Below are 51,609 nucleotides of genomic sequence, written 5' to 3' on the forward strand. Positions count from 1 at the left end.
ATAAAAATTACAAAACATTTTTTAAACAACCTAAATATTCTAATATAAAATTTACCAGGACCTTTGGCTTGTAAACAAATGAACTCAAAAAAAATATCATATTATCAGGTATGTGAATTTAAAAGCATGAAAAAGATCAAAAGGATCATGTTCTGAAATCTAAATGGTTTTTAATTTTAATTTAAATAAGAATGAATTCTCGCCTTTGGTAAATCAAGTGAAAACATAAAATGAAATTGCTCACAATAATTTCTTGTACATTTTCAGAATAAATGTTGTTTTCGTATTTTGAAAATGGTTAAAAATATAATAAATATGATCCATATTCCAACTCTTAATAAATATTTGCTAAACTAAATTATTAATCCAATGGCTATAAAAAGTAAACAAATTAACTAAGTTTGTAGAAATCAATTCTATTATAGTGCAAAACTTGGGAAAATTCACATTCTTTAAACCAGATTTTTAAAATATACTCCCTCTGTTTGAAATATAGTATACATTTTTAAATATGCTGAAAATTATTGAAGCAGGCCAATAATTTGCTAAGCTAGCATTACAGCTGTGACAGTTTTTAAAAAGTAATAAATTTTAACTAGCATATTTTTTTTTTGACTAAGTGAAAAAATTACAATAAATATAATATTGTATATAATGTAAAATAAATGAACACTCACTTTTATAAGAAAATAGATTTTAATTAAATTAATATTATGTTACAAAAAAATACCAAATCAAAGCAATTAATTAACGGTGAGTATGATGGTTCATTGCAAATTATTACAGCTGGAAAGAAATCAAAAGCATGGTGCTATTAATAAGGCTGCAGGAGAATTTAAAATAATACAGGAAATCAACAAGTTTAACAAGTTCATAGGATGTCCTACAGAAAGTTAGATCCTATTTCAGTAAAAATAATTTTGTATTTTAAATTTTATGAATATGTACTGTCAATAAGCCTTAACTTACTTAATTAAAATTAGTTTCTTTTAAATGTATACTGTCTTTGTATACTAGTTTCTTTTAAATGTATGTCAATACAAGACCTATTTTAGCACCATTAAATAAGATCAGTACATTTAATACAATCCAGAAAATCTTTTTTTTTTTTTTACAATGATTGTCAGTATCTTCTCATTTAAAGTTTGTTTTACTGTAAATTATAATTTTATACATTATATAACTGTAAATCAATAATAAAGGTTGAAATGTAAAAATGGAATGCAAAACTAGGCATGAATTTATTAATTACTCAGAATGAAAATCAAATGGACCACAAAAGAAATTATACTAGTTTTCGAAAATAATATTAACAATTAAGTGAAAAGCTTCACCTTCAATGTTATAATAGATCAATGTGGAAAGATGTTGCAAAGCAAAACAGATACGAGATAAATATATCAAGTTACGAAACTTATTGCCTTTTTGTGTGTTGCTAAGTGAAGGCTATAAATTTTGGATATCTTCTGTGAAGATAATTGGCAGTAAGATCATTTATTATTAATGATAAAGTTATCTATTAAGTACTTGATTTGTTTTTCATAGTTAGTTTTGTTGCATATTTTATTAACTCTCATAAACTGATTTATAATGGTATTTTTATACATGTCACAAAAGATATTAGAGTGGCAAAAATATATTAACATTAAATTTAAAATCATTCATTTTGTCATCATTTATTAAATTTTAAATAGTTTTGCCCCTCTATAGTTAGGTCAAAGTATATAAATGCTAAGCTTTTAAATTATTAATTTGCTCAAATGCTCAAGCACACTACAAAGATCTTTTCATTTCCAATTACTTTTCTTTAGTTAAGTAAAACTATTAAGCATCAAAATTCCTCAAAACGTTATTAGCAGTATTAAATCACAAAATAAAAAAAGTGCTTTAAATATCAATAGTTATAATACTAAACAATGTATTAGTTAATTTTTAAAAGTAAGATTTAACGATAGCGTAATAATGGTAGTTTTCACAAAGCAATAAGAAAGTTTAATTGGAGTAGTTCAGCTCAATAAACAAAAACTAATACTTTATAACATGCATTTCAGATGTATAACATTAGAAGATTATACCGTTATATTCAAATTATGTAAATGATCTCACAGTACTTGGTGTCTTGATTTCAGAAATTTTATTCATTAGTAATTAAATTTATACAATGTATAAACTGAATTCAAAATGCAATCGGAAAGATAATCTGGCATTTATGATAAAGAAAATTACTCACAATTTTCTACGTAAAGAAAATCAATGCTAAAAATGTATTGGTAATATGTTTGTATAAAAAGGGGAAAATTGGTAGAAAATGAATACAACAGAGCATTCATAAATCATAATTTATTAAAGAAAAATACATAACACATGATAAAATGAACAATTACATCCTCCTTCAATGAATATTTTTTAAACAAAATTTTTCTGGCTATAATATTATAAAGCTCATACACACAGAGATATAGATGTGAATTTATCTAAACTGTAAAGGGCTGATTCTTAATCCAATAGTGTCCTTTCCTATTTCTGCAACACTGCACACTTTGCAGACATTACCATTGTATTCAGGGAAATAGCTAGTTTGACATAAAGGACATTTAACTTCAGGTTTACCTCTATAAATTGGCTTGTAAGAAATGCCACAAATAGCAAATGGATTATGTTCATCATAAAGTAGTTGATGTTGATCAACAGGATTCTTTTCACAAGCTTGCAAGATTTTCCTTGTTTGCTGAGCAACTTCGGTTCTTGGTCCCAACTCCAGAAGCCTGCGAGCAAATGATGCAGCTGTCTTGTAATTCTTTAACTTGAAGAACAAATTAACAGCAGTACGAAGAGTAAGAATTTGATGAATAGATTCTAACTTGCAATGGGTGAAGTAAGCAGCCATTTCACATGTTCGTTTCTGTTGTTCCAAAGTATCCTTTGGCAAAGCTTTTCTGTCTAATTCCAGAGACAATCCAAGAACATATTCACGGCAGATCTCAAGAAGTTGTTGAGCTTCAGATATCTCCTGCTTGTTTTCCACTACCAGCAGTGGAATGCTTAAAAGCAGAATCCTGAAGCGTTCAATCGCTTCTTGGAATTTCCCTGAAGTTGTTAACTGGTAACAGGACTGTAAGCGCTCAATCAGAGTATTCAACTTGCAACCAATAGCAGGAACACCATTCTTAGGACCAGCTTCACTCCAGTTGCGGAGCAAATAGCCATTAAGGGGTGGGATTGGTGACATACCTTGAAAACAGGATCTGCTTCTTGCGTATGAAATCATGAAAATTTGCTTGAAAGGCTCAAAATTAACAACTCCAATTTGATCATGCAAAAGTCGGAAGGCTGTTTCAAAAGATCCAGCAAGAATATGGTCAACAGCCAGTTTGGAATTATTGACCCACATCTGTGTTTGCGGAACACCACGAGTAGGAGCAACAAAATATCCTTCCTCGCCAGAAGCAGCAGCAGCAGCTGAAGCCTCAAGTTCGGGAGGAAGTTCCAAATCTTCATCTTCGACATCCCATCCACCTTCTTTGACATCACTTTCAATAACAGAATCAACATTGCCTTCTTCATCCAACATAAGTTCAGCATCATCACCCCAGCCTATTGAGAAAAAAAAGAATTACAATTTTAATTATTTTAAATTGACAAAATTAATTCAAATTCTTTTAAATTAATGACTAATTAGATTAACTAAAACACAAATAAATTTTTAAATTCTATTGAAGAAGCAAGTAAAGAATGTTTCTATCAATCAAATAATGACTGTATTAAAAAAATATCAGAAAATATTTTACTAATATAAAAAATAGTAATTTTTAACTCTTGGGAGTGGTTCTATGTATAATGTCATAAGACCATGTATGATGTAGGAATACTATTTATTCAACTACGAAAAATTTTCAAGCGTCAAAAACAATTTAAAATGCTACATTTTTGCTTTATAAAGCACAAATAAATAGTTTCTTTTTAATTTCATTTCTGGCAATGCATTGCTAATACACATTTTGTTCAAAACCTTTAATCAATTTAGAGCTTACAGAAAAGAAAAAAAATTCTATCTAGAGACCAAATTTTTCATCAAAATATAGAAAAAAATTAACAAAATCTGGAGCATTAATATAAATTTTAATAGCACTTTCATAAAATATATCAAGCTTTTAATTTAGCAAAATTTACTACAATTGTCTGCACATTTCATAGTATTTGTAGCAATTTAAAAATATTTATATGCAATAGCATATGAATAGCAATGATTAATAAACCAATAAAGATACATAAAATACCAAACTTAGATACTAACATTCACAATTTTTACCATGAATTCTTTTTTTGACAATCTACCTCTACAAATAACAGAATTATGTCAGCATGTATGTGTGAGTATGTGTGTGTTGACTATTTCATAGATCTAGAGCTTTCAAATTTGGCATTAATATATTCTAAAAAGTTAAATATGAGTACAAGAGCAATTCTTTTTTAAATTTAAAATTATAATTGTAATTAACTAAAAATAAAAAAGAAAATAAGATTTCTATGCTAAATAATGTGTTCTGTGTGAGAAAAATAATATAAAATTTTCTAATAAAAAACCTGGAACAATTAGAGAGAGAGAGAGAAAATGTACCATAATAATAATTAAATGTTAAGTGTATATTAAATGTAACCGATTTCAAAAAAATTATTGGAGATTCCAATCTGAAATACTTTTTCATACCTTCAGCTAAGTTGTCATCAGGGACTTCAGCTGCCAGGGCAGTTTTTCGAGAACCGATGGCACCATCAAAGAAGCCCTTTGATACACTCAGCAGAGGCCAGTTTTCTTCAGATTTATTGATTGGGCAAGGAGGTTGAAGAAGTACAGCACTGGGATCTGGCTGTGGTAAGGTTACATCTGATTTTTCCATTATTTCTTTCAGATTTTCAGCCTCATCCTCTAGTCCATGTGTGATAGCACACAAATATGCCACAGATGTTTGTCCACAAGTCTAAAATAGATAAATATAGTTTAAATTTTGCTACATAAAATAAAATGCCCACACTGCATAAAGAGATATAGAATAGGAATAAGCATGTATGCACACAGAATATACAGGACGTCCCTCTTACTGTGACTCAATAACTAATTTCTAAATTGCTAGAGAGATATATATAATTCTAGTTGAAAAATTGCTTTAAATGATAGGAAGAATTTACGTTGAGTCAATAAATGTATTTGTAAAAAGTTACAAATAGAAAAATCCAATCATTTTATGATTAAAATTGAATTAGTTACAACTGTTTAACCTAAATAAGGTTCATATATAAATTTATTCAAAGGAACAATTAGAAAAAAAAACACACACACACACAAAAATGCATAATTTTAATTTGTAAATGAACCCTAAAGATCTCCCTTGAGGCTCTGAATGTGTCTGTAAAAAGCTTCCTTACTCAATCAGTTGTAGTCATAGAAATGGGATTCTTTTTTTTTTCTTTTTTTTTAATTTTACATTGTACAGAATATATTAAATATGATTGATATAGCTGGATACTATGTAAAAAGTTAAATTCTGTAAATTTTCGAAAACATATTAATATATAAACAAATAAAATATAATTATCACCACCATTTAAATCATTTATTAAAGAACTATTACATCTATCTCTAGCACTTTAAAAATCAGCAATTATGTTACAAAACAAGTGGAAAGCTGTCTTCACACATAAAAAAGGACTTTAGCTGAAGAGAAAAAAAAGACTGTCTTCCTTTGCACAATCACTGTATAATATAATTTTTTTAATCTAAAAATGAAAGACACTTTTAATGATAATCAACACAAGTTTCCAATATTTGTACGTTTTTTAAAATAACTTCATCCTTATGAAATTATATAAATAAAATAAATTTAAAAATGCAAAAAAAATCCATCATACTTAAAAATGAAGTAACATTTATTATTTGTGAATATAGCAGATGTCTGGTAATTACTTAAATGCTATAAAATATTCTATATAGTTTTATGTGTCAACTATGCGCAAAATGTTTTAAAACCCAGAAAACCATGGATATCTGAATCATACATACATATTAATTTATTCAAATCATTTTATTATTTACAAACAGCAGAATGTGGTTAATGATGTTTTGAAAATGCAGACAAACTGATAAATCTGTTATACTTTCAGAAGAGGCAGGGGGGATATTGATCTCAAAGAAATTCTCATTGTCTACTTTTTTCCAAAATATTTTGAAGTTCACTAACTAGTTTTAATTCAAATATTTTTTTTATCTGTAGTCAATTTAAATAAAAATAAAATGCACATTAATGTTTATGCATAATACACATGAAGTATATTTAAAGAAAATAGAAAAAGAAAATAGGTTTACAAAATGCAAAATCATTTATTAGTGAAATAATTTTCTCCTTTATTATTTAATACATTATTTTCACAAATTTCAGAAATAAAAGATCGCAAAGATTTCAAAGGCCAAGTTAAATGTAGTTTCAAAATGTAGGATAAAAATATACCAATTACAAAAAATAAATGATAACAAGTCAACCATTAGTTTGTGATTTACGCTGTTACAATGTTACAATAACTACATTGCACAATTTGACAAGATCAATTCATAAATAGGCGATGTTCCAATAACTGCATGGCATTGTAATAATTTTAATGCAGTAATATAATAAGAGAAAAACATATTACAAATGCTGCCTTTCCCAAACCATTTTCAAAACACCAAGGTAAGAAACTCCTAAACTTTTCTTAGTCATTTGCTGATACATTAAAAATATAAAACCAAACTTTTCTTTAGATAAGTAAACACACAAGGATTTCAAAATTCTGGAAAATGAGGTATGTAATGCAATGCAATGGGGAAAATGTAAGTGCATAATACTTATATGCGATTCATTTAGATATACATTACTTATCTATTAACTGCAACTGTTCCCTTTTCCTATATTATATATATATATATATATATATATATATATAAAATTTTGATAAACAACCCAAATTTATTAAGTATCATAAACCCCAAATTTAAACTATTCCAAAATAATGTCAAATATTTCATATTAAAATGCACAATCTTTTGTGAAATTTACATAAAAAAATCTTTTGCTTAATGCATATTTCAACTGGAAACTTTACTAAAAAGGTAACAGTAAATGAAGATTATTATTAAGCTGGGAAAAGAAGCCATATGAAAATCTGCAACACATGGTCATGAAAAATATGAAACTAAACTCCTATTATGATTCATAAAAAACATGGAATTATTATAAATTAAATATTTCATATGAGAAAATTCAATTTATTTTATACAAGGACTATTTCCAAGAGGAAATTAAATATCAGCAATTAGATTTTAAAAAATATATCACAAAAGAAGAAATTGACAGAAGAAGAGAAAGACAAACCATAAAGGTAAGTTACTTTAAGTACAAAATATCATTTTAAAAATATGAAATGAGAATTAATTCATGTGACTTCTACGATTATGCATGTTTTTAAAATTCCTTCCACAAATGAAACGAGGAATGATCCTGCCATTAATGTAGTCCATAGACTGTTTATATTTTGAATGATGCTATGAAATTATAGAATGTATGATATTTTTCACAGCAACCTGCTAAATTATTTTAATCATTCTAAATTTATGACTATATCTAAACTAAACTGATATATTTTTATGAATATATGCATTTTACATATTTTTTGAGAAAAAAACAGCTTCCTTTGCTGAAAAATTTGTTTTTATTTTGTGATTTTAATTCTTGTGCAAGATTCTTTCATAAAAGTTTTTTTTATCTGCATCCATGAAAATTATTTTAGATTAGAAGTTGTTTCAGCAAATATAATTTCAGTTTTTGTTTTGTTTCTTTAAGTATAAACTTGCATTTCATTTTGAATAAGTTTCAAATTAATTGTATTTTTTTAGAATAAATTACTTTTTTGCTTTATTTATTTTTCATATTATAGAACTTTTCCCCACAGGCATGATAAAGGTCTAATGCTTTTATCAATAGAAAAAATTCCAAATTTCAATTCCATTAGAAGATAATAAAAAGATTGTTATATTTTATGTTATGTTTCTTTGATAATTTTTAGAAATAAAAAAATTTATTAATTTAATTATGCATATGGTGTAGTTTTCAAAGTTCTTTCAGGGTCATATTAATGGGATTTAACTATCATATAATTCTTCCCTAATTTGATAAAATTATCAGATGACACTATATAAAGATTTTTTTTTCAGAACACTGGTGTACCAATTTATAAATAATAACTAATAAATCAAGACAAACTAATTTTAAAAAACATAAATTAATAATAAATTTTAAAAATATTTATCATCAATTCCTGAAATATAGATATAATTCAGATTAAAATAACTTTAAATTTGCAAACAACAAAAAACTGATTTTACTGAGAAAGTAATGCAAAAAAAAAAAAAATGCATTTGAAAATTATACAAAATAAAATAGTATTCTAAATTAACAGTTCAGATATGAAAAAAAAATTTTAATTACACAAATTATATTTCCAATAGAAAATGTGTTGTATATAACAGTCATCTGTGATCATTTCCTAAGATCAGCTTCACATCTACACCAAAATAAACAGATCTTATCGTTATGAGCAAATAATTGAGAACTGTGTAAGGTATTTGTCATGCGAAGGTATTTGTCATGCGAAGGTATTTGTCATGCTTCTAATAAAACTAACAACCTGAATCCAAAAATTATTATTCAAACTGTTTTTATAAACACAATAGCATTTTCAACCATTAGCATAGTATTTTGCATACTGAGAATCATGACTCCTGATATGTCATAGCATTCTTTGGAATTCCTTAATTTTAATACCTATAAGTAAAGGCTATTTTAAAAATTATATCTTGATATGAAGACTTTTAGGAAGATAAAAAAAAATGTTGGATAATTATTTTAAAAGCTTTTTCTTTTTATCATTAAATAATTCAATATGTTCAATTTTTCAAATTTTTAAGTCACTATTTAATTTTTTATGTATAATTTTTAAGTGAGATTGTAACATTTTTTACCATCTAAAAAGAGATCACAATTAAAAAAGCATAATCTGTTTCAGCAAAATTAACTTTGTTTAATAATTTTAAAAAATCAAAAGAGGTATTTTTGTACTTAAATAAAAATAACTGTTTTAGACTAAAGCAAAAAAAAAAAGGGGGGGCATAGTATATTTTAAAAAATAAAATTTTTGTAAATATTCACCTTCAAAATTTTAACTCTTTCTGCCACATCTCCAAGATATAATGCATTCTGAAACTGTCCACTGGTATCTTTACGTATCTCAGCAATTTTCATCATCTTTCTCAACTTTTCCAGATTTCCAGTGATAAGATACAAGAATGATAACTTGTCAAAGTTCTTTGTCCGTTGGTATGCCATTTCTACAACCTATAAGTTAAAAAAAAAAAAAATGAAAAAAATGAAAAAGCAAAAAAAAAAAAAAAAAAACGTAATGAAAAATAATTTATTGTTTTGACTCCCATCCCCTTAAAGATTTATTTTGAAACTGTCCTGTCATAAATGATAATTTTTACTGTTTAAAAGTAAGAGTGCACTTGAGATTAACTTTTGGAGGCTCATTTTAAAAAAATCCTTAGCTTAAATTAGTTTAAAAAATCCTTAGAAAATTGTATTTAGTAGAAACTTATGTTCTTAGTATATCAGTTTTAATTAAATTACTTAACATGGCTATTAATTGCACAATATAGCAGATCATCTGTAACTTGAATGTAACTGTTTGGGGAAGGAAGGAGAGGAATACTATATCACAAAGCTCACATGAAAGGAAGTAAACAATCAACCTATAATATACAGAAAATCTAAACTCTATTAAGATAAGAAAGCTACAATAATATTAATTATTTAATTATAACTAATGTATTCCAAAGTTTAAAAAAAATTATTATGTTTTATTTCATTTAATAACTTACAAATATCAACTTGTAACTTCAATAATACAACTTTAAAAAATAATTTGACTATTTTTTTAATTATAATTTTGCAATTTTTGACTATCATTTAAAATACTATGCAATTATTTATACTATTAATATCTCACATTTTGGAAGGGTTTGTTTTTTCAGCAAAGTAAAGACACAATGAAATCAAATGAGAAACATCGAATTAATACGTACTGCTCTACACATGTGAACAACTCTTATAAATGGTTTTGATTTATTTGTTTAAATATTTCATTGTTAATGCTTCATAAAATTATTAATCAAGTCTTAAAGAATTAAAAACTTCCCCTCATAGTTCTTATCAAATACTAAAATATTAAAATGAATCAGAATTGCATTAATTTTTTCATAACATTTTTATTAACTTTTAGCTACTCCTATACTGAAAAATGTTTTGCTCTTAGTTATTTATAATAATACATTATTTAATTATAATATTAGTAATTTAATTATTTACAAATATGAAGGAAAGTGTACTTTTTTAAGGTTTTAAAATACGTATTCTGTCTATATGTATTAATAGAAGCCAATAAGTTGAAATAAAATGAGTCCCTTCATGTCTTTAAAAAATATTCTTGAAATTCACAAGCAATAATACTTAAGCTAGCATTTACTTTTAAAAGAATATGTAGGGATCATAAAAGAAATTGCAGGCATAGCTAATGAACATAGATCGTGAATAAATAGCACTACAAAAATTTTAATTTAAATAGTCTTTATTTGACTTTAAAATATACTAATGTGATCTGAAATTTTTTTTTTAATTAATCATGCAGTATCAATTATATTTTACAAATTATCTAAAAAAATCAATTGAACGCAGACTAAAAAATAAAAAAATAATTGTTATTAAAAATGCCATACTTTAATCATTAATCAAAGCTCATTCAAAATGACAATTCACAAGCTATTTATTAATTCAAAATATAAAAACTGATATTTTATCAGAAATCTGATACGTAAATAAGATATATAATATGCAAGTATTAAAAATAATCTCTAATATTTTCATAATAAAAAATAAAAGAAATTTGAATAAATAATTAAAAATTTATTTATATTGTAGTATTTACTTGATGATTTCCATGCAACAAAGCAGCTTCGCCAAGTTTCTCCCAACATGCTTTATCATCCAAAATTCTTGCTGCATCCAATGCAACCTAATAAAAATACATTCATATTAGTAAAATTTACAAACAGTAATGAATATAAACTACTTTATTATGCAAACTGACACCTTATAAAGCCTTACCTCAATGTTGCCACACTCAAGTGCAAGAGCAAACCGAGTTTTTTCATCTTTAACAAAATGCAAAGCCACTTCTGGATAGCCTTTCTTTTGAAGGTAAGCAATTATGGATTGTCCAACTAATTTAGCATTTCTTACCATATGTAGAACCTTAAAGCAATAAGCATCAGATTATTTTTCTTGAAGAATCTGATACCATTCTTTTATGAAAACTGACACAAAATAAATATTTTAAATGATTAATTATTAACAAATGTTAATTATCAGGCAACTTAATTTTTTCTACAAATTTGTACACATTCTGCATTGCAGTTTCAAGCCATTGAACACAACTTTAATACAATTTTCATTTTATACCTTTTTTTTTTTTCATTTTTTCAATTACACCTATAATTTCTATAAAATTTAGAAATTACAAATGTCTGATTAAAAGTTTAAATAAACACCAATAATAAATATGCCCATATAAAGAATTGTCGAAATTCAACAATAAATTATAATGTACATATATTATGTTTGTATTATATCTTTATTAATTACATGTAAATTAAATCAACAATTTCTGAATGATATGCTATACAAAAATTCTAAGTCCTGAAATTAGGTAATGTGAGCCCACAAAAAACAGGAATTATATCTGTTGATACAAGAATTAAACTCTTCCCAATATGAACCTAATTTTTACATAAGCTTATATTTATGTAAAAAATTAAAAAGTTCCACCAAAAATTACGATTTTGTTAAATCAGCAACCAATGTGAAGATATATCATTCTAATAACTTTCAAGTTGAATGGTTTTTTTGAGTTTTAGGTAATATGATGATTTTTGTCTTAACTTAAAAGAATTAAAATATAATACATCATACACACATTATGCAGGGAATTAACTAATTGTTATTTTCGATTATTATTCAAATAAAAAGTTATCTGCAATACTATAATTATATTTGGACACTTAACAATTTTGTACATTTTGCTCTCTCCTCACTCCCCTTTTTTATTTCATCAATTTTATTACAAATATTCATAAGAATCTTTTTTTCTATTGATGAAATAAATAAGCATTGATGTTACTTAGCTTACAATATTTTTTTGAACAATGTGAACAAAGAATAATGACAGGATTTGTTGCCTAATTTAAAAATAAGAATCTGAAAAATCATATGCCATTCTAGATGTTAGTCTATTATTTAAAAACTATTACATCTTCTATTATGTAAATTTTTCTGCCAAAGCAGTTCTAGCATTTAAATTAATTAAGCTTCAAAAGACATACAGATTATAAAACATAGATGTATGCTTTAACCCCTTAATATAATCATAGTTCTTAACTTCTAAAGAATATGCTAATTTATGAGGGGGGTTATTAAATAACACTTTCCTATTGTTTTGGCTGTGAATACTGTAATATCTATTATATGATAATAATTTGATAATTATTTTAAAGTATTATAAAAAAAAAAAGGATATAATTCAACACAGAACCACCAACAAATTAATTTGAATGCAATGTCTAAGTTAATACTATGCTTATATAAAGTTTATTCCAAATTTATCTTTGAGAGCATTTTCTCAGTATAAATGTTGCAGCTTAGAAATATAAATGCAATAATTAAATGCTCAAGACAAAATTTATCATTAATTTTCATATAAATATTCTGAAATATACTAATAAAAATAATATTTTTCAGCATAAAATTTAAAAAATACATATCAATATTAGAAAGAAAAAAACAATAAATGAAAGTAAACACAGCCAATATTTTGCAGTAAACTATCTGGTTGCTAAAGATGACTGATTACATAAAATCCAAGATTTAAAGCATTAAAAAGTAAATGAAATCGTAATAAAGATTTTTAAAAAGTCTCTTTCAGAGAGGTGATGTTAACAAGAAATAATATTTAAATATCATACAGTGTTTGAAAAAATTATGCACAAATGGTGAAATTATATAATTTGAAAAATAAAAATTTTCAATAATTAGTTTATAGTTCTCAAATTAGAATATATATATACTAGAAGAAAAGAATACCACAGAAGAATCTATTATCATATATTGAATATAATAAGCAGCACAAGTTTTTAGAAAAATTCCATAAAAAATTTAATTAAGAGTGTCTAAAATTAATGCTCACTTCTTCATATTTTCGATTGACAAGAGCAAGTTTAAACCTATATTCAGTTGGATCGATGGTCAATACTCTTGGTCTGCATTCTCTATCCAAACAATACACATTGGAATCTTTTACTCTTGTAATATAGATGGGTACATCCAAAGTTCGAATGATGCCATGGTCCCTATTACAAAATAGAAGAATATTAACATTCATAAAAATCACATAAGTTTGACTGGTTGATTTATCAGAAAATCTTTAATATTATAAGGAAAGAATTTTTAAAAAATTTATCCTAGATTTTTATTTAAGAATCAATCTCATTTACTACAGGCATATATATAGCCAAATGATTATAAGAAATAAACTTCCTTTGTAATCGAATGACATAAGATAGTCATGCTCACTATAATCTAAGTATTTTAGAAAACAATAAAATGTCTTCAGCATGGGTTCACCCAGAATGTACTTAAGTATTAGAATAATAGAATGAGCTGGCAGTAAAAATGAAGTGCTCCAGATTTTGTCAGCTGTTTAGAGGTTACAAAAACTTTTGAAGATTTTAATCAATAGCGTCTGAAAGAATCACGGCACATAAATAATTTTTACATTATTTCAAATCCATTAAACTTTTAGATACTAGATATATCATTTGTTTCATTTGACTTTTAACACAGTTTAATTTTTTTAAATACTTGTAATAAAAATTACACTCTTATAATAAATTCAATCACATTCATTTCTCCATACAAATGGATACATTTTATTTTACATATACTAACAGAAAAGCAGCAAAAAATTTGTCAAAATAATGAAAACAAACACCACTACCTTTACCACTTACTTTTCTATGGAAAGTACATTCAATTTTAATTAAGTCACTTTCTAAATAATTTTATTTTTCATAATTATTTTTAAATAAAATTTTACATTTTAAGAGAAAAGTCAATATTAAATGGCATATGAATTAAACACAGCAGATATGAGGATTTTAAAATATCAATTCCCATTTAGTCAATAAGTTTAAAAATATTTTAATCAAAAGAATAAAAAAATAGGGCATGATAGGAATACAAAACTTAATTGAAATGAGCCACAATTAGCTTTCCTGGTAAACAAATTAATAACATGAACAGTTAACTCAAATGATTTTGAAATAATGTACGAAACCCATAAATGTCTCCAAATTTGTCATATTAACCTTATTCATTCTAGTAAACATTCAAACAAACTGCTATACTTGGGGGGGGGGGGGCAGATATAATCAGATCAGAATAATAAAGCAAAATATGTCAAAAAATTTTATTTCACTCTTTACAAATAATTTATTAAGTAACTGGCATGAAAAGATGCCGAAGGAAACCTACCCATTTGTTAATGCATATTTAATGTGGTTAGAAGTTGTATATATAAATACACTGTTGTCATCCCATGCACCACTCTTGACTCTACTATTTTCTTGAACTGTACAGAGCACATCCAATCTGCGATTACATATGGTGATAACATGCTTACTGAAAAATGCAACGTGGCTCATGTCACTACTCCAAATAACATATTTAACTCGGGCTGTTTTCACTGTAGCTAATAATCTGCAAAAAAAAATAATAAAAATATTGTATTTATTGTTTTAATATACTTCAGTGAGAGATAAACACTATATTTAATATTTTAAGATTTATTTTTATTTATAAATCAAAAATCACAATCTTCACATTGCAATAAATATAAAAAAAAGCTTGCTATAATATTTATGATTCAAAGATTTTAGACCATGCAAACAACTTTCACAACAAATCACTCCTATAAATAAAACAAATTGTAAAATTATGAAAAACAGAATTTTCTTTAGGAAAAGTGTATCAATGCATAGAAGTATATTTCAAATTCACATCTTTAAAAAAAAAAAATGCAATAGTTCCATACTTTCAATTTTTGGGGAAAAAATTAGGAGTATTTTAGTATTTCAAATTCATTATATTATATTCCAGCTTCATAGAAAGTTCAATTAAGCTTTAAAAAAAAAAAAACGATATAAGCTTAAATATAACCTAAACACTTCATATACCCATCCATGAAAAATTATGTCTCATACATATTGAATATCAGTATTTGGAGGTCAAGATAGATATTCACATTTAGTATAGTAAGATTTTAATGCACATGGTTCATTAATATAACTGCATACAAGTCAAAAGTTTGCACTTGAGATAATTTAAAACAAAATTGTTTTGTGGCAGGTTTAATAACAGAAAAAATATTACCAAGCACTTGGCAACAAGACAATTACTGAACTTCTGTAATGCTATTAAAAGAGTTCACACTGAAATTACTTTGGGATGTAGTTCAGCTTCCAGTAACCAAATTTTATAGCTAATCGCAAGAGATTTTCACATGACAAGCCATTACCTTTGCTATTTTTAGCCTCAAATATTTGTTATTTGTTTATAATTCAAATTTCTCAAATAACATTATAATAAATTTAATAAACTTATATTGCATGTTTAAAAAAAAATTCTATCATTTCTAAGAGATTTCAAACACTCAGAAGTATTTATCCACTTAAACATTTAAAAAAATACAGAATAAAACAAAAATACAATATGTGAGCTAAGAACAGAGACCAATTCACAAGTAATACAAATTGTTGTTTGTGTTTTCAAATCCTGAGACGATAACTAATTAAAAAAGTTATGTACAAATTTAACATTCATTAAATGTGAGCAAAAGAAATAAACACGTACAAAAGAAAGTGACTAAAATATTTTTCTATTAAAATACCCAAATAAATATATAAATGAGCAGCCTAACTATAGAAATTTTAGCTAATTTAATAAAATTTAAATAGTAAACATAATGAAACTAAATGCCAGATTATGAAAAGTTGATAGCTATTTGAACGTTCTTTTGTTTTAATGCTAATGTATACACAGTAAAAGCCAGTCTGAACAATTAGTGCAAATAATCTTTTACAATCAGTATAACTTTAAAATAAATAAAATATTTCTTAAGAGAATTTCAAATTTGTAGCAAGAATTAACATAATGAAAATTATATACTAGTATATATTACATGCTTTCAATTAAATATTAGATGCATATTATATTACATACATATGCACTCTCAAGGATGAAAAGGACTGCAAAATTATAATACCTATTTTGTTGAACATCAAATAGAATGAGACCATCTGAATCCCTGAGTAGAAGCATACCAGTACCAGCATAAAATATTTCATCACAAGGTGGAGCTTGCACTTTCTTTGTGACTTCATTTTTCATATTCTTTATAACCAGCTATGTTAAATTACACAAAGTCATTGTTTCAATAAGACAAGCACTAATTGCTTAAGAATTTATAAACAGTTCTTTATCAGTTTTAATAAATAAGAATTAGGTTAAAAGATATAAAGATAATGAATAATCATTTTTCTTGCAATAATTTATAATTTTTATAACATATTAAATACTGTTTCAATATAATTTTACATGTATGTACATGATGAACTTTCAAAAACAAAACCAATCAGTTGCAAATATGCATCTGCATCATTTGAAGCAAATAAATATTTAAATTCCTTAATTTGCATAATAGGCGCTTGTATTTTATAATAAAAAAATTATTATCCACACAAAAAACTTTCATGCATTTGTATACTGTTCCCTGAGCAGAGAGAATAGGGTATACTGTTAATTAATAATAAAGTTCATCTAAAAATTATGAGCCATTGCCGATTCAGAAACTTTTTCTCAAAAAATCATTTAAAAAAATCTTCCCATTTGGCAGTTAACTGCGAAAATTATTTTTAAAGTTTTATAATACTTATTCTAACTAATAACATTTTATTCCACCATTTAGTATAGTTAGTATTTTTATAGCACAAATCTTTTACAAATATTTTTTAATCAAGTTAAAAAATAATGGTCTGATATTTTCATCTCCACAAACTAATAAAATTCTATATCTCTCCTTTCTTTAGTATATAGTTTACATTTTTACATTATTTCAGCATTTTTTATATCATTAACAAGAAATGAAATCTTAAAATAACAATTTTTCTCCTTAATCTTAAAAAGTTTATGATTGGAAACATTTTTCAGTCTTTATTTAAAATTAAATTTCAAATTCAATTCATAACTAAAAAAAAAATTTGTTCTTGTCCAATATATGAAATTAATATAATTCTGACTTTATAATATTAGTGACAATGCCACAAATTTTAAAAGACTAAATGCTTAATAAAATTGATATAAAAAAAATCTAAAACAAACCAGCTAATTATTTTTAACACAGAAAGTTTAACATTATACTAAAATTTGTTTTTGGTACAACTTTCAGTTTTAAATTATAGGATAAATTTTAAAAATCTGCTGCCCATTACACATATTTAACTAACAGCAATTATAATTAAAAGAAACACAATGCTGTGAGAGTCACTCAATAATTAAAAGCAAATGTTTCGTTAATCAAAATTATTTGATTTTCAGAAATCGTGAACTATAATGTCTTCTTAAGATTAAGTTTCAAATTAATCTTATTTTTAAAAAAACTGTGTGACAAGCATTATCAAGGCAAATGCTCATTTCAATCAGTAAGATTAAAGAACCATTATATTTTTAAAAAACAGGAATATGCAAAAAGAAAAAGCTTACTGTATGAGTACGATCTAAAACTGCAAATCTATTTCGAGCAATCCATACAGCAGTTAAACCAGAAGATCTTTTACAGTCAGATGTTTCATTCAGATTTGGATCAATTTCTTTGGGAATCATGTACAAATCATAAGTACTATTATCAACATTGTTTGTACGAGTACAAACTAAAACCGCATTCTCAACGTGATTATAAGATATGCTAAAAAATAAAGAAATCAATATTATCATTTCTGAAAAACTGTATTATACGAGTGCAATTTATAATCACATTACAACGTGAAAAACCCAGTTTCACAAATTAGTTGAAAAACTAAACACCAATGAATTCATTTAGTACTGTAATTCAAATAAAACACAAAATAATGAATGATATTTGCAAATGAAACAAATTATTACAGCATCAATTGGTAAAACAACATTGGAATAAAAGCAAAAAGAAAATTTAAAATATTATTCAGAAACAAATATATAAAAAAAATCAAAATAAAGTTTTAAAAATTATGCTTTTTAGCATTGAAATATCATTATTTAAGAATGATTGTATGCAATCAAAATAATTTCTTTAAATGTTTGTTAAAATTTTAATAGCACAAGGTCCAATTTTAACCACTTTGTGTTAAACATATATTTGTTTGCATAGAAATACTATAATATTTGTGTACAAAAAGAATGTAAATAAAATCATAGAAATTGCTAAAAGGCATGCATAAAAAATTACTTATGAACATATAAAAATTAATTACAAATGACAAACAAAACTCTATAAAATTATATTTTCTTATCAAAATTTCTTATACAAAAATGACTCCTTAAAGCAATGTTGTATATGAAATACAAATTTAAATTAAGATAAATATAATACCTAAACACTGGACTCCTATTTCCCCCACGAAGTTGCAGGAGAGCAACATCCTTAGACTGATTGAAATCCAATCTTCTCAAATAACGATCCTTAACATAGTACAGCAAATTATTATGCACAGCAAATGATGGTCGTTCTCTTTCTAATTTAAAGATGATCATGCCAGTATCATGACCAGCAGCAAAGAGATTCAAGCTTGGATGAGCAGTCATGATCCAGAATCTGTCGTGTTCACGACGGAAAGTGTATAGAGTTGTTCGTTTCACTAAGTCCCAGACTCTGATGCTTTTATCTTCTGAATTGCTAAGAATTAACTCTTGCCTAAAAGGATAAAAAAAACATATATTCTACACTTGATACATACATACATATTATATATATAAGCATTATTTAAAAATATGATCAATAGAGAGAAATCATATGCATCTTAATGTTACACCAAAAATGCATTTTTATCTTGAAATGTGATAATTTTAAAACTGGATTTAAAGCTTACAATATAATAAAAATGTCTGCTTAATATTTAAGAATTAAAAATCTAAATTAATATTACTGTTCACAGTTTTATAGCTCTTTAATATAAAAAAACACTAAAATGTCACATTATATGTATGAAATAACTAACAAATATCCTTAAAAGAGAAGAACAACTGAAATAGGATTAGAATTTAAATTAATTATATTAATTAATGTATATTATAATTTAAATTAATTAGAAACCATTTATGACACATTGTTAATCATTTCAAACAATAGCACACATAAACCTTGAGTAACATTACTCAAATGAAGTTGACTGAAACATTTAATTTAAAAAAATTATATGATTACAACATTTTTAATGCTTCAAAGAATTCTTATATATATATATATATATATATACATACTTTGGGGGGAATACTTGTTAAATATCTAATAATTGCTTTACTTAGACAATTATTTTATGAAATTTACAATCATACGTATGTTGATTTTCCTACTGAAAAAAAAAAAAAAACACACACACACACACACACACACACACACATTTGATTTTTCCACAACCACCAAAGTTAAAACATTTATAATGAATGCAAACTGCAATAGCACTGCATGTAAATTCAATTCTAGATATGGTAATTTCTTGAAAAGAAAAATATTATACTTAAATTTACACACACACACACACACACACACACACAAATACCATTTCACATAATTGGCAATTTTTGCATCAATACATATTTAAGAAACTGGTGCCATAAATATATTTAAAATATCAATAATATATCTTGATAATTTTTTTATGAGTATTTCTGTATATTCAGGAATTACTTACCTTGGATGGAAAAGAACACAAGACACATTATTGTAATGTCCTCTACAATTATCAACTTCCCATGCCTTTGAATCATTCATTCTCCACAGCTTAACTTGTCTATCATCAGCTCCTGATACAATAAGAGGCAAAGAATTGTGGAAAGCAGCCCAGTTAACACCACGATCATGACCTAAAAAAATTGATTGAGGATTAAAACATAAACGGATTGTAAAACAAAATTTTCATTATTATTCTATCATTGTTTAAGTAGCAACATTTCAAACAGAAAAAAAAAAAAAAAGCAGAATTTATATAATCTTAACACATCAAAGCAAGAAGAAATTTTTTAGTTTGTAAAATGAGAAAGAAACAACTTCCAGAATTATCAACTATATTATTATATATTTATATTAGACATTTATTTCAGTATTTAATATCATATTTTGTAGAATAAATATAAATATCGGTAGTAAATCATATTTTGCTATTTTCCCATATCATTCATAATTATTTATTTTTTATTTCATATGGTTATAATTATTATTTAACCATATGAAAATGATTATTTTTATAAGATATAAGAAATTCATTGCATATTTGTATAATTAATAGAGGAAACTATTGTCCATTGCATCGGTCACCCTTATTTCAATCATTTATTATCAATATTATATTCAATCATCTTGTAGCAAATTACCTTAAGCAATACTTCCAAAATTCTTTGCAGAAAACTAATTATTATTTACAATTTACAGAATTGTTGAGGATTTCTATTATATTCTGGTTTGTAAGCATAATAAATGTACAAATATTGTCAAATAAATGTATTTGTAATTAGTATGTTTATACATGACCTACAAAGATTATCATTTATTAAAACTATCATCCTTTGTAGCACGGATTGCCAATGCATTCTGTATCAAGAATCAACTGGCAGAAGATGGGTACTAATTATTATGAGGGAGTTTTTTCAGGTTAATATCGTATTACAAAACAAAAATTAGTAGAATCAGTATGAAAATATCGATCATGGAGCTATAAAATAAACAAAAGATTCTATATATGCTGAAGACAGAAAGAAAATTACAATTAGAGAATTTTATGAATTATTTAACATTAAATTTAAAACATTGATTTGGCATTTGTAGCATTCAAGTTTGAAAAAGAGAAATTTAAATATAATGTTTGATATTATATTATATATATATATATATATATATATATATATATATATATATATATATATATATATATATATATATATATATATATATATATATATATATATATATATATATATATATATATATATTCTAAAAAGGAAGAACATTAATAAACCACAGATTGATGAAGAAATGAATTTGGTTTAAATTTATAATAATAATAAAAAAGAAATAAAATTAATAAATTAAGTAATAATAAAATTTGATTAGCCAAGTGGAACTAAAAAAAAACGAAACAGAATAATTAAAAATGTTTATGACAAAGTATATAATATAATTATCCAATAGAAAACCAGAAAAGAGAAGAACAAGACCTTTTAGCAGTACTAATATTTAAATCTTAAAAAAAAAAACCCATAAAAGTATACATTTGAGATAAAGTCTTTCTTTTTCTTTACATCTAGAACTAAGATGGAACAGAACTAAAAACAATGTAGTTTGTATACAGTATGTGTACATACATTGTATACAGTAGAACGTGATCTACAGTATAAAACCATCTTGTAGCATGAATCACTGCGCATACCACTAGAAATGTTCTTTTTTTTATTAGCCTTTTTTTATCTTACTGTTTATAAAAAGTGTTCCCAAATGAAAAGGAGTTCTTACAACTTAGTAGTATCAAATCCTAGCAAGTTAATGTATTATCTGACATGGTGCAACCGTATTCCTAGCTGCAAATATATAATTAATGGTTTTGCCTCAATATTTTGATTACTGAAGTGTGGTTCTTATAGTTTGTAGCATTGTGGATTTCTCCAGATTGGCACAAAAAGTAGTTATCAGATTTCTTCACATAGAAGAAGAGTATGCTTCACAAATTTTTATACAATGAAGGATGTATAGAGAGCAGTGTTTTGCATAATGTATCATATTCTGATGGTATCAACATTATAAAGCAGAACATCAGGGGCTTTCCACACTCTGGGCAGGCACACATTTTGATAAATAGTGCATAATTTCATCTGTAGAGGAGCACAAATGACAAAACTGCCAGATCACAATATTTGTAATTGTTGTTGGACAATAAAAAAGAAAAGGAACTGTATCACAAAGTCCACAAAAAGCTTGGTTATGCTAAAACAGAAAAAAAAGACATTATGGAAAACTGAATCCATCAGCAACCCCACAAGTTTCTATACTGACTGAAGTCAGCCATTATCTTTTTACGTGCTGGGATCAGCATTGCAGTGCCAATGCTGATTATTAATAGTTGTTCTGTTCCACATGAACTATAATCATAATATTATAAGTAAAATTTCTTTACATATAACTGTAGTCTCCTTTTCATTTGATACACCATATAGATAGCTAAAAACAAAATTAAATAAAGGCAATATAAAAAAAATATCTAAAATAAAAATGCAATTTGTTTTGAACAGCATAATTTAAAAAAATGATTTAAAGTACAATAATTTTCCCAAATATTCATTTTAAAATGCTACTCATTAAAATATATTATTGATAATATAATAGAGATTTTATCATGATTGCAGCCAATTTTTTCATCAAGCACAATCAAAAGGTTTTTATCAGACTTTTATATCACCTTCATAAACTAATAAAGATCCAAACTATGATATGAAAGTTATAAATGTAATTTCATTTTTTTAATCTTCATAAATTAAAGCTAAAATAGACAGATTAAGCATTCCACTGAGATTAGAATATTAAGATGAAAAGAAAACATTCTTGTTAAAATGTGTTAGTTATGTTAGTTTCAACTGTTTAGCTGCAGAATGATCCAGGTTATCTTGAAGATTGAGAAGATACTATATTTAAGAGTTACAAGAACTTGCTTGGTTATTTCATTGTGAAGCAAACATTAAAAAAAGAAAATTGAACTGAACATAAATAATTGTATTTGGAGAAAGAATTTATAATATATATAAACAAAGAACATGTACAGGCATATCAAGTATAAAAGCCATGTCACAAAAGAAAAATAGAAAATTCTAAATAATTTTAAATTCATAAAGTCACATTTTAAAAACACTATGAATTTTTAGAAAAAGTGATAAGGCAAATTATAGCATTATAAAGTAAGTTGCTAAAAAATGAGAAATATAGCCATTTAAGCTTAAAACAGTTAATAAATAAAGCTCCTATTCCCACCCTTCAAAAAAAAATGTTGCATTAATAATAAAAATCAGTCACCTTCCAAAACATGCTTCACTACAGCATCTGATGTTCCAAACAAATCTGTATGTGAAGGATTTTTTAAGTGTTCTTCTAATCCTCCAGGCCCAGGAGCCACATTCTTTTTCCGAAGACCAGATATATCCCAAACACGGACAGTTTGATCAAGAGAAGCAGATACTACCAAATCTTCAGTGGGATGGAAATGAGCACACATAACATAGTGGTTATGGCCAGTTAAGACGCAGATACATGCACGAGATTGCCAATTCCAAATCCTGATAGTCTGATCATCAGAAGCACTAAGAATCCAAGGATACTCATGGTGAAAAAATGTTGTTCGAATATAATCTAGATGGCCCATAAGGGTAAATATACATCGCCTTTGCTTGTAATTCCATACCTGGGAAAACAAATAATAAGAGAATCAGTACAAGTGAAAAATATACAAATAATTTATTATTAGTTTATGCATAAGTAACTTACAGCATTTATTTTAAATTGATAGAATCTAAAATAATCAGATAAGATATGCATTCTTTTTGTATTTTAGTTTTTTTAAACAAAATGCATCGCAATTTTCTGTTAGTAACAAAAACAAAAATAGAAACAGGTATTTCCAAACACATTACATACTATTAAAAATTGTGCTCAGAACTGTATCCATAATTATAAATGTGTCAAATTATGAAAAAAAAATCGCTAATTTCACAGCTTGGGGTTTTATAAAATTAGCCCATTTGCATATATTTCGGTTGCTGCCCCAATTACATGAAACTACAAACCAATATTGTCAATACAATTAAAGACTTAGAAAGGTAGAAAAAATAAAGAAAATTCAAAAATTTTATAATAAAATATATTAATTTACAAACTTAGAAAAACAGAATATTAAATAGACAATATAGTATAAGCTCGATTTAATGTCATTTAACCAATCGAAAAAAATAAAAACTGCATACTAGAAAATACTAAATAAGGGTATGAGAAAAGCTAAACAATGATTATGAAATAAAAAATAATTTTAATTACATGTCTATTATTTCTTCCTTCACAATAGTTCAGAATCAGTTTTTAAAATTATTTAAAGAAATTGGTGTTCAGTTTTTATCAGCTACATGCAAATTGATAATGAATCCTCAATACATACAAGTTTTTGCAATCTTTTATCTTGATCTTCAATATTTGAAAGGAATGCTTTCACTATCACGAAAGATTCTATGTCCTTCATTATCTTCTTGATCAACATTTAAACCATCTAATTCTAAGTCTATCAAATCATTTAGAGGCTGAATCTCTAAGGACATTTATATCATAAACTATATAATCCTCCAAGTCATATGAAATAGGAAGGAATTTTTTTTTCTTCTATTAGAATTTTCATTATTAAATTCTGGAACTGAGGATACATTTACTCTCATGCATGAAGATTCTCTTTTATGCTGAAGAAATCATATGGAGGGTTTCGAGTATATTCCCCATCTTTTTCTTGCCTCTAGATTCTATATTTAAAAAAGTATTTTTCAGAAATTGATTTCAAAAGTATATTTTAAATTAATCTTATAATTCCAAAATCATATAGTTAAACTTTGCTTTTGCAATTTTCAGAGGATTTTGAAATTCCATTTCGTAATTCTAAATTTATAAATTGAGCTTTGCATTGATCAACAAACATAAAGAATGTTAATTTCTGCGAGTGCATTTCTCCGTCCAATTTGTAAAGTTTGTTTTCAAAAATTATTCTTGTCATTCAAGATCTTTTATTTGATTAACATTCAGAGGAAAGTTTTTCATATTCTTAAAATAATTTGTTTTTTAGATTTTCTAACAACTAATGGTGTTAACCCCACCCCCCACACACACACAATATGAATTAATGCATAGTAAAACAGCAATCACAATTTCAATAGATTCCCATCATGACAAGTTCACTCTTTATTGCCAAAGTTCTATCAGAAAAAAAAAAAATTGTAAAATAATCCTGTTTCATCAGCAATGAAAATGCCTTTACAAAAATAATGTTGTATCAAGGACAGTAATGTTTTTATCCACCAATTCTTAGACAATATTGGTATTGACTGCAGTACTCATCATAAATTTATGGGATAAACTGCATCTAAGCTTAAAGCAGTCTATCCAACCATTTGAAGTAGAGAATCCTAGAAATACAAGTTAAGAAGTAATTTATATTGTTCTCTTTGAAAAAGAGGCAATTTATTAAAAAAAAAAAATTTTTTTGTTCCATGAACTTTATTGAGTCATTGAAACAAGAAATTTCCCAATTCCTCAATGGTGACAATTTTAAAGTTTTTCTTTTGAGAGTGGGTGGGGGCAGATTTTCTGGCCTAACATCTGACTGCATTAAAATCATTTGCAAAGTTAAATCTGGAATTCTAATTAATTTAACAAAATCAGCTTTGCTCCCAATATAAGAGGGTTGTGACTCACATCCTGAAGGGGAAAAAAATCCATGTGTTATTCCTATATACATATGCAATATAAGAGGAATCACATGAACAGAATTCATATGCTAGTTATAATTGAACAACAAAACTCGGAACTCTTGAGCATAATTTGCGGGCACTTCATTTCTTATGTTTGAAACAGTATGTCTTCTCATGTGCATAAACAGAATCCATAAATATCAGCTTCAGATCTTTTGTAGGACTATTCAGAAGAATTTGAGGAATTAGCAAGTAAAACTGTGCACATAAATTTACGAAACAAACAGAATATTCGTTTTTCTCATAACCTCATGTTACAAACAGCGTTCCTGGGCATCTACATAATACTGGCTCCACTGATGACATCCAGCATCTACTTTGGATTTGCTATATTAAATCCAGTTTTAACATAACTTCATAACTAGTTTGATATTTGTATAGTATTGGCTTCACTAACCATATCCAACATCTGATGGTTTTGCTATAATAAAATGAAACTAGTTAGTATATTTGATGATGAATTTTGAAGCAATAAGGTCCAATGTCCCACGAATTATTTATATCTGCATACATAGATGTGAAAGAACACTTATTCATGATTATGTAATTAATAATTACAGAATTCAGGTAAATGAGAGCATAAAAGCTTTTTCCTCAACTCAGGACAGCTCCATAATGTTGGATCTTGACAATATTTTGTGTACTTATTGGAAGATTTGATTGTATTTTGAACTGCTGATAATTATATTTCGTATACTTAAACAATTTTCCAAAAAAATGCCCTTTAATACTCACAAATTTCTGTTATTGTTCCAAGAAAGTAATCTTTAACAACAATGCTCTGACCATCTAAACATATGCAAGCATGCTGAGCATCTTAAAACAATCTACCCTTTTTTCCTAAGCATCTTTCAAAACTTTAAAACTGATTTTTGCCTATTAAATTTGCCTTTCTTCAGTGTTTTAATAATATTTTACAGCTTCTAAGACTCATGTTTAAGTGTAAACCAAAATAAAATCAAACTTATAAATAAACCAGAGTTTGCATGTGCTTACATTTTAAAAAAGAAATCATATAATCAAATCTGCAGGTATTACCAAATCTTATAGTGTAATAACACATTTTCTTTGGCAGCTACATAAGAAAATTATTTATACAAAGAGCAGAAAATTCAATATGATCAATAAGGCATTCTGATGTAGACAATTTTCCATTTTATCTTTTAAATACTAGATTCGAGATAAAGTAGATATATTATCATCATATGATGGAGATAAGGAAATGCTTGTAAAACCTGAATAAGGCACAGAATTTAAATTTTATCAGTATTCAAGCTATTCAAAAAATTGTCCCTAAAATTTCATAAATATTTGTATTTAATAAGAATTAAATTCCATGGTTTCATCAATATTCAAAGATATTCTATTTTCATATCCATATAATTGATCATCAAAAGATGTAAAGCAAATCAGAGAAAAATAAAAAGTCTACATTTTGACAAATTCAGAAATTCTAGATGGGAGAAAAATTTAAAAGAAAGAAAAATCCATAACTTCAAGCTTCAAACACACATGCATTGGGGAAAAAAAGCTTCCGATTCTGGATGGTTAACTTTTTTTCTGAACCACTGAATAATAATTTATGTTAAAAGAAAGAAGTTAAATTAGAGGTACAGACACACAGGAAGAATAATTTGTTATCTCATGTACATATTAATTTTTATTTTACACTCTTAAATTAATTTCCTAATTGCTCTAACTCTGTCTTCACTGTAACTTCCAAGTTGCACAGACTATAATTTTCCCACATAACAAAATACTGAATTTGCATATTCCTTTTTCACAAACGCTCTGAATCAGATGAGTGAATTACTGCAAAAAGTAAGCATATTTGCCCAGGATTGCATGCATGCCTGTGGATATCATGTATTTTCTAAACATATATTTTCTGTTTCAAAATAATACATAGTTTCCATTGCAAAATTTACATATTATTTTAAATGCATATATTTTTCAATTTTAATATTTATGAATTTGCCCAATGTGTTTTACTTTAAAATAAAGTATACCTTTTTGTTTGATCAAAAAATAAAAATAATAAAAATTGCCATTACCAAAAACTAAGTCAACTTTTATAGGAATAAAGATAAAAATCTTGACATTTTTCAATATTTCTTAAAATTAACAAATTACAAGTCAATTTGGATGGATACATCATTTCTGAAAATGTGGCACTGATGTAATAACCAAAAAATTTCAGGCTGCAACAAAAAAATTTTAAATTATGTTTATATTTAAGCATAATTATAGAATGCATTTAAAAAAGCCAATCAATATTTTATCCTGTATTGTAAATGTTTCAAAAAACTTAATATAATCTTTGTTTTTAATTTTACTAATACGTTCTAACTCTTCAACTGGTTGGAACGTAGAAAATTATCATGAATCTTTTGAATACCGGCTGGGATATAGGAAGTCATTCGTTGATATCCACCTTGGGGACATAGAAAGTTACTCTCTGAAAACTACTTTAAAACCACCTTCAATGTAGAACGTTGTCAGTGTCTTCCCCCCTTCATTGTAATAAACAAGGTCAGCTGCTTGTTAAGGTTATATAGTGGTTTTCACTGAACTTGAGTAGTTCCTCCATTTTGAAGAATGTACTCCCAAGGTAGGGAAATAATGTTCTTTATAAGAAGTCTCAATTTCTGGATCAATTGATATAAACTATATATTTTATCATTGATTTGAATATTTGATTATTTAACTGCAAATTTAATATCTAAATAAAAACAATTATACTTATTAAAGGTAGGAAATCTCACATGTTTACAGCGATCCTTAATGGTTAATGATTGCGATTAGTTCGCAAAAAGCAGTTTGAAAGGATTTTGCAAAATGGTACTTGGTTGATGACATATTGAAAAAGTGTGTATAAACTTTTAATAATACTTTTATTAAAATGCAATAAAATAAAAAAATCCTTATAAATTAAAAAAAATTATATTTATTTATAAATGCAATTTTAACTTACTTACACTTTATATAAAGATTTTTTGCCAAACATTTAATATTTAGTTGAAGGCAAATTTGAAAATCTTTGGATTGAATTATCTATTTATTACTGTTTACAATTAATATTGGTAAAAGTGCTTTTAAATCTTTTTTATACTTTTTTGGTATAAATGTTTTTATTTAAAGTATCTTGATAAAAGTAGTCACTTTTAAGTTTTTTTTTCACAGTTTAATATTTTTTCACTATATTTGAATACAGGTGAGTATTAAATGTTTTAATGCTTTTTACATACCTTAATTCACCTTTGTTATTTTTTTGTGGGGGGGGGGGGGTTAATAGAAAAAACTTTCTTTTATATGCATAAAAAAGTATTTTCAAAAATTTTATTTTTGGATTATATAATTACATACGTTTAAAATATACATTAAAAATCCATCAAAGGGTAAAAAGTTTTACTCAAACACAATGATAAAAAAAAAATTGCATAGCAGTAATAAAGACTACTGAAAAATATTATGCATCTGAACGAAAGAAAATGTATTTAATTACCTGGTAAATTATTATAGAAGCACTTATTTATATTCAACAAAATTTGATGAAGGAAAATGTTTAATTGATATTGCTTTAAAAAATGGAATGAATAAATTGAACTGTGCAATTAAATTATCTTGCATGAAACAGTATTGAATATGAAAATAAATAAATGCCTTAAAGGCTGATACAATTTCTAACTATTTGTATTTATCATAACTTAATGTTGTGGGTTCAGAACTTAACAATAAGAACCAATTTACATGTGTACTTTAAATATTCAAATAAATGAATACTATTATAAATAAAAGTTACTTGAACGTTATTGATGAACTGAGGCACATAAATATTTTTTAAATTTCCAGAAGAAATTTTGAGAATAATTCAATTTCTAAGATTAATAATTATAACACATACAGTATTGCAGAAAATCTTTTAATTTTTACTATAAACATTTTTTTTAAATAATTCAATGATTTTTAAAAGTATTTGATCAGAAATAGTTTGCATACATTCTTTGCATAATGACAAAAATAAATGGAATATGTCAATTATTTCCTATCATTCGAGAAGTCTTGAAAATGAAAATATTAACAAAGAACTCAAAAACTTATACATTCCACATAAGTTGGTTCCATTCTGTTAGTATTTGTGCCTTGTATAAAAAGGTGCATATGTTGTTCTTCGTGAAAGTAGTTTTTTAACTTGTCCACATTCTTAACAGAAATTCTATAGTCAAATCAATCAGTAAAATGTGGGGAAGTTGTTAAAAGATGCCTCAGTTACATTAGAAAGACAAGATGACAACAATCTATTCAAGAAAAATTTGTGTCACAAGATGGGTTAGGAAGAATGTGGACCAGGTAGATGGAATAACAGAAGTAAGAAGCATTGAAAAGGAACATATTTTCCCTCCCTTGGTCCCTTGGTTTTCAACAGGACGAAAATAAATGCCAAAGGGATGTTCTGAATATTTCTTTTAATTTTTATCATTCTGGAAAAACCGTCTGAGATCCAGAAGTTTAATTTATCACTCTTGAAAGTACTTTTCATAGAATAAATGTGGGCAATATAACAAAAATCTATGAAAAAAGTATTTTAAGGCTTGCTTTTTATTTAGTTTTAGATTTTAAGTCAAATATAGTGAGTGATCTGTTATTTTTGATTTTCAAGTTTAATATATTAAAGTTACATCACTTCATGGAAGATTTAAAGATGTTCTTAATGTATTTAATAATAATTAATGGCTAAAAAATAAAAAAACAATTAAAATTGAAAAAAGTATTTTGTTATTTATTAATAAAATGAAAGAAATTTTCTCATAAGATTTATTTTATATTCCGAATGAAAGTCGGCCTTTGATTAGATATTATTGAAAATTATTTTCAATAAGAAAATTATTTCTAATGCACCTCTCCTAAGCTATTAAAAGCAATTTTTTAAAATGGGTGAATTTAAAAAAAAATTTCACCAGTGTTTGATTCTGTAGTTGAGTCTTATTTAAAGAATAACAAACTTAATAAAAACAAACCACTGAAACATACTCAACATTAAAAAATGTCAGATCATATCTTGATGTTGCAATGGTTAAAGAAAAATTCCACTGAAATGATAGGAGAAACAATGAAGATGATTTAATTTCATATTGATAATAAAATATATTAATGTAAAACATACTTAAATACAATGCATTAATATAGATATTTCAAATTCATTAATTTACTTTCCTTCAAGTTACTACAAGAAAATTTTAATTCATATTTTTGTGCTTTAAAAATTAATAATTTATGAAAATATTTGCTTTTGGATTTTTTAGAAGCTATTTGTGAATGCTCTTTTTCTTTTGATTAAAAGTAAACTTGCAGATGATAAGAAGACTTAACATCAGGAGACCCCAACAAATTATCTATAATTAGACCACCAATAACTTGCCACTTTACAACACTAGCATGATTATCTGACTCAGTCTTTGTTAATAAATTTTATAATGTAAAAATTCACACTTCTCTCTATTTTTATATTTATTTTTCTTATATAAAGTTAACTAAGCTTAGATAGCTTTGATGTACCACGACATTCTTACTATGTAATGTCATTGTTAAGCCACTTTTCTCCTATCCAATTGTCATGACCGAAGGATAAGAAATTTTAAAACACCTACTACTTCCCACAAACTGGCAAATCCATTACAGATTCATTAACATCAATAATTCATTTTATTTTAATCAACATTTCAAAATGTGTAGCAATGATTTTTTTTTGTTGCAATAAAATACACTGAAGAGCCAGAAAAACTGGTATAGCAAGTCATATGCAAATAATGGAGAAGTTCATCCAATCAGCTTAAGGTGATGCAGGCGACAATGTGTAAACAAGACAATAGGTGTCTGAGAAAGCTATTACATTGATTCTTACAGTTACAATGGTAAGTTATCAAGATTTAAATGATTTTCAACGGAGACTAATCATCAGCACACAAGTGATGGGGCACAGCAGATCCAAAGTAGCTATGAAATTCCGATTTTCATGAACGACCACTTCAAGGGTGTATACTGCAAATATCAGGATTCCGGTAAAACTTCAAATATCTGACAGTGCAGCTGGATAAAGACCTTGATGGAACAGGACCATTGATGGCTGAAAAGAATCATTACACGATACTTTCAATACTTCCTCAAATTGCTGCAAATTTGAATGCATGCCCATCAACAAGTGTCGGCATACACACTGTACAACATACCCTAATTTATCTGGGCTTTCGCAGCCACAGACCATCTTGTGTACCATTGTTGACTCAGCGGCACAAAGCTCTGTGCTTTGCAAATACTATTATTGGACTCTTAATGATTGGAAAAATATTGTCTGGTTTGACAAGTCAAGTTTCCAATTGTATCAGGCAGATAGCCGTGTACAGCTATGGAGAAAAATCCATGGATCCCTCATCGCAACAAGGAACTGTTCAAACTGGCGGTGGCTCTGCGATGGTATGGGTCATGTGCAGTTGGCATGAAATGGGACCGTTGAATACTTCTAGACTTGACCATGAAAGCTCAGAAGTACATTAACATCCTTTATGACCACTTGCATCCATTCATGTCCTGTGTGGACAATTTCAACATGATAATGTGCCATCCCAAAGGTCTCTAGTAGCTACTGACTGACTTGAGGAGCACTCTTCTGAATTTCGTTCCCTCTCTTAGCCATCTAATTCCCTTGACAGGAGCATTATTGAGCATATCTGGGATGTTTTGGAATATACTGTCCTTAGGAGATCTCCACCACCTCGCACTCTCGTGGCTTTTTGGAGTGCCCAGCAGGAATCATGGTGTTAATTGTCAACAGAATATCTTATGTCAGAATGTAAACAAAATCCATGCACCCCATGTTGCGGCAATTCAGCAGATACGCGAGAGCTCTATACAATATTAGATGGGTGTACCAGGTTTCTGGCACTTCAATGTAGAAACCGTACTTTTCAGTCATGTATTTTAAATGTTGCTGAAGTTCCAAAAATTTACGAGATTTCTCAAACTTTCACAAAAAAATCATAATATTATAATTTAATAAAATAGGTACATTTGAAATTTCGATTGCGCTGAAGGAATTAAATGGAGAAAAGATTTATTACAATATTTGTAGGAAATAAAATGCATGGATTTATTAAAATATCCCTGGATTCCTTTCTTGAGTTATCCTTTTTCATTCATTTTCTTTCTAGATGAATCCAATACAGATGCCTTTATGATTATGCTTTCAATTTATCATATGTAACATCTAGAGCAACATAAAACAGTTTTCTTTACACTACTCTAGAAAATTAAATGCTTTTTAATGACCTTTTTTAAAAAAAATTAAGCACTTTTAAAATGCTTACTAACGGTTTTCAAATTTAAGCATTTTTTATGATGCAATGCACTCTGTAAATACTTTCTTAGTCTCTTCCCTATTTTCTGTCTTCCTATTTGACAGACTACACCATGCTCTTGCCAAGACTTGAATGAAAAAAAAAAATCTTAATAATAGATAAAAATTGGATTATTTCATTGGACATTATAAAGAATAAAAATCATAATGCTTCACGGCTGTTTCTTCACAATATATTGTAATCACTTAAAACTAGACTTCATTTCTAAATTGCATGGGTATTTACTTTCCCACAGCAATTCTTAAAACATGCCAAACCCGAAATATGTCAGTAAATTCACTTCAAGATTGTCTTCGATGGTCTATTTTTCCAGCTTGCATCTTTTGTTGTTAGTTGCAATTTTTAAAAAGAAATTTGAATAAAAGATAACAATTACATTTTCCTGTAAAAATCTCTCAAAAAAAAATCTTGTTTAAAAACTCTTTATCTACTTCTCTTCCAATCAAAAAATTTATGTATGTATATATATATATATAAGTATCCAGGAAAATGTGAATCCAATCTCGTACATCTCGAGGACTGCTAAAGGATTTATCACATACATCTAAATATTTGTATGGGGTTTTTTTTTCCCCTACAACAGCTGAATGGAAAAAAAAAATATCTTATAAAATTTTCATATCTGAAATTTAACTAAGAAATACCTTTTTTTTTTTTTTTACATAAGGATTAAATTTAGTAAGATAATAAAAGCAAATCTATAAAGATCCTTCTCCGAGATTCCGCTATGCTTTAAAATGTTAATTGACAGTACTTGTTAAAAATTAGATTCACTCATATTTCTCTTTTTCAATTGCGCTTTCAACTTTGTATTATCACAAAACTACATCTAAATGTTTGTAATTGACAGCTAGTCAAATTTACTTAAGTTATGCATCTATGTAAGGCATATTTGTTTTATCCCTTCAAATTTAATCACACATACAACTTTTGTAAAAATGCTAATTTTTGGTATCCAATAAATATTTTTTGGTATTTTAATATTTTTTGGGCATTACTTAAACCATACAACAGCTGTATGGGGTGCAAAAAATATCGATTTTAAACAGATCAAAACATTACAATTCAAATGATTAAATTACATACACTAATTATAAAAAACAGCAAATAAATTACTTTAATTTTATAGTCGTCACCACCAGAAACGAAGAGAGGCTGTTGACTATGGAAACAAATTCCTCTGACCGGCCCATCGTGTTCATCGAACTTATCAAGCAAAGTGCACATACGATAATCCCAGAGCTGAATAATTCCATTATGTAAACTAGCAAGAATCCATGGTCTTTTAGGATGGAAACTTAACCCTTTCACCCGGGCAGATTTAGTTTCAAATTTAGTTAACATCGTCCAACACACTGACACGTCTACGAAAATATGTTCACTGTTATTTTGTTGACAATACCTACCGAATTTCAACTATGACTTTAATACGATTCGATAGCGATTAATTTATGATATATCGCTTACAATGCAGTAGATTAATTTATCACTCACGATCTTTTCTTGTGCTTTGTAAATTTGAAGAATCAATAATTGTTAATTATATTGATGATACTTTGGCATTATTTCACATTTAAAGGACTAAAAATCTAGATTACTGTTAAATTTCGAAGTAAATGGTGAATACCAGTTTCGGAAAATATATAAAACATCTCAACTCTTCATGTATTCTTCTGTCTAATGTATATGTAAGATTCTTGTTTAGCAATGATGTTTTGTCAGTGCATTAGCAATGTTACGATTGATTCGATCGCGTTAGTGTTTTGATGATAAACGCTTTATACTGTCCTCAGTGTTTATATACTATAATGTAAGGAATTTTTGGCATGGACAAAAATGAATTGACCTTACCTTTTTTTATTCCCATTCGATAAGTAAGTATTTCATCATTCTTAAACTTGGTTACTTGTTATAATCTTGTATTATCAAATTAAAATTATGTTATATGTTTGCTGTTATTGACATTTACGTGGTGATACTGAATTGTTGTTTCTTTTTTGTTTTTTTTTTTAATATTCCTCTTAAGTTTTGCTTTTTCCGTGAACAATCATTAATACTTTTCCAATAACATAACTTGATAAACTTGTTCTACTGTTTACTTTCTTACTGGAAATGAATTTTATTTCATTTTTATGCCAATGTTCAAAGAAAAATTTTAACATTTCACTTGAATGAACTTGCATGATATTGTTGCTTTTTTATAAATTTTATTAATTTGAAGTATTACATCTGTTTATCACAACTACTTCCTGCAAGTATGATTTATTAAATTCTATTATGTCTTATTTTTTTGTGATTTTTTTTATCATCATTACATTATTTTAATTCTTTTTTTTTAAGTTATTTGTTTTACACTTATCTTTGGAAATTTTTGTAAAAGAAAATTGTGTAACATTATTTATATAAAATATTTTAAAAAATCTGTCATTGTTGCAAGATAGTTGAGGTGTTGCTTAATCGTTTATGATTTTAATTTGTAAAAATACTCTTCAAATCAAATTGTATTCCTTATCTTTCAGATTTTTATAAAATATAGTGTTATATTTTATAAAGTATTGTTGAAATGAAAAAGATGTTAAGTAGCATAGAATTTTAAATTTAGTTTCGGAATGTGTCAAATTAACTATTTCTTTAGTAAGCTGACATTGTTTCTATTTTGTGTATGTTATCATGGGAAAGTGGTCATAAGGGATTTGTGTATTATGTTTCAATTTAGAAAATAGTGGCTTATATATACATAATATATACTGTTTATTTATTCAAACACTTTTGTTACAGCAACATAAATTAGTGATATTTTCTTTTTGAAATTTCTGAGTTCTCTCTTGTCATTAAAAAAAAAAATAGTTCGGAAAAATTATTTATTTCCATAAAGACTAAATCAAAGAATAAAAAGATATATTTTATGTATTTAATTAGCTCATTAAGGTAATTATAATTATAAATTTATATGGTGCTGTTCAATATTTTTTCTTGTATAAATATTGACAGAAATTACTTTTTGTGGTTAAAAATGCTTCAATGCAAAAATGCTGTAACTCACTGCTTTTAATAATGTTTTTAAATTTATTTAAAGAAAAACTAATGAGTTATTTTGACTCAAAAAAATATTTAAACTTCTGAAAGTTTTTTTTTTTTTTTCATTAATATCAAACTAACATAAAAGTATCACTGATTATTTATGCAATATTATTTTCATTTTAAATTGGAAATGAATTTAATATTACCTTTAAACACTGAATACATATTTCAGTTTCTCTTTTTGAGCATGCAATTTGAGCAGATGTCTTGACATAAGACATATATTTCTGATAATGATGACTTGAGAACATTTTTAATCAAAACAGAACTCCAATTTTAAAAGAATGACTATTTTATTAATAAAACGTAAAGTAATTATACCAAAAATATTTTAAAAATACAAAGTAACATATGAACGGTCACTTGATCTGAAAAAAGTATTGAGGAAATATAAAAATAAAAAATAAAAAAAAAGGATTGTGTATGTGTATATATATATTATTAGTGATTATGCAGAATTGAAACATTAATTAATTTGTTTGATTTTGTATTATGTTTTTTAATGAATTTAAAAAATAGCATCAGGTTTACTGTGCTCAAATTTGTTCTTTTTTCTTTTTTTTTTTCAAATTAATAGAAATAATAATTATTAAGATTGCTTATATTATAAATCAGCAATCTTAAATTTATTCACAGTTCATTAATTCATGGTTGAAATTGATAACTTTAGTCATTAATGTATTAACCTTTTTCTTTGGAATTACTTGAAAATTTATGTTGTTGCATTATAAATTCATTGAAATTTTGTTTATTACGGTTAGGAAGTTTTTGATCAGTCATTACTGCAGTTAATTTCATGTTGACATAAATTTCTTTTATGATGATTTCTCAAGAACTATAATCATGAACTTAAAATCTTATCATTTAAATGGCAAATCGTTTCTTCTCCTTTTGAATGCTTTTCAGATGATTCATAGCATGTAACAAATTTCTTTTTTAACTAAAGTGGAATCTATTTATCTGTTGTCATTTTTGTAGGCAGACCAATGACTATTACATCAAGATGATTTTGTAAATTAAAAATTTGCGATTCTGATTAATTTTTTTTATTTTAATTATTCAAAATTTAAGTGATATTTTGATATTTTTTTTACCTAAAATAATTTTTTAAAAATAACTGCCTTCAAAGTATTTTTACATTATTTTAATTTTCCAATAATATTGAGTTAAATGCCATGCAGCTCTTTTCATTGCTGCAGTGAATTTCATTTTGTTTTCGTTATTTTTACAAATGTTGTTTATTTCTTCCATTGATGAAATCCAATAGATATAATTGGGTTATGATAGCAGTTGATGTTCTGTTTGCATTGCAAATAAGTCTGCAGAAACTTTTCTTATACATAAATGTCATGTAGAATGAACCAAATTTTTCTTTAAAAGATGAAACATCTGTCCCATGTAACACTGACTTCACTGTCTTAGAACAGTGCAAAGCATTATCCATTATCAAAGAGATTCCAACCAAAACTAAATCCAATTTCTGTCACTTACTCCACGTACAACATTTTTCTCAAATCTGCCTACTAAATATGCTTTACGCATTAAACTGCATATGAAACGAAATTATCTTTCCATATATTTGGATATATGCATATGTAATTCAAATATCAAAGGAAAAGAACTGTGCAGTTATCAATGAATTGCTCTAATCAGTTGTATCTGCTGTCTTTTTGAAAGAATGGTGAGTGTATGTGTGAAATACATCCTGGATAGTATGTATATCTAATATCTCAGATTGGATTTTGGTGGATTGGTTGACAATCAATAAGTTTGTTTCTGTAGAAATGGATATTCAATTAGCTTTCCTATAATGAATTTATTGGGATTTTGACCTTCATAAAAGAATGATTTACTTGGAGATAAGACATTGTAAAGAATATTTATGATCTTAGAGAAAATTTGTCTGTATTAATGCAGAATGTTTTAAAGCAAAGATTTGTTTTGTTCTTTTGTCAGGAAGAGTGTGTTTTTCAATGTTACGTTTTTTAAACATTGTCCTCATTATTTTAGCTATTGGTCTTTTTATTTTTTTACCCTTTTATTTCACCAACTATCAATAGAAGTATTTATTCTGGTGATTTACAAATTTCAGGCTATTGCCAAAACATGGAATTCATAGAAGGACAGCTTCAGATAATCCTCAATGTTGAGGTACCAATAAGTTTGAAAATGAATTTTAAAAGTACTTAGTTTTGAAAAATTCCTTAAAAAGTATGTAATTTTTTATTTATTTATTTTTAATATGAAGAAAACTTTCTTCTTCTGACCTCCAAATGTTAATTGCGATAAATCAAAAGCATCGTGACAAAATTTTATCTACCTGGTGTATCAAGAAATAGAACAGATGAAAGCAAAGATTTTTTAAAAGAAATATAGGACAAAATAGATCCACTGGTATTGACACATGTTAAGATGATTTTTAATGACATGTTTTCTACTCCTTCTTTTTTCAATAGGCTCTGCTATATATTGAAATACAGTTTTTCGAAAGGGACAGTATGAAATGTAGACTGTGCTAAATTTGCTATGATTATAGAAACGTTCGAACTTCTATAATTTTTAATGTCTTATATGGTAAAGAATTTGTTTTTGTTATTCCTGGTGAGTGTATGGTTAACTCTTTATGGGTTGCTAACAGGATTGGGGTACATGTCCACTTTTCAAGGGGTCATGGAGGAGGGTGATAACAGGAGTAGAGTGATACTTTGATAAAAAAGGAGGTAATGCTTATTCTCTCCAATTTTTGCCAAGACCTTTATTTATCTTCTAGTTGAATTATCTTATTGTTATTGAAATGGGTATAAAAATATTGACAAAATCTTTAGAGATTTTTTTAATTTTTTTTAAGTAGTTTATTATTCTGATTATATGTATTTCAAAAGAAATCATTACCCTCACCACTAAAAAAGCTATCAAGTCATATAATTTTGTTTCCTTCATTGAATCTACTTCAAATTTAACTAAGTTCAGAAATAGGATCCAATACTCACATTATAAATCTTATTCAATTATGTTAATGTGTTATTTGTAAATCAACGACTTTCTTTAAATAACATTTTAACACTTTTTTTTTACTATATTAATTTCAAAGGTTTAGCATGCAATAATATAAGAGCTTATGCAATGAATTGAAACATGAGAAAAACATTTAATTGAAGTAGATTTTCCCAGTTATATATTTCACATTGCAGAATAGAGGCTTATTAATCATAACTAAATATGACATTACAAAACTTTTATGGGCAAACTTTTTAAAATGTATTACCTATGGTAATTGTTGATCCTAAATGATATTAATGCAATCAAAATTGGTCTTTTGAATACACTTTATAAAGTTTCTGTAATAAAAATCTTATTTTAGTGACTGCTATGCATTCTAATGATCATGAATCTTTGAAGCCTATTGTGAAATATTGTAGTGCACATATAATTTTTAATAATTCAAAATATGTTGAAAATTCTTTTACATGTACATGTAATTGATAGAATGCATGAAGTTTTTATTCATTTTGTAAAATGGGTCAATAACTCCGAAAACATATTGCTGAAGTTGTAATATTTTTTCCTGATTAAATGCATCTTGCTTCTTTCTAAAAATGTTACAATATATTTTACAAATCGATTTTTAAACCTGATGATTTGCTGCATTACTATCAACTTATAGCAAAAAATATGTAGGTGAAAAATAAAAAAATGTAGGTGACTGTGATACAAATGCTTTTAGGCTTAATAGTCTCCGGGACTCAACTGTCCATGTATGAACAGTAAATCTAGTGAATTCTGATGGGATAAAGAAAACTTGCTAACAGAAGGAAAATCTACAATATATTTTAGAAGAAAATATTTTATGGAAATATTTGTTACCCTGTAGGAGGGTGGAAGATGCATCATCCCCAACAGACACACTTGGGTGTCACATTCAAAATATAAGGAAATTTTTGTTCATTACTTTTTTAAATTCTAAAAAATTAAATATAATTTTATATCAATGTTGGCATATTCAGTAATAATCGTGCCATCTAAATTAATTGATAATGTTGAAAAAGATCACAATTTTTTTTATTATTAATTTTATAAAAATTAATTCAATTTTTTACTGGTGATACTATGCATTATAATTTTTTATTTATTATAATTATTATTTGCCAAACCAAAAAGTCATTCTTTATTTTACAATAGATGTTGGAAAAATATTTAAAACTTTATATATACAGTGTCTCGAACAATTGAGAGTACACCTTACTTTTATTTGATAAATCTAACTTTCATTATTAATAACACATTACCAAGAAATGCAAACATCTTTTTATTTTATCACATAACAAACTGTTTAATTTAAAGTAAAAATAAAGAACAATGAACGAAAGTCTACATTGAAAAGTTTCAGAAGCATTTTAAATAAACATATGCAGATTTTTGCCTCAAAAAATGAGAATACAGATTTTATATTTTTAACTACCACTAAATATTATCTACTTGATTGCTATTTTAATCTAATTTTGTGTAACCTTATCTTGAACCTTTTCAACAATAATTATTGTACGATTAAGTTTGTTAGATGAACTTAAAACTAAACCTTTAATTGGAAAATGGCTCCTTGATGAAAAACCAATATTCATGTAAGGAAATTCTTATTAAGATTATTTTAAAAAGAAAAATCTTATCAGGAAATATCTGAAATTGTTGGTAAAAGCCATATTTGTGTTCAGAAAATCATTGTAAGATTTTAAAATAATGGATTGATTGAAAATAAATGTGGAAGACGAAGAAAAGATATCCTGAGTAATGTAATAAAAAGAAAAATTTTGGAAGAAATCAAGATTGATTCTAAAGTAAGTGCAATCAAAGTTGCTGAAGAAACTTCTCAAATTATAGGTAGAAGTGTAAATGCTGAAACTGTGCGAAATGTAATTAGACAAGCTGGATATAAAAGTTGCTAGAAAGAAACTGTTCATCAGCTTGCAAAATCATGGACAATCATTTTGCAAATCAGTGTTTGAGGAAGGATGTATTACATATTTCATATGGTTGATATTGCCATGTTACATGCTCTGGTAAAAATTAAATTATCAGGGATTTTATTGCTTTATTCTACATTCTTGACATTGAACTCTTTTTATGTCCTTGATTACTTAGCTGCTGAGATTTTTCCCTAGTATCTATATTAATGATTCCTTTATTTTTATGGTATACAATTGTGTTTAGATTAAAGTAAGGAACTTTAGAATATCTTATCTATTGAATCTATTGAATTTTATAGACCAGTCACTGAGCTTTAATTTTTAAGATTACAAATATAGAAATTCCTGGCACATTTAAGATGTAAGAAACATTAATTAAAATCTATTTTTAGAATTTTTGATTAATTATTTTTATTTTCAGGAGTTGTATATGATGTCTGCTAAGGGCTTATGATTATAATCTTATTTCCTTGAAGAGGTAGATAGTAACTAGTATGTATTACAATTATTACTTGCTTTTCTATGAATTTATTAAAATTATCATTGTATCACTATTTGTTGTAGCTTTGTCTGTACTTACAGATTCAACAATTTTCATAATTGTGAAAAATTCTCTTTAATGTATTGAAAATTTAGATAAAAATATAACATTATTGTCTAAAAATAAAATATTTTATTAAACAGAAATCTTAAGTATGAGTTTCATTCAGATTTTTTAATATGACACAAAATGAAATAATTTCATACATTGAAGAATTTTCTTTGCTTTGTTAGCTATTTCATGTAAAAATGACTTTGGAATTTTATTTTTATTCCATTCCATTTACATGATATACTCGGATATTTGAATCTACTCTTTTACATGGAATTTTGAAAATTCTTTATTGCTTTGATTTAATGAATTATGCAAAACCATTAGGATTTCTTGAATAAATTAAATACCTTTAAAAAATTCTCTTGTTGTCACTGAAGATACAAGTTATTGAAATATTTTACTACTGAGAAAGTTTAGAAATATAATTTTTAGTTTTGATTTCAAATTGTCCAAAATAAATTTTAACTAAAGATGATATTTTAAGATTATACTCATAGGAAATTCAAGGTATCAAAGAAAAAAAATTAAATTGTCAACAAATTCTCTAGCATCAAAGAAAGTTTTGTTGTTTAACTTACAATCATTGATTGTTGTATAACTTATTTGCATAATATTTGTAATTATCATATTATGTCTAAACTGCTTTAATTTCCTACTTGTTCGTTCTGATTCAAATGAAACTAGCTACCTTTGGAGACCATTTTGTTTTCCCAGATTCACTTTTTTGGCTGTTAAATAATTAATGTGGAATGCATTTTTTTTAAGAAACAAATATTTTACCTTATTATTTGATATAATTGAAAAACATGAATTCAATTGAATCAGTTTACTGCAAATTAAAAAAAAATATATGTATATATTATGAAATAAAAGTTGAAGGGAAGATCCTGCTATGGAATTAATGATTGGTGATAACAGATGGCTGGATGTGTTGGAATTCCATCTTAGTATTTAAAAACATTTTTGCAGTTAGTTTATCAGATGGAATTAAAAATAGTATTAAAATAAAGGGGGAATTTTTACAGGGATGAAATTGATATCATTAAAAGATAATTTTTTGTGTCTTCAGGTAATACAAAGAATTGGGGAAAATTATTTTGTAAGGTTTGAACATCAGGTTCCATAGGCAATCATAATGATTATATCTCTAGTGATAGCTAACTCTACCCTGGCTAATTTTTTCAGACATGGTGAGCCATCTCCAGAACTATAATATTTTGCTGATCCATTAATTAGCTAAATGAAGCCTTGGTTTCATTGCTGTTATAAAAATTTTCAATGAAGCAATCTGATATTCATATGATGGTTTTATATACAATTGATTGTTGCCATTCAGCGTTAAGTAAGAAGCAAAATTTCTCTGCCATCTATGTTAGCATTTTATATATATATACATATTTTTCTCTTGCAGATCTCTTCAACATGGAGCAGAAGTCTGATGAGAATAGTAGTTTCAAAACTGGGAGCAAGCAACATGTGTTGAAAGAGATTCTATGTGATAAGGATACCCAAAAGTCAAACTCCACAGCTGATTCTAGTAATAAAAATTCTGAAGAATCTAAGAAGAAATCCTCAGATGCAAATGAAAGATCTTCTGAAGAAGATAATATTGAAAGACCTTCATCTACGAATTCCCCAGAGCCTAACTGTCCTATATGCTTAGAGCCCTTACAAAATAAATCATTTACTGATAGTTGTTGCCATCAGTTTTGTTTTACTTGTTTGCTGGAATGGTCAAAAGTGAAAGCAGAATGCCCTTTATGCAAGCAACAATTCAAAAGCATTGTGCATAATTTACAAAAGGACAATTCATTTGAAGAATATGTTATTGGTACAAAAACAGGCAGATATTTATCTTATTTTAGAGCAGAACAAGAGAGGTTTCGATATCCTACAACAATGACTCCTTCTAGAATAGCGGAAAGAAATCGTTATCAGGAATCGTATCAAAGCCAAATTGCTTCTCATAGGATGAGATTTGCACCACATTCAGTGAATCTGTATTCAGGTACTCAAATTATGTCTCGCAGGCCATGCCCTTTTAGACGAAGAGTCTATGAACAAAACTTATGGGTGAAGACTCCAAGAAACGATCGTACTCGAGTAGCAACCCCTGAATTTTACAAAAGTAATCCAGCTTGCACTCATAGACTTATACCTTGGTTGAACAGGGAATTGGTGTCCTTATGGCAAGAAAATGATGCCACTGTTTCTTTTATTCTAGAATTAATAATGTCATTGCTTGTAAGATACCATATAAACAGTCAGGAGTTCCTAATTCACATTGAGCCTTATATGGGTCGACATACTCATCATTTTATTCATGAATTTCATGCATTTGCTATTTCACCTTATGATATGGAAAATTATGATGCACATGCCGATTATGGTTTAGTACGACATTCCACTGATGATGCTGATCGTTCATCTCCAGATAGTGATGTTATTCCTATTTTTACTGAAGAAAATACATCTGTTCCAAGGCAAAGCCGGGAAAGGAAACAAAATATGCGACACCAGACCCTTAAACACCTGAAGTTGATCCTCAAGAAGAATGGTGGAAATAGTTGGGAGTCATATTTATCTCCACCTTCTACTTCATTTATGTCTTCTTCAAGTTGGTCCAATCCTGGACCTAGTACTTCAGGATTTAGACCAAATAATTGTCGTTCAGTGGATGGAAATACCTCCAATTTGGCATCAGTTTCTGATGTAGAACAAACAGATGATGATGAAATCCAAATTCTTAGTGTTAGAAAACGACCACCACGAAATCCGGTAATTGTAGATTTATCCAGTGATGAGGAAGCTGATTTGGCAGTGGTAATAGATGTTTCATCAGACGAAGAAAATTTCAGCCCTTTGTATTCTCCATCTAAAACACCTCCTGAAGAAGGAAGTGATATAGAATGTCTTTTAGAATACCAGCCTTCCACCAGCATAAACATTCCAGGTACCATTGAAATTTCTACAGAGAAGGATAAAAAAATGGAGGAAGAGCAAGAACAAGAAGATGAGCATCATAATTCATCAGTTACTGAAGAATTTGAGAGTGATATTTCAACTGAAGAGGATAAACCTCCTAAATTAGCATCTGCTATTGTCAGACCTTGGGCAATGAAAAGTAAATCATCTCATAAAGTGTATGGCTCTTCACAGAAAAGATATTGGACATCTTCTGGCTCAGATTCTGGTGATCCAAGACTGAAAAGTGTTGTTACAGGTTATGTACCTGAACATGAAAATGATCATCATCATTCTGGACGTGATCATCATCACCACCATCATCATCATCATCATCGCAGACATGAATCAAGCCATCGTTCATCACATAAAAAGCACAAAGAAAAGAAGAAGAAGAAGAAACATAAACGCCAAAAAATGCGAATTTATTCAGACACTGAATAATGATTAAAATCATTGTTTATCTGAAGGTCTCTATACAGTTTTGTAAATATTCATATCATACTTTTTATACAAATATTATTTGTATAAATGTAAAAGTACAATTATTATTGCACCTATATTTTTTTATCATTATTTATTAATAAGTTTTTCTTAATCCATTAAGTTTGCTTAATAATATCAAATTCAGTTAGTTTACTCTATTAATAATATTTCTAAGAGAAAAAGAAATTCTAGTTATGTAAAATTATTCAGAGATGTTTTCTATTTAAAACTTCAGTGCACAGAAATAAATTTATGTTCCTTTAATTTATCATAGGTTGTATGTTCTACTGCATTAAAAGATTTTGTATTCAAAACCTGAGTGCACAAAAAGGAATTTCTAATTATTTCTCTTATTTATCATCTGTTGTATATTTTATTGTGCTGTGTATTTTGTAAAAAAGGATTTTAAATTGTTGCTATACTATTTATATCCATGTTCACAAGCTACAATAAAATTCACAAAAATATGTATGTTCTGTTTTTAATTGCCAATTTAATTTTTTAAAGTGTTTTTTAAAAAATTAAATGAAAAAGGAGAATAGATGTCTTCTAATAATAAAGCATGAGTAATTGAAGACATTTCTCATGTACATTTAATATAATGTTATTTTGACTTACATCATTATAGCTAATATTTTAAGAACTCTATTTGATATAGGATTTTTATACTTGGAATTGTCATTCAGAATGAAGTTACGAATATTAACAATTAAACTCTGATTTAAATTACTTTACATTTTCATTACTTTTGCAGCCGCAAAATATTTTCTTAGAACTCAGTGATTATGAAATCATCATCAACTTTCTGGTTAAAATTGAAAAATACTCGACTGACATATAAATGTCAGGATTAAAATTGCGTCTATTTTTTCTCCTAATTGAATAACAGTTCTTTGATGAGACAAAAAAAAAATATTAATTTAATTCAGAATTTAATCGTTACAAATCTAAAATATTATCTTTTTTAACTTTATCTTTTAAACATCTAATAGTAATTTTAGCAATATGTTTTAAGAAATATTAATGTATTATTTTTTAAATCAAAAGTCTGCATTCCTGTAGAAATCTGATACCGTGAAACTGAGAACATTATAAATTATGAGGGTAGTAATAAAACATTCTAATGAACCCCCTTTAAATGAAATGAAAATAAGTGCAATAACATTTCTTGGAAAAATTTAATCCGAGAAAATTTGTCAAAAATTGAAAAAATAAAATTTTTTGAAATTTTGCTTGCATACGAATAAAATATATGGCTCTTAAGAAATCATCATTTTATTATAATCAATTCCCTTGATATATATATTTGGGCTTAGTATGAATATTTGCAAAAATATGTTAAAGCATTTCCTTTGTCGCATTGATGCATACATAACTTTCATTTATAGATTAATAAAGTAGATGAAATCAGTGACAGTTGCTTAAAGTCATGTTTAAATTTCACCAAACATTACAGCTGTCCATAAAATTTTTCCTTGGTCTAAATCTTATCATTTATATGCCAGAAAATGATTGCAGGGTGCGTAGCATCATGAAAAGTGCTTAAATTTCAAAACTATTTTTAAGCACCTTAAAAATGTTTAATTTTGAAAAAAAGAACCTTAAAAAGTGCTTAATTTTCTCGAGAAGAGCAAAGACAACATTTTATTCGTTTAGTTTTCCCATACGTTGAATATGATAATTTGAAAGCATAATCGTAAAGGTTTATTTATGAGATGTATCAAGAAAGAAAACCAAGAAAAGGTTCGATTTGGTGAAGAATTCCAGGTTAAAATAGAGCCAGGGGTTCCAACACATATTAAGATAACACCCATTAATCTTTTTTTCCGCTCTCCCTTTCTTCAACAATGTGTATTCCCGTTTGTTGAAATACTGGAATAGTTATCTAGAAGGAGCAGTACGAAATACATGCTGCGCATACTTGTTGCCGCTCGAGAAAGGCTCGAATTTTTTTTATTTATTTATTTTTCAAGCACTAAGCAAAGTTTAATGTTTGAAATGTTGAAGAATTTATTTAAATGATGCCTAGTTAGTATATGTTTAATCTTTTATGTGTTATTAAAGGAGAATGTGCAGATTGGTCCGATCAAAGGAAAACAAAAAATACAGCAGGAAGAATTTGATGCGCCAAAGAGATGTGTCGAAATGTTGTAAAAACACTTGCAGTGAAGCCTCTTTGGAACGTTCTTGAATGGCTTATTAGATTGATTTTAATGTTCTTCACTGAAATGTAATTAATCGCGATGTTTAATTATGTTAGTCGATCGCATAAAATCTAGTATGATGAGATTTTAACTTCAAGTCATAAGTTTTCAATGATCGTGATTTGTTTCAAGTTGTACTTTTTTAACCATACAAACCAATGCATTTGAAAATTATTTGTTGCCAAATTTTAGTTTTTACCAAAAAAAAGCTAGTTCTGGTATTTAAAATTTTTAATAAAATAATAATAAAAAAAAATTGGAAAACTTATTTTTCAGAGTTTAGACACTATAATTTTATAACGATTTTTCCTTTTTTTTTTTTTTTTTTTTTTTTTTAATAAGTTTAGTAAAATTTTTCTCCCGAAAAAAAGCTTTCTTTACGTTTAAAAGTGTGACCTGATTGAAAGAGAATGCCGTAACGTAAACCATTGGAGTTAGGAACTTAAAATTTGGAAAGTTGCTTCTTGGGTATTGTAGATCCGCTAAGAACGGATGTTTCAAAATTTTAGAAGTTTAATTAAAAAAAATAAAAACAGAACTTTCATGCTTTGTCGCCGTAACATCAACCAATCATTGCAAAAAAATTGTTTTTAAGTTATTTTTTTAAAAAAAAAAAACCTTTATATTATACTGGTTTCGTTTGAATGGATGCATTTTTTCTCCCTTCGGTTTTTGTAATTTTTGAGAAATTAGTTTTGGATTTAATTTATAACAAAGAGTTTTATAATAATGAAATTCAAAATAATATCTTTGATGCATTGAGTCACGTTATTTTACTTCTGTTAAAATCGGGATAAAAGAAAAAAAAAGGTTTTTTTTTTGTTCCCTTTAATTTAAACTTAATTAAAATTTTCAAGCGGTTCATTGAATAATTTTATCAATCTTTTATTTTTCAAGGCCTATCATTCTGTAACGATTATTGCTTTTTTCTTTTTATAACTCTTATAGAAAAATTTTTCTTATAGAAATTTTGTTATCAATAAAATATTTCTTTACGTATAAAGATTGACAGAACAATGCGCAGCACAAACCATTGAAGTTAGGAGCATGAAATTCGGGGAGTTATTTTTGGTCCACTAAATGCAGGTTTTTCAAAATTTTAATTCGAAGTTTAATTACAAAATAAAAACAGAATTTAACATATTTTCAACATAATATCAAAGCCTATTATCGCACACAAATTATTTTAACACCTCTTTAAAGGCTTAAAAAATAGCTTTTCAATTATAAAAATTTTATTTGAAAGCATGCATTTTTTTTTCTTTTGTTTTGGTAATTTTCGGAAAATTACTTTGGACACAATGACTTTTATTATGATGAAATTCAAAACAATTTCATTGCTTCTTCGAATCGTCAATTCGCATTATTTTACAGCTGTTACAGTCATGATGAAAGAAAAAAAAGTGCTTTCTTTGTTTTTATTTAAACGTTAAAAAAAAAAAAAAAAATCTCTAGCAGTTCATTGAATAAAATTATAAAATTCTCCATGTGACGAGTTTTCTTAAATTTTGAAGTATTGCAATATATTGCCTCGTGCTGGGTTCAAAACATGCTTCAACTAACATTCTTTATTTTCATTTTGTTTTTAACTACAGAACTGCTTCTTCTTCTTTTTTTTTTTTTTTTTTTTTAGCTTCATTAATTTTGCTTCTTGGAGGAGATTTACACTTTCCATCCCAACTATGTCGAACCCTATTTGATATTACATATATAAAAATCAAATACAAACTGTTTAGTCATGCTATGTTTCTGCATCAATTCCGATATTTCCAAAATGAGTATCCAGTAGGCAAAATGATTATTTGTACACCACTTTTTTTTTAAGTTTTAGAAACATATAAGCAGCTATTTTATTCATTGCGACGTGTGAGCATGAGTTTGTTGTAGCTCATTGCGGTGTCGGAAAATTACACTTTATTGACACAAAAATGACAGCTTTAGGTTACATTGATGTGTTGCGGCATAACTTATTAGACAGTGCTAGAAAATTGGGTATCGGTGACACTTTCTTATTCCAACAAGATAAAGATCCAAAACTCACTGCGATAGTTACTAAAACATGATTGCTTTATAATGCGCCAAGACGCCTTGAAACTCCACCACAATCCCGGGTTATAAATCTAATTGAAAATTTGTGGATGCTCAAGTCCGAAAAAAAAATATTACAAGTAAAAATAGTTTGAAAGAAGCACTCATGGAAGCTTGGGAAGAAATAGATCAAGAAACCACCAAAAAATTAATAGAATCAATGCCAAGACGTCTTGAAGCAATTGTAAAAGCCAATGGAATGCATAGAAATTATTAAATTTCTATAAAATAATTATAATTATGCTTAAAATTTGTCACTAAGTAAGTGTACAAATACTCTTTTTGTATAGTTTTTATAAAGTTTTATTCATTAATCAACTAAAGTTTATGCGATTGTTTTTTTGTTGATATTTTATTATTATTTTACCTCACTAGAATATATTTCTGCAATTTTAACTTATTTACCTTATTTTATTTTGCTATAATATTCCAAAATTGAAGTGTACAAATAAACATTTTGTCAACTGTCCATCTAAATAAACTGCTAGTTTGTTAATTAAAAAAAAATGTTGAAAAAAATCTCGTTATTGTTAATCTTGTAAAAGTTGACTTAAATTTTTGATATTGATAATTTTTTTTATAATCTTTTTTGTTTTGCTCAAAAACCCAAAAAAAAGTTCATTTGTTTTACAACAGAAGATGATACAGAAATAAATATTAAAATTTTTAAAATGCACATTTAAAATTCATTTAAAAAATTCAGTAAAAACTGTACATTATTACAAAATAGAAAATACTATATTGTTACGAAATTCCCCAAGGGTTCGTTTGGATAGTGGGAGTTATATGGTGTGGAGAACGCTCAATCACCAGGCGGCAGTAGAAAATGAAACAACGACGTTTATTTACACGCAGACACACAGGACAACACAAAGACGACAACTATATACAGCACAGAAGACGATTATCTTCAGCCGAGACGTGCAGCATACAACAGTATACACAGCAGCTCTACTCCGTCGTTGCTCCGCTAGTCCCTGGAAGACGAGTTCTTCACCGTCGCTTCACTACTCTTCGACTCCACTGGTCCACGACGACTCTGGTTCACTCTACTCTGCTCTGCCGCTTCCGACTTCTTAATTCACCGCTGTCCGGCAGCTGCGGGTGCTTCCTTTTATAAGTCTCAGGAGGCGGGGCTAGAAGCCTCTCAGCTAATCAGGAACGTTCGAGGCGTAACTCCATTCCTACTGAACGGATCGGGAAAATTCTCTATGTTTCGGGTATAATCTATTTTGGCGCCAAAGTCGCCAAATTCGTCGACAAGTTTGTCGCCAAGCTCTGGGATCTCCTATGGAACCCACTATGCTGGGAAGCCGCATCAAGGATTCGTAACAATATGCTTAGAAAGAACGCAGATTTACACATGTGCAAAGATGCATAAATTTGTTTGGCAAAGCACCTTAAAGTACTTAATTTTAACATCAGTTTTGACTAAGCACCCTGGATTGTTAATTGCCGTTTATACAAGTATCACCCAGATATGGTTACTGTCTGCTGAGTTAACTGACATATAACCACATCATTTGTCAATAGATAAGTTTTTATCTATGAAGGTGGCCCAAATGAAAAATGGACAAGTTGAATGAAAAGAATATATTTGTTGCAAATCAAAAGAAATTGCCTTGGGCGTTGTAACAAGGGTTCCATTTAAGTAGCTTTGGCTGTAGAAAAATGGTGGGTGATTCTTGAAGAAGTCCTGCGCAGCTTCCTTCACTTCATCCCCAAATGGAAACGTATCCCCTGCAAGGCTCCCTTAAGTAGCCCAAAGATGTGGAA

General features: G+C 27.0%; 2 protein-coding genes across 3 annotated transcripts; one reads left to right on the forward strand and one right to left on the reverse strand.

The window, feature by feature from the left end:
- Positions 1 to 2,325: 2,325 nt before the first annotated feature.
- Positions 2,326 to 34,870, reverse strand: LOC129975939 (coatomer subunit alpha-like). The gene is made up of 13 exons (XM_056089236.1): positions 34,571 to 34,870; positions 23,557 to 23,941; positions 20,195 to 20,366; positions 18,877 to 19,197; positions 18,012 to 18,213; positions 16,516 to 16,655; positions 14,727 to 14,951; positions 13,381 to 13,543; positions 11,247 to 11,393; positions 11,068 to 11,154; positions 9,237 to 9,422; positions 4,709 to 4,979; positions 2,326 to 3,594 (listed from the first exon to the last, which is right to left on the reverse strand). The coding sequence occupies exons 1-13, from the start codon at positions 34,796 to 34,798 to the stop codon at positions 2,471 to 2,473; spliced, it is 3,651 nt and encodes a 1,216-aa protein (XP_055945211.1). The 5' UTR covers positions 34,799 to 34,870; the 3' UTR covers positions 2,326 to 2,470.
- Positions 34,871 to 35,148: 278 nt separating this feature from the next.
- LOC129976470 (E3 ubiquitin-protein ligase Topors-like) lies at positions 35,149 to 45,939 on the forward strand. 2 transcript variants are annotated; one of them, XM_056090071.1, is made up of 4 exons: positions 35,149 to 35,328; positions 38,628 to 38,746; positions 41,918 to 41,988; positions 43,503 to 45,939. In XM_056090071.1, the coding sequence occupies exon 4, from the start codon at positions 43,514 to 43,516 to the stop codon at positions 45,497 to 45,499; it is 1,986 nt and encodes a 661-aa protein (XP_055946046.1). In that variant the 5' UTR covers positions 35,149 to 35,328; positions 38,628 to 38,746; positions 41,918 to 41,988; positions 43,503 to 43,513; the 3' UTR covers positions 45,500 to 45,939. The 2 variants fall into 2 exon arrangements, with proteins under 2 accessions (XP_055946046.1, XP_055946045.1); XM_056090070.1 differs by lacking the exon at positions 38,628 to 38,746.
- Positions 45,940 to 51,609: the final 5,670 nt, after the last annotated feature.

The sequence above is a fragment of the Argiope bruennichi genome, chromosome 7 (assembly GCF_947563725.1).
Source record: "Argiope bruennichi chromosome 7, qqArgBrue1.1, whole genome shotgun sequence".
In the NCBI taxonomy this organism is placed as follows: Eukaryota; Metazoa; Arthropoda; class Arachnida; order Araneae; family Araneidae; genus Argiope; species Argiope bruennichi.

Bases quoted from the DNA above. Each gene is read 5' to 3' on its own strand.
- LOC129975939 (XM_056089236.1), bottom strand. From the start codon at position 34,798: ATGTTAACTAAATTTGAAACTAAATCTGCCCGGGTGAAAGGGTTAAGT. The intron at 9,423-11,067 runs GTAAATACTACA...TTTAACTTATAG, and splicing joins TGTTGCATGGAAATCATCAA to GTTGTAGAAATGGCATACCA. The intron at 4,980-9,236 runs GTGAATATTTAC...TATCTATTTTAG, and splicing joins AAAGAGTTAAAATTTTGAAG to ACTTGTGGACAAACATCTGT.
- LOC129976470 (XM_056090071.1), top strand. From the start codon at position 43,514: ATGGAGCAGAAGTCTGATGAGAATAGTAGTTTCAAAACTGGGAGCAAG.